This window comes from Triticum dicoccoides, chromosome 3A, assembly GCF_002162155.2.
Source record: "Triticum dicoccoides isolate Atlit2015 ecotype Zavitan chromosome 3A, WEW_v2.0, whole genome shotgun sequence".
Classification (NCBI taxonomy): domain Eukaryota; kingdom Viridiplantae; phylum Streptophyta; class Magnoliopsida; order Poales; family Poaceae; genus Triticum; species Triticum dicoccoides.
In genome coordinates this window covers 473756398-473828486 of record NC_041384.1, presented here as the reverse complement: position 1 = coordinate 473828486, position 72089 = coordinate 473756398, and positions in this window count along the sequence as shown.

Sequence of the window (72089 nt, the reverse complement as noted above, 5' to 3'; positions counted from 1 at the left end):
ATCTAACGGTCTGACGCTGGTAGAGTCGATTGTTGACTAAGTTTCTTTTTTGAGAAACCTTGTGTATGCATGGACTTAGTAGGCCCACAAGTCAGCCTCCAAATCTGTGGTAGACAACATAAATCCCATTTGCTATTTTATATAATTTGCAGCCCATTTGCTAATTCTTAAGTAATTTATTACAGCCCATTTTCTGCCCAGGACCACGGTCAAAAGGTCCAACCTTATTTTGCATAATTTGGTGGAGTCTGAACTGTTGTAATCCCGAAATGATAAACATTTTTTAAGAACTTATTGATTTGCCAAAAAAATCATTTTGTTTTTGTAAGCAAATAAGACGTGGGACAATTTAGTTGGTTTAAGGGAAAACTAGTGGTAAAAAAATCAGCGTTGGGTGGGAAAAACAACAAAAATAAGGATGTAAATATGAAAAGGGAATTTTATGTGTTTTCAATATAATGATACGTGTATATGAACTAGTAAAACTATAGGTAGAGATTAGAAAACGGATGTAGGACATGCGTTTCAAGAGGAAAATAGAATTGGGCCGTGTGTTTGATTCAGTAAAAAAACTGCCTGCGGATGTTGTAAGACAAAATATAACTAATGCTGGCGGGCCAGAGGCCAGTAGATACCTGCTGGATCTTTGTGCCCCATTGTCGTCATGGGCTGGGCCTGTTAAAAACAAAACAACCCTGGGCAATCTACAACCCAGTTGAAACTTGCTCGACCTGAAAAAACAATATACATGCTCAACAAACGAGAGAATTCTGCAAGTACAGACTGATAACTGGGATGCATCACGGATATTGTTTTTTATCGTGATAATAAGTGCATGCACTTGTTTCGAAAAAATTGGAGAACTGGGAATTCGAAAGGCGGGTGCTTATGCTATCCATCAAATAAAAATCAGGTGCCTGAAAATTCGTTTCGAAACAAATGATTCAGCTTTATATCCACGTCGACCCTCGGCATGATTGTTGGAAGCAAATGCAAGTTCATACCAAAAGATCGTTAACAACAATACCAACTTGCGGACGACAAGGTAGTACAACTACCAATACCAAACTAACTTATAATCTTTTTACTCCTGGCCCTAGTGTTTGTCTAGTGGAAAATCTTGCAGAGGACCAGCTCCCACTCCTTCTCTTGCTCCAGGTCCCCGAGGTGGTACTGGTGCATCACCCAGTTGGTCCTCTGCTGGTCGAAGTTCTTGTTGGTGTGCAGCACCAGAACCTTTTTTGCTGCCCGTCTGCCGGCCGTTGACCTTCACCGGCAAGGTATTGCCGGTCTTGTGCCACATCGTGTGCATGCCGCACTCCGACTGTATCTTGCGACGCATCCACACGCCCCTTTTGAATGCCCCGGAATTGCACTGGAAGAAATGCTTCCTTAGGCCACTCAGTGTGATACCTGCAGTATTGTGGAATACAGGTTTTAGTGTACCTAGTTGGAATTTTCATAACATCTTTGGCATGTTGCAGTCACTTGTTTCACTTTTTATTAACTGTCAAATTGTAATTGCTTCACCAGGTCTGCGTCTAAAAAGAAAAATATAGCTATAAACAAAGGAATATGTTTGTGCAAGTAGACGGCCGATCGGTGTCTTACCTGGAAGTTTCTCAGGTTGGGTGTAACATATGCCGTTCTCGCTGTCGATGGTTGGTATGAACAAATTGATGAGAGACTGAAATCTCGCGTTGTCAGCACTCACTTTGGTCTCAAGGTGCTCGATCAACTCCTGATCCGTGGGATCAAACTTGACGCCAGCCGGCAGCACGGGCCAATCCTTCTTCGACTTGCATCGGTAACTCTAGTTATATGGTACTCAATGTATGATCAATCGACTGTTTTAAGTGAATGATGAAAGATTTCAACAGATAAGTGGTACTCCAAATCTAAAGTCTAGAATACCCGAACACGCCGCCGGGATTCTTGTGTCACCTCACGCGTAGCGTGTTGTCATGTCAATTCAATGTGTGGACATGATGAATAATTTGACTGACGTATACTAGTACTGCTACTATACTACTTACTAGTCGTATTTAGTGTCACGATTTATACATAGGTTTAACTAACAAGTACGCACTTGAAGCCTAACAGATATATATATGGCTTCTGCACAGCATCTCCATCATCATTATCAGTACATCCTACGTGGGTGAGTTAGGATGCACTTGATCCCAGGAAGGTATCTATCCTTCAAACCAGAGGAGTGCTTCAAACTAACAATAGTACATAATGTCCAACAAAAGAGGGTCGTGCTACAGCAGCAGAATACATGGCTCAGTCTAGATATCAGCACGAATCAAGTTGTGCATATTTGTTGTTGGCATGAACCACATCGCCGCATGTTGGGTTTGCAAAAGCCATCCATCGCATGGAAGCTTGATGCCTTTCACACACTGAAGATTATCTGGCAACAAGCTGTGTCGACGAATCTCTGGATATGGTGATTCATGAAACCCATGGTATGATGTGTAAACACAGCCCCCCTCGTGAATGGGATTTGCATAGCACAATAATCATCGCCGGTGATATGATCGATGATTGGTTGGATGATCGGATAATTGAGCCCGAGGAACAAGGAGTGGTTGCCGAGGCTGTAAACCCGCCTCCAGTTGAATACGCCTGGCCCAATGGAGCTGGGATCTTTCTCGAACACGAAGCAGCCATAGCCATCAATGTCACGAATGCCCCACGCATTCTACTGCATGTGGTTTGATGTAATGGTTTGGTCAATTTGGTACGTGTGAATGAGCATCAAATGACCGCCGTCAGCTGAACGAGCGATAAACCACCACCCATCGGCTGGTATGATTCCAGGTCCTGAAATCATGGAGGCCAGCGCATTTGCGTCTGCTGCAACAATTCAAATTGGAGACCAAAAGGACAAAAATAAACAATCATGTTCAGAGTATGTGTGGAATTAAGATTATTATAACAGTGACACATATCATAGACAGAGAATTGCAATGCCGTGGTCATAATCATACCCCAAGTTAAAAAAAATAAGCCAATGGCTTTCATATTCTAGCAATATGTCATGGTTCAAACATCATGTAACAATGAGAGGAAAACAGCTATGACAGCGCCTGCTCATATTCTACCATAGCACTTACTACTACTGTTCTCATATCAACTCTAAGCAATAACATGTGTTGTTACAAAAATCTTGTAAACGAGAGTAACATATAGCAATCATGATGTTATGCTCATAATATGTATTCTAACAATCATTAGATGCCAATTGTTCTCATATCAACTCTAACAATAACATGTGTCGTCATAAAAATCTAGGAAATGAGAGGAACATATAGCAATGATGTGGTTATAGACATGCTATGCATTCTAAATTTGTAACAAATGAACAGGCAGTCGTATTCATAAGGTAAAGATGAGATGAGATAGAACAATTACACGGCGATAGATTCCACCAATATAGGTAGCCAATCTGTGCGTCGACCGCGTAAACGATGCCATCGTGCACTATAGCATCAGACAGAAATGTTTCCTAAGTAGGATTGATGATGAGCCATAACCATGTATGGCGACCGGATTCCAGATAGACTAATCCCTTGTTGAACAAGGCAATGAGCTTGTAATCCATGTAGTCTTCTGATGGTGTGGGCACTTCGCAGATTACAACTTTCTGCAAACAGAGGTCGAGCCAAAAGCTTGACGTGTCTCGTGCGTAGTAGGCAGGAGTGTCCGGCGGGCCACGAGGCTCGATGGCAGCGGTATCCAATGATGGAAGGGTGATCTCTCGCTGGGTGTAGATATCCACGAGACGCCACGGACTACTGGTGTGGTGGATGAGGACGATCCAGTTGGCCTTCATGCCCGCCCAGTAGTGGCCGCGCATGAAGGACAGGTGGACGGGTAGTGGTAGCATGTTGAGGGGAACCACGGCAACCTCCGTAGTATCGTCAAGTCGGTGTCTGGGCCACCTGCGAGGATCGGGCATCAGCAAGCAGGGTGTCCTGAAAAGAGCCGGCCGGTTGCAGACGAGTAGACGGTACAAAGACACCAAGCATGCGGCCAGACGGACGGTGCTGAGTAGGTCATACGACTACAGATCTGCTCCAAGAGAACATCAGGGAGGGAATTCCAATCGCGGCTCTGCGTGTCAGTCGGTTCTGCCATTGGGGTTTTCGGTGCCTGCGAGCCAATGGGGAAGTGGATTCGGGCGGGCGAGCGAAGAAGCTTCTCCTCGCGTGGCCGAGCAGTGAGCGGGGGGATATGGTACGCACAAGCTACCAAGGAAGATGGCGCGGGCGGGCGAGCAGTGAGCGGGGGTAAATGGTGTGCGGCCGACGATGGGGAAGAGAGGAGGAAGAAGAGTGGAAGACGGGGAAGAAAGTGCATTCAATCTCAATTCTACTACTCCCTCCGTCTAGGTGTGTAAGTCACCTTACGAAAACCAAATAATCCCAAAACACTTAGGCACCGTACATTAACTCCCTTCTCGTTTTTTGTTTTGTGGCATATCAACCAATAAGATATGTGGGCTGTGCATGCTTTCAATGACTTGAGACTACCAAACATAACCGACTGATTTAGTAACACCAACATGCTGGTTCAGCTTATTAATTACGTGTCCCATCTGCTGCAGTGTGTATTGTCACTTCACTGCGAAGACTAGTTGAATAGTTCTCTCTGACCGAGATGGGGAATAAATGGATCGCGAGGACTTCCTTTCTACACTATCCCTATGCCTCTCATGAGGGAGTCCTGGATTAGGGGGTGTCCGGATGGCCGGACTATACCTTCAGCCGGACTCCTGGACTATGAAGATACAAGATTGAAGACTTCGTCCCGTGTCTGGGAGGGACTTTCCTTGGCGTGGAAGGCAAGCTTGGCGATACGGATATGTGGATCTCCTACCATTGTAACCGACTTTGTGTAACCCTAACCCTCTCTGGTGTCTATATAAACCGGAGGGTTTTAGTCCGTAGGACAACATAGAGAACAACAATCATACCATAGGCTAGCTTCTAGGGTTTAGCCTCTCCGATCTCGTGGTAGATCTACTCTTGTACTACCCATATCATCAATATTAATCAAGCAGGACGTAGGGTTTTACCTCCATCAAGAGAGTCCGAACCTGGGTAAAACTTCGTGTCCCTTTCCTCTTGTTACCATCCGGCCTAGACGCACAGTTCGGGACCCCCTACCCGAGATCCGCCGGTTTTGACACCGACATTGGTGCTTTCATTGAGAGTTCCTATGTGTCGTCGCCGTCAGGCTTGATGGCTCCTACTATCATCGAAAGTGATGTGGTCCAGGGTGAAACTTGTCTCCCTGGACAGATCTCTGTCTTCGGCGGCTTTGCACTGCGGGGTAATTTGCTTGGCCATCTGGAGCAGATCGAAAGCTACGCCCCTGGCCATCAGGTCAGGTTTGGAAGTTTAAACTACACGGCTGACATCCACGGGGACTTGATCTTCGATGGAGTCGAGCCACCGCTGAGCGCGCCGCACTGTCACGACGGGCATGATCTAGCTCTGCCGCCGAACAGTGCCCTGGAGGCTGCACCCGCATCGGCTTCGACCCTTAATTTGGAGCCAACTGCGCAGATCGAGGATGGGTGGTTGGACGCCGCCTCGGGGGCTGCAATCCCAACGACGATCGAGCCGAACACCAGCCCCGCACTCCGCGAGACTCGTGACTCCAAGGAGCCGGACTCCTGCCCGGACTCCGAACCTTCCGCGCCCCTACCGGTCGAATCCGATTGGGCGCCGATCATGGAGTTTACCGCCGCGGACATCTTTCAGCACTCGCCCTTCGGCGATATTATGAAATCACTAAAGTCTCTCTCTTTGTCAAGAGAGCCCTGCCCGGATCATGGCCAGCAGGATTGGGATGCGGAAGACGAAGAAATTCGACGCCCACCCGCCACCCACTTTGTAGCCATTGTCGACGATTTAACCGACATGCTCGACTTCGACTCTGAAAACATCGAGGGTATGGACGACGATGCGGGAGGCGAAGAAGAACCACCACCCACAAGGCGCTGGACGCCCACCTCATCATATGACGTATACATGGTGGACGCACCAAAAGATGACGATGAGGAGAGGAAGGACACACAGAAGGCTTGTTCCCTCGAGAAGCAGTCAAAGCGACGACGCAAGCGCCGCCCCAAATCCCGCCTCGATAGAAATAACGATCACATAGACCCAGCGCTGGAGCAGGGCGAACCGCTGCCGGACAACGGCAATCCGGATAATCAAACTGAACAAACAAATTCTATCAAGGATAATAGTCCAGACGACATAACGCCGGACAGGTACCTGGAGCAGCAGAATGCCCGTAAAAGGCTTGTTGCCACCGCGAGGAGTCTTAAAAAGCAGAAGCAAAGGCTCAAGGCTGCGCAAGACACACTCCAAATCGGATGGAGTAAAATACTCAACACAGCAGCGAGGTACGGCGACAATCGCCCCTCCAAGAGCTACCCAAAGCAGAAGCTGCTACCTGAATTCGATGAGGAGGCCTCAGACCCCCCACAACCAAACATCAAAGCAGCCACCTGGCCAGATAGACGACCCCTCTACCAACACAGAGCGGCATACAACGCCACTCACAATACAACACGCGACCCATGCGAGGGCTCGCACCCAAAGGACGGCGCAACAAGATCCATCTATGGACCACGCAAGCGCGCCCCAGCATACAATGCAACACAACAAACATCCGAACAACGCGGTACACCCAGCTACAGGGGTGCCGCACACCCCCTATGTTTCATCGATGAGGTGCTGGACCATGAATTTCCAGAGGGATTCAAACCCGTAAACATAGATACATACGACGGAACAACAGACCCTGGGGTCTAGATTGAGGACTACATCCTTCATATCCATATGGCTCGAGGAGATGATGTCCATGCCATCAAGTACTTACCCCTCAAGCTCAAAGGGCTAGCTCGTCACTGGCTTAAAGGCCTCCCGAAAAGCTCCATTGGAAGTTGGGAAGAGCTCGAAGACGCCTTTCGGGCAAATTTTCAAGGGACTTATGTCCGACCTCCGGATGTGGACGATTTGAGTCATATAACTCAACAGCCCGGAGAGTCAGCCCGAAAGCTTTGGAACAGGTTTCTTACTAAAAAGAACTAGATTGTCGACTGTCCGGACGCCGAAGCCTTGGCAGCTTTTAAGCATAGTGTCCGTGATGAATGGCTCGCCAGACACCTCGGCCAAAATAAGCCGAGAATGATGGCCGCATTAACAAGCCTCATGACCCGCTTTTGCGCGGGTGAGGACAGCTAGCTAGCTAGATGCAGCACCAGCAACCCCAGTACATCTGAAGTTAGAGATGGATACGGGAAATGATGGCGCAACAGCAATAACAAACGCCGGAATAAAGAAGACAGCACGAAGGGCACGACAGTAAACTCTGGATTCAAAAGCTCTCGGCCAGGTCAGCAAAAGCCTCCCTCTAAAGGCACCAGGGATGAACTGTCCAGCCTCAACAAAATTCTGGACCAAGTATGTCAGATCCATAGTACCCCTGGTAAACCTGCTAATCATATCCACAGAGAATGTTGGGTCTTCAAGTAGTCCGGCAAGCTCAACGCCCTACACAAGGGGGAGGATACACCAAGTGAAGACGAGGATGAGCCTCCCAAGCAAGACACTGGGGAACAAAAGAAATTTTCACCAGATGTAAAAACAGTAAACGTGTTACACGTGATCAAGGGAAAAAACAACGCGGCATTCCCGGGAAAATATACCCAAGTGCCTGTCACCGCGAAGTCCTACCACTGGTCGTCTCAACCGATCACTTTCGACCATCGCGATTACACAGCAAGTATCCGACGCGCGGGATGGGCTGCCCTGGTATTAGACCCAGTAATTGGCGGATATCACTTCACACGAGTCTTGATGGACGGTGGCAGCAATCTAAACCTAATATATCAGGATACAATCCGCGGGATGGGGTTAGACCCAACAAAAATTCGCCATAGCAATACTACCTTTAAAGGAGTAATGCCAGGCCCAGGGGCTGGTTGTACGGGCTCCCTCCTACTACAAGTTATATTCGGCTCCCCTGATAACTTCCGTCGCGAGCATTTAACCTTCCACATTGCTCCGTTCCAAAGTGTCTATCAAGCACTGCTTGGACGCGAAGCTTTTGCTCGCTTTAATGCAATAGCACAGTACGCCTCCCTCACACTCAAGATGCCCAGTCCACGTGGCATCATTTCAGTGAACGGAAATATCAAGCGATCTCTGCGCGCCGAAGAGAGTGCGGCTGCCTTGGCAGCCGCACACTAAAGGCGCCCGGACCAGCGAAAGCATCCAATAGGTCATCAAGACCTCAGACACAACTAATCAAGTCCGGCGCCGCTATTTATACCGAATAAATGCTCACACCTCTATTTTTCAATACAAGGGGCTCAACGCGCGCAGACAAGTGGCAATTTTTTCTCATCTTGAATTATACATGGTTTCTTTAAAAACTATCTTTTTGCACGACAACTTTTTCACCTAAATTCCTCTCTTTTACAGACGATCATCGTGCTACACCCGTCCAGGATATGGCACAATGGAGACACAGGCGCAGATGTGCAGCAGGGACCCGCTCCAAGGATTCTTTTTAGATTAAGACCCTGCGTAAACCTTTTTTACTGTCTCTTGTTGATACATATCCACCGTTGCGAAGGATGCTGACGTCTTGGCATGTGGCCACGCCAGAACAATGCACGTACCTGGACACAAGGGGCTTCTTACAAAGGCCATTATTTAGGCCCGATTTATACCACAAAGACCGAATACCTTAGGGAGTGTTCGGCGTCGCGAGTTTGGCCCTATATGCATCAGCTCCGAATCATTGTCTTCGGTCAAATGTTGGGTTTGCCCGGCTCCTGTGTTTTGGTGCCTTACATTCCGCTTTACTGGCTAAGGTAGCACCAGCAGAACTACTGCGATTGTGCCATGGTTCATCCGGACGAGCACCTCAGTAGAGACAGCCGAAAACTTACTGTCATGATATAGCGTGAGACTGGTCAAACACTCGATGACCTGTTGGAATGTTAGAATTCCTCCGCCTTAACGAAGGGCCGTTTTCCGGCCAGGCATGTACGCACCCCGGGATCGGGAGAGTGCGGAGCCATCAGGGGCTATCTAGTAGCCCCACTGTCAAACTCCTATGGCTAAGTGAAAGTGCTAAAGCATTATAGTCCGGTTGCCTCGCTCGCTCCGCTATCACCTCCTTAATAGGACCAAGATGTTGGGTTAAGTGTGAACGCGTGTTTTTTGCAAGCACCTCCGCATTATATGCGTGGGGTTGAAGCCGACGGCTGCAATCTTTCAGGTTATACACATGTATACATAAACGGCCGCCCAGGAGGCATCATATTACTATCAGGCAAAAGTATAAAAATAGCCTTATAAAAATTTATAAAAGCATTTCTCTTACAATGAGATTACATATCACTCAAACATAAAAAAAATTGAGCACTGGGTCTCTATCAAATGAGCACCCTCAAGAACTTCTTCAAAGTAGTGCTCAGCAGCCATTCAGCCTATGGCCGAATCCCGCGCTGCAACAGTGGTAGCATCCATCTCCGCCCAGTATGCTTTAACACGGGCAAAGGCCATCCGTGAGCCCTCTATGCATGCCGACCTCTTCATCGCATTAATGTGCGGCACCACGTCAAGGAACTGCTGCACCAAGCTGAAATAGTTGTTCGGTTTTGGCCTTTCCGGCCATAGCTGATCCACAACAGACCTCATGGCGAGTCCGGACAACCTATTCAGTTCGGCCCATTCGGCTAATTGGTCAGTCAATGAAAGCGGACGCTCGGGAGAATGGAATTGTGTCCAAAACAGCTGGTCCACTTCACGGTCCGTTTGACCCTGGAAGTACTTGGCTGCATCGGCAGCGCTCGCCGCCAAATCCATATACACATCCTCCGAACTCCACAGCCGATCCAGAGGGGCATACCGTGGATCTCCGAACTTCCTCCGCAACATAAAGGATTTCCCAGCTACAATATCCCCGGCTTCCCGCAGCCCCTCCTTCTTCACCCTCATAGCAGAGCGGATGTCTTTTCTCGTCGCAGCAGCCTTCTCAAGGTCCGATGCCTTCACTAGGTTTTCCTTTTCAAGAACCCAGCAACGGTCGGCGGCGGCTTTTAATTCTATGGACATCTTGGCCATCTTATCTCGGCTCTCGCCATGTGCGTCCTTCTCGGCTTTCAACTCTTTGGCCGCCTTCAAAGCAGCCGCATTACCAAACCTCGCTTGTTCCTTGGCTCGGGCAAGTTCTGCCCGCAAGGCTTCAATAGTGGCAGCTCCATCTGCAGTCACAACATATTAAAGATACTGGCATCATGCTGCTCTTACTATGTGGCGTTTACCAGATAATGACACTTACCCTGTGCCTCGTCAAGCCTTTTGTTAACAAGCTTGATGTCAGCGTCTGCCGCATCCAACTGTCGTTTTAAATGGGCAAACTCGCTAGTCCGGCTAGCCACCGGAGCTTCCATCACCTGCACATAGAGGCAGTATGGTTATTACCTGGGAATATGATCCTCTGTTCGTCGTTGTTTCCGACGAGAACCGGAGTCTCGGGGGCTACTATCTACACAGGGCACAGCTAGCATGTGCAGGACTATCATACATTATTTTACGTACCTCAAAGCCTGTCAGTAGACTCATAAAAGCTTCATGCAATCCGCTTTCGGTGGACGAGATTCTCTCCATCACCGTATTCATCAGCATATGGTGTTCATCTGAGATGGCCGCTCACCCCACCAACTCCCTCAGAACATCCGATCGCACACCAGACAGTGCCGGACTCTTTTGTCTGCTCTCTTCAGGAGCCGGACACTGGGAGCTTCGAGGGTCAATGGGATTATCTTCTGGCCTCACCGGACTCGGAGAGGCCCTCCGCGATGACACTTCGGGTCGCCCGCGTCCGGAGCGGAGAAGTCCAGAGGAGGTGTTTCGCTCTCCATCATCTCTGGAAGAGATCCCCCGAAGACGAGCTCATTTGAGAGGGGCTAAGGCCCGAACTGCAAAGATATATGCGGTGGTTATTTTCTCAGAAGAAAAAGATGGCATACCTGTACTATTAAAGTATTTTGGGTCACTTACAACTCGTTGGAGAATTAATCCCCCCGCGGACTTTGTGCGGCAAAAGCACCCCCAAGGTAGGACCCTCTGTGGGAGACTTCTTCTCCCGTTGGGAAGCTTCGGCTTTCGAATCCCCGGGCGTAGTCCTTTTCCTCCTCCGGTCGTCTTCCTTCATGGAGACGCTCGCTCCCTCGGTTAGAATGGGCAGCGTTGGGGGCCCGCGTCCGCCCGTATTATCCTCCCCAGTATCTTCCTTCAAGGGCTCCGGGCAAGGTGCGACCTGGAGCATCTTTTCCAATACCGGATTGTCCAAACCCTCAGAGAGGGGGGCCGAACACCGAATCAACTTCGCCTTTGTTAGCCAGTCCCGATCAAAAAGCGAACTCTCAGAAATAACTTCGTAACAAATGAGAGATAGTATGTTCGGCCGGAAGATTCCTTTCCTGTTCGGTGGCGCGGTTACTGCTCAGGCCCACGTCCTCGATGATTTCCGGACACTCTACCTGAGGTCCGAAGAATGACTTGTACATCTCCTCGTGCGTCAGGCCGAGGAAATTTTGAATGACACGCGGTCCCTCGGGATTGAACTCCCACAAGCGAAGGGGCCGGCGTTTGCAAGGCTGGACTTGATGAACCAGCATAACTTGTATTACCGCAACCAAACTAAAATCTCCATTGAAGAGATCTCGAATGCGGCTTTGCAGTATAGGCACGTCCTTGGCTGGACCCTAGCTCAGACCTCTGCTGATCCATGACATCAGTTGTGGTGGAGGGCCCGAGCGGAAAACAGGGGCGGCCTCCCACTTGGCACTTCTAGGAGCCGTGATGTAGAACCACTCCTGTTGCCACAATTCAGACACCTCTAGAATGGAACCTTTGGGCCATGGAGCTCCCGTCATCTTGCATATTGAGGCACCTCCGCGCGCTGCATGTTGCCCCTCGATCATCTTCGGCTTTACTTCAAAGGTCTTGAGCCACAGGCCAAAGTGAGGGGTAACCCGGAGGAAGGCCTCACACACGACAATAAATGTCATGATATGAAGAAAGGAGTCCGGAGCTAGATCATGGAAATCTAGCCCGTAATAAAACATCAAACCCCTGACGAAAGGATCCAGAGCAAGGCCTAGACCTCGGAGGAAGTGGGAGATGAACACGACGTTCTTGTTGGGTTCGGGGGAGGGGACGGCTTGCCCTCGGGCAGGCAGCCGATGCGAAACCTTGGCGGTCAGATATCTGGCCTCCCTCAACTTTTTGATGTCTTCTTTCGTGACGGAGGAACGCATCCATCGGCCTTGAAGGCTAGATCCGGACATGATTGAAGGTTCGGAGCACCTGACCCGAACTTTGGGTGTTTGAGCTTGAGGTGGGGGAAGGACTCGATTGAGCACGGGAGGGAAAAAATAAAAGCCTTGTCCCTTTATAAAGAGGGTGAATATCAAGCATCCTCTCCGTGGCCGTTTGGGCTTGCCTATAGTCTAGGAGTCCTAGAAGCGGTTGGGTTACCCACGCCCGTATCGATGAGAATCCCGGAATAAGTGGACACGATCTCTGCTTTAACAAGACGTGCCAAGGAAACCGCCTCGCATGACACGCTAAGGTGGGACAATAAAACGATTTGAATAAAGGCTAGGCCGTGGTGCGATGTCACACTACGAAATACGTCAACAGATTAGATTTGTGTAAATATTTTTCTCTCTATGGCAATATGTGGAAACTTATTTTGCAGAGCCGGACACTATCTTTGTGTTCAAAATCTTCTATGAAGTACTTGGAGGAGGAACCCGCCTTGCAATGCCGAAGACAATCTGTGCGCCGGACTCGTCGTCATTGAAGCCTGGTTCATGGGCTACTGAGGGAGTCCTGGATTAGGGGGTGTCCGTATGGCCGGACTATACCTTCAGCCAGACTCCTGGAATGAAGATACAGGATTGAAAACTTCGTCCCGTGTCCGGGAAGGACTTTCCTTGGCGTGGAAGGCAAGCTTGGCGATACGGATATGTGGATCTCCTACCATTGTAACCGACTTTGTGTAACCCTAACCCTCTCCAGTGTCTATATAAACCGGAGGGTTTTAGTCCGTAGGACAACATAGAGAACAACAATCATACCATAGGCTAGCTTCTAGGGTTTAGCCTCTCCGATCTCGTGGTAGATCTACTCTTGTACTACCCATATCATCAATATTAATCAAGCAAGACGTAGGGTTTTACCTCCATCAAGAGGGCCCGAACCTGGGTAAAACTTCGTGTCCCTTGCCTCCTGTTACCATCCGACTTAGACGCACAGTTCGGGACCCCCTACCCGAGATCCGCCGGTTTTGACACCGACAGCTCACTTCACTCATTTTGCTCCGTACCTAGTCACTTGTAGAAATCTATAGCCAAATGGACATGTCAATGGGAGGGAGTAAGCCCCATGCATGCATGCATGCATGCAACATGCAACACTCACACATACACATGGACGCACGCAACACTCACGCACCCATGCGGCACACAGCACACGACGCAACACACACGCTCACGCTCAAGTGCTCAACCTACTCCCTACGTCCATGAAAGACTGTACATTTAGAGATTTACACATTGACCAGGGCATAATTAACGCCCAAAAGTAGCAGACTTATGTGTGCAAGCGACCATTGAGATAAGAAGATTAAATGAAGGCCGTTGCATGCTGTAATTAAGGATAGACATGTAGCCTATACCTACAGCACAAATTGGTGCATTAGTCAATCAATATTGATTTAGATTAAAGGCTAAACACATTGGAAGTGTAGATGTACATCATGTAGTACACTCTTTGTTGGAAGACCGAGGGAGGACACGTGCATGGACTCACATACACAGCCAGGGCGGTTCGCGCACAAGGGTTGGACTCGTGTCGCGCCTGCATAAAGTTTTGTTTAACTGATTTCTTTGCTCTGCCAACTGACAGGTGGGACCCAAAAACCAGGTGACAATTTAACCAGTCAACAAAGTGCCGCGTCGACTATGTGGCCGGTCAGTAGGGTGCAATACGGTGCTCTACGATGAGCTAGTGATCGCATAATCGCCGCAAAACTATATACTGTATAGTGACCGTAAAGAGCGTACTGTTACATACGTTGACCGCCAGTGTATTTTTCTCATTTCAAATTAAGCCATATTAATCGGAAAGGACGCAGTATGGACTACTACTACTAGTACTAGTACTGCTTTGATGTGTCCCGTCAACTCGCCGAACAAGGAGAAGCTTGCTTACTACGCCTCTCCCTCGCCCACGCGCGTGGTGGTTCGCAGGACGAGGAGAGGGTTTTGACTACAGCGCCCTCTCCCTCTCCCTCTCCCTCGCCCTCGCCCTCGTGGTGGACGTGCAGCAGTTCAATCGGTGTCAGATTGCCAGAAGCATATTGTACTGTAGTATCATCATTGTTGGACCTTCCGAAGAGGCGAAGAGCCAAGTGCAAGGTTCACACGAGTACGAACTGTTGAACCTCCTGAAGAGGCAAAGAGCCAAGCACCTGGTTTTATAGGAGTTGTCGTCCTAGTAGGAGTGTACTAGTACAATTATAGCAAACGATGCTACTGTATGATGCCGCCACGTCACGTATATCCAAAGTTGTGCCACCTTTTTTTCTCAAAGAGTGTGTTGGAGCCCGTGCAACAACCACACAAGTTGCACGTACACATAACACATTTACTAGTAATAAATTATAAAGGACAAATGCCAGTATGCCACACAAGTTCATCTCCAACTCATGTGAGAAATTTGTGCACCACTAGTCTACATCTATTCACAGCGCTGCCGTTCACAATTACCGTACTCCACATACACGTTATAGATGGGCTACATGTCCTCCTCCAGGTACAAGTCCTAGGTGTTCTTCATGGATGGCACGATCCATAGCCGTGGGCAACGGGAATCATTGTCACAGCTTTCTAGTCCGGTTCCACACGATGGAGACTCATCCAAGCTGAAGCGGCATAAATCATGGATAGCGTGTCCCAGCATGTCGTTCATTCGGCGGTGCGCACTGAAGACACAACCATGCTTTATGAACGGCAGGCCTTCCGTGTCGTGCACGGAAGGTGGCATCCGCTTCACAATGGGGTAGCTATCCCCGATGAAAAGCGAGTACTCTCCAAGAGTGTTCCTCGGCACCCACGTAGCATCACGAGGGTCGAACTCGGCGCCGTTCATCTAGTACACGCGGCATCCGAGATCTGGACACATGGTGACGTACATAGTCAAGGTCCATGCATAATAATGTTGTGCTCAAATGTGGCGGTCAGTAATACTGTGCAGCAAATAGTACTACTCCGGTATAGAGGAAGTAAAATAACCGGCTTATTATATATAGCCACTCTTGGCTACATGGATGAGATAGTAAGATATGGAAAAACAAAAATGGTGGCAGCTAGTGGGTTCAAGTCTTCAAGGGCCTAGCTAGCTATACGCGTCCTCCAAGGTAAAAAGTACTCCTACTAGTACTACAAAGTATACTACTAGTACAATAATGAAAGAGAAGGCGAGAGGGTTAAAAAATGGAATACCTGGGTAGATGGTGACGGTCCGATCGTGGTAGATTATGTGACCATGTTGCACATCAGTGGTACCATGGGTAACGACTGCTAAGATAGTTGATCCCAATATGCCAAAGTCAGCTACAAGGTTCCAGGTTAGACCGAATCGCGGATGCAAATGCACATCCAGGATCGGCGATCTTATTTTGATCGGGGGATGACTGGTCCCTGCAAAATAATGGAGTACCATTAGGGATGCAAATGATGGTTTGTGCATTCCGTTTGTAATCTCCCATACCGTAGGATGTCAACCAGATGAAACAAGTCCCCTGGCTTGTCACTGCGAAGATGCGGCCTAGATGCCGCACGGCGTCTTCGAACGTGTAGGGGTACAAATCTGTCGCCGCGAACATGCGCCAGCCTCTGCCGTTACTGCCTCCTGCATTGATGGCAATCCTTATGTCGAACACCGTGATGAGTAGTAATCGTCGTAGCCACGTCGCTTTGTCGGCGGGTCCGCAATTGCTATCTTCTTCAATCTCATGTAGGCATCATCATATGTATTCTTGCCCAGCTAGTCCATAAGGGGTCTACCAGAATGGCCGCACTGCTGTGGATGTTGTGCAAAATGATGGTGGTATCCGGCCGGAGGTATGCAAGCCAATCTTCGTTGGCACCGACCCAGACCTATATATAAGACGGTGGGCAGCGGAGAAATTACGGGATGGAAATGGAATAACTATGTACTACATGATCAAACTCCATTACTGACCTGCTCATCGGACAAAATCCGACTACCTCTCAACGTCGGCAACTCTAGCGGAGTCAATGTGCAACCTTGGCCAGGGAGCGGTGGACTGTTCGAAGGATTGTCCCATAGAAGAACCTTCTCCTTGAGGATGCATGCAAGGCCAACAAGCATGGCCTGTTTAAGCAGCGTCTTGAAAAAGTTGGTGTAGGAAGCACCGAGTCTTGCGGCGGTGAGGACGTCGGAGCAGCGTGCAATTTCTCCCACAGGATCATTGTCCAAGGTCTCCCAGCCCCAACGAGGAGGAGAACCGCCTGGCTAATCCATGGGAGCAGCGACGAACTACCTTCTCTTCGGGGGGAGGGGAACTGGCGAGGAGGAGATAAGAGCGTAGTAACCACAAGGCCTCGTCCCTTCCAACTATAGATCGTTCCTCAGCGAAGGGGTGAGGCTATTTACTAGTACTCCCTCCACTTCTTTTTACTATGCGCATAAGAGCAGACCCGGATACCAAGGCAGGGGCTCACTGCATGCTTTCTGGATGGAAATACCCCTGGCGCATGGATGGGAGGAGTTAGCAGCTATAAATGCCCCATGCAGCCCATTGGCTGTCCGCCCGTGTTCTCCTCTCTCTGCATGCTGCATGGATGTCTCCCTCTCTCACACATGACTGCATGCGGTGGCGCTGGCCTATGAGAAGCTCGCGTGGAGATAGAAATATTCTCTCCAGAAGTGATTTTTTTGAAAGAAAGGGATTATGGAACGTTATGGGATTGCATTATACTGTAAATAATAGCACTAGTAAGAAATTTTTGGCACTACGTAGTAGTTTTTGGCGTGGATTAAGAAATTTTGGGTATGTTTTTGCCATTTTTTGTACACGCCAACTAGTGTCAAAAAATGTCTTACATTATGTGATGGAGGAGTACGTACTCGTATTGTAGCAGTACTAGTACTCCTTTTCTCAACTAGTAGTGCGATGTACTATACTTCTAGTCTAGTCTAGTATAGTGCACCAGTTTTGAACTCTTGAATCTCAGGGCCAAGGAGGTACAGTTGGAAGTGGAGGGTACTACTGTTCTCTAGAACCATCGTTGTACTATCAATGCAGGGGAAGTACACCTACGTAGTGGCCTAGTGGGTACTCTTGGTGCTCTATTCAGCCGCTCCTCTCACGTAGCTGGCCTACTCAGCCGCTCCTCTCACGCACACACTAGCAGCCTGTTTATCAGCGACGGTTACTGCGGGGGCAGAACATTTGAGTTATTTGATACAACAAGACTAGGCTTTTCGCTTCCATTTGTGGAGGTGTAATGGATCTCGTCGAACTTTGTTAGTAGTTCCTTCTTTATGAATGAGATGAAGCAAAGCTTTTCCCTCCGTTTCAAAAAAACACATCAAGAGGAATTTCTTTTATAGTAGAGCCGATAATGGAGTGAAGTCCATGCATGCAACGCCACAAGCTGCAGAGTAGTAGTAGAGCACTTTACGTATAGAGCCATATTGCACAGTTCCCAATGCCCCGCCAGGCTTTTCCGGCTCCTCGGGCTTAATTGGGAGGCGCTAGTTTAAATATGCTACTAGCTGGAAGCTACAAGCGAGGTGTGGCTAGGGCGAGCACGCGAGCCACGGGATGCTGGGAAGGAAAACCCGTTCACGTGGCTAGGCTGTCCAGTGCACCCAGATTGTGGGGCCGCATGTCTATTTGACTTCAAAACTCAAACTACCCGTGTAAAATATTGGCTCGCAGCAAAGTGTAGTAGTACTATTTTTTTTAAAGGCCGCTGTGCGTTCGGCCGGGATCGAACCCACAAAACGAGATATACACTCCCGCGACCACTAGTAGTACTCGTTGGAGTACAACGCAACCCAGAATTGCCTTTTGTCGCTAGTAGTACGTACATTGTTCCTTACAAGAAACCCCTAAGAGCATGGTTAATAGTATAGCCAGCTGCTGGCTATAAGCCAGTGCCATGTCATCTACAGCCCATCTTATAGCCAACATGTAGTAGTAGTTTATTTCTTATATCCCGCTGACTCATCTCTATTGTACTTGCTCTAATAATGCAAGAAACCACTAAAATGCCTAGAAACTACTACCACTTGCATACGTGGCAGACTTAAGATAAGACTACCTTATCAACCATTGTGCATGCTCTTACCAACAAAAATCCTCGAGTGACCTCCTACCTCCGGCCCGTCCACCTAGTCATCCTCGACCATGGAACGCAGCTACCACCGCCGGCAGAAGGCGAGGTCAAAACCGCCGGTGGTGCGGAGCCCATGTTGCGGCAGCCCGGATGCCAGCTCCGTCCGGCACTCGCAGCCGCTAGCTAGCCAAGATAGCTCTGTCCAGCTGCTTGTCTGCAAGGTTTGCTAGCTAGATTGGCAAGGCAGCACGGCGGCTTGCTCGCGCGCGCCGCACTAAGGCCAGCCATCTGGCTCGAGTGAAGGCCAGCACGGCGGCTTGCTCGCTCGTGAGTCAAGCTCGGGCCAGCCTGCCAACCCGTGCGGAGGCCAGCGCGGCGTCCGGCCCGTCCGTCGGAGCGGCGGCCAACTCGCTCATCACCGGCGCCACCGACGAACACGCATCAGTACTGTTTGAAGTAATGTTCAGGAAAAATAATGATTTGAGGGGGAATAACAGGATAGAAGGTCATATGTGGGTCCCTCGTGTCAATGGTCAAACAAAATGTGTTGGTTTAAGCTGCCTCGTCAGCACGGACATGTGGGCCAACCCTATCATAAATGGGTTTAAACGAACCTAATCGGTAGGAGTACTAGGTAGTTTTTGGCGTGGATTAAGAAATTTTTGGTATGTTTTTGCTATTTTTTGTACAATAGATTCCTCCTAGGGCTGGTTGAAAGTGGTAGTTTTTTGTTAAATACTCTACATATTGTAAGTAGGAGTGAAAGTTAAGCTTTGGAAGCCAATAAGCAAGGCTAGTTACATAGTGCATATGTGTACATGATTGAAAGTAAATATCAACCATGAGTGACTAATATCTTGATGGAAAACTCAAAACTATGGAATACTAGGAAAAGAAATGCATGGTTGGAAATACTAGCAATGTTCATGTCCGTTGCAATGAATCATAATTAGAATAATACTTATTCACAAACTTGGTACAAAACACTCTAATTTTGATATACATATGTCACTAGAGATATATTATGTTTCAATTAGAATATATTCCTTGGGCTGTTTTGGTGAGGTCGGGGAGGGATGTGGTTGGTTTTAAGATACTAATTATGAGTTTTTCTGCAAATTGGTAGACAAGTGGGATGTTGGTGAGAAAAGCCAACAACTTACCTCACAATCGTTAGATGTAGATCTAATGGTCAGAAACGACGGATGGCAAACACACCAGCATCACCAACTTAGTCTTGTGTAGGAGTACTAGCAAGATCCGTGCATTGCACGAAACATCAAGATGCATTTTTTATAAAACACTTGTTGTGATTGACCCTTGCGGGAGTAATCCCATGTGTAAAAACTAATGATATCTCGAGAAGTATGAGATAAGGTGAAGAGGAGTGGGGTGTGGTGGTGGTTGGTGGTCGAACTGAGCGGAGGCATGGGGATTGACGACGCCGGCAGCGGCCACCAGGCCAGTTTGTTCGAGAGGCTTCCTTTCTTAATTGCTCAACAATGAGGTTTGTTGGAGATAAGAATGAACGAGGGAAGGCCTTGTCTACAAATGTGGAGAGGGGTGCGGGTATCTTTTAGTTTAATTTCCATCCGTCAGATATAGATCGGACGGTCTATATTGCAAGATGGCATACGTACCATCATCACCAACTTGGTTTTTTATAAGAGAAGAAATATAAGTATGGAGATACAAACGTATTATCGATACTTGCTTCCGTAAACTAGCATCTAAATTCTATTCAACGCCTCGGCATGTGGGCCCTTAGCACAATGACTTCTCGACTGTGTAAAACGAAGATTTTCCCGTTGCCCACAAGGAGGGGGTGACGGCGGCGCGCTTTTTGGCTTGCTCTAGTCCTAGTAGTCATACTAGGTGGTCTAAGCACGTGTAGATTTATTCTTTTTCACGTCTCGTGTTCGCCGTACTGCCACGACTGTTCATTAATAGACGGTAAGTTATTCACGGGGAAACCCTTGTTGAGCGTGTTTGCGAGAGAGAGAGAGAGAGAGAGAGAGAGAGTGCATGTGTGATATGTTAGAGACTGAGGCAATGATAACAGATTCTTTGTGTCTATGTGTGTGGAGGATAGAGAGAGACATGTACATGGGGCTTTGTGTTGTGTAACGTGGAGACACATATACATAATTAGAGAGTGAGTGTGTGAGATACACATGCAGACACGAGGAGAGATGAGGATCCAGGTAAATGGGTGTTTGTGTGTGTCTGTGTGTGTTTGTGCACGCGTTTGTGTGTGAGAGGGAGCGAGTGTATGTGGAGTAGAGAGACCACTGATGATGTAAACCTAGTATAAGGGAAGGGGGAATGGTGTGACATGTGTAGTAGCGAGATAGCACGGGTGCGGGTGGGGGAGCAGACTATTTGGAAGAGACATCGAGTGTGTGTGGGGGAGAGGGGTGTGAGAGCGAGAGAAAGAGAGAGCTAGCGCCGGAGAGAGAGAGAGAGAGAGAGAGGAAGAGAGGGGTCGTTTGTGTCCATAAATGGCGTATAGATAGGGAGACAATGTTGATGTTGTCCGAAATTGGCCTATGAACGGAGAAGCAAGGGAAGCGAGTCATCGTGTGTGTGATAGGGACTTCATGAGAGAGCTAGAATAGATGGTGTAGAGAACAATGTGCGAAATCGAGAAGGATTATACATTAGGGAGCTATGCAAAGAGTCACGACATATATGCATACAGGGAAGGAGCTGGGGCGGGTACGCATGTGGGAGAGATAGAAAGAGGAGAGTGGTGCACAAGGAGACAAAGTGTGCTTGTTTGCAGTGGAGGAAGTAAGAATGTTGCATTTGAAGACGGAGGAGGTCCTGCTATTTCTGCTATCTGAAGCCCAAGATAATCCCGGTTCTTCTTTAGATACCAGTTCAAATTTTCATTAGATTATTGTACTTGCATGTTGTGTCATGTCTCTGAATGGATTATGTTGCAAGACCCCCTATGTTGTCCATGTGTTGTAATGATCCGATTTTTTTAGGAAAGGTAATCCTCAGAACTTGTATGATTGACATAAGGTGAACTATTTGTCATGTGAGCATATTGTATTGGATGAAATAACTGTTTGACTCAGAGTGTATCCAACCTACTGAATTCGAAGATCACGGCATTTCTAAATCATAATCATATATAAAGGTGGAATAAATCTTTGTTGTGGTTTTGAAGAAATAAATAACCAAATGTATAATTATCTGTGGATATTCATAATCGAATACAAATTGGATTTGAATTTAGTTTGCCAGGTCCTAGGGCAAAGGTGAATGCTAATTCTCCCAAGTTTTGAACGAAGCGGCTAAACACCCACTATAATTTGTGGGCTTCTCGAAGCAAGTGTTTACGAGATGGAAATTACTGTCTACCCCTGACACTTGACATCCTTATCGATAGGATTTACACTGCTGTCGATAGGGGTAGACTAGTAACTTCAATCAGACGTGACACGAAGGCCTCTGAGCCCATTCAGACATGGTGGGCGCCAAACATGGGCGGCAAAACACATTTGATTCAAACTCGTCCGAAAGACATGTGTCTCTTCCTCCATTTCCCCGTTCATACATGGTGGGCGGCAAAACAAACTCTCCTTGTCCGAAATCGATGTAGGCTTATGTTTTAAATAGGGGCAGATGTGTAACTTCCATCAAACGTGACACAACCGCCTTACCTGTCAGCCCCGTTCATACACCATGGATGCCAACCGTGGGCGGCAAAACACCCTCTCCTCGCCCGAAATAGTTACCGGCAAATATTTGGGAGATGCGAGATTACCGTCCTATCCCCAACCGACGCGATGTCCAAAATTTTAAACGAGGGATAAGTTCGTAACTTTCCCCCATTTCAGAGAAGCGCGTCCCAAAGTTTGAGATCCCCCTCCCCTCCATTTCCCCATTCATACACCGGCGGCGGCACGACAACCTCCGCCCTGCGGCCAGCCTCCTCCGTCCGCCACCCCGTCCTCCACCTTGCTGGAGCCGCTACCCCTACCCCGTCGTCCACTGCAAGAGATGGACGTCTCTCATCCACGGCGCTGGACCAACATCCTTTCATCGCCTCCTCTCGCTTCATCGGCGCCGTCGTCCACCTTGTCGTTGCCGCTCCTACGACCGCCTCGTCCACGACAACAGGATATATCCCCCGACCCGGCCGTCTGCCGTCTAAAGTCTTCTTCCCCGCCGCCGACAGCCATCGCACCCGCAGCACCCTCAACGTATCAGCATAGGCCTACACGGTGTCGGAAGAGAGGTGGTACTCTTCCATATGTGCTTAAGTATTGATCTCACCCGGAAAATAGATCATAATTTGTTTACTGTACTTTTCTTGTTCGTACCAAATCGTAGTGGCTAGTTGAAAGCAAACATTGGTTGCGAAGTAGCTTTGTCTGGTTTGCACCTTCAGATCCGCCATGGCACGGGCACTATACTCGTAAAGCTTATGGTTTCCCCCTTTATATTCACTACCATCATCGTAGATGCTTCGTGTCGTGCTAGCATTGCTCCTCAAGACCTCAACCCAAAGCTTAAGTGTTGAAATACGAATCTGATATGATGCTCATATCACTAAAACAGAGAACGTTTAATTGATCACCCAATGTTCCTATATTCGCTTCGAAAAGCATGTGCGCCACCCACTGGTCCAGCTAGTTCCACTTTCCTGATTTTTCTCTTGATGCTTAGGGTTTTCCCCTTTTATCTACTCTACTATGATCTGCATAGGTCCTTTCTGTCGTACTAGCATTACTCCACCCTTCAAGCTAAACAACACAACACTCAGAATTCGAAAGCTTAGTTGTTCAAATATGATTGTGATGTGATACTGATATTAGTTAACCAACACATTTAATTGTTTAGCTAAAGGTCCCACTTGAGTTTCCAAATGCATGTCGCGACATATAGAGAGACAGCATAATTGCATTTCTTTGTCACTTGTTGACCGTACTTTATTGTCCATGCCAAATCTTAGTTGTTATTTCAAAGCAAACATCATTTGCTAACTACCCTTTGCGCGGTTTGCAGCTTCAGATCTACCATCCCACTGCCACGGTCAACATTGTACTCATCATGCTTATGTTTTCCCCATTTTATGATGACCACAATCAACCTACATGGTTCGTGTCGTAATAGCACTGCTCCACCCATCGAGCTAAACAAGCTTAGTTGTAAAAATTCATATCTGATATTATTGCTGATATTAGTAAAACTAAGAGATGTTTAATTGGTTAGCTAAATGTTCCTACTTTAGTTTCGAAATGCATGTGAGCCACATATGGAGAGACCGGAAAGAATAGTATTTCTCTGTGCGCTCTGGTTCATCATGGGTGGCCAACCGACATTGTATTAAAATACTTGTAATATCTTCAATCTGCTTGCTCTTCTGCTCTTATTTAAGATGATACTCTTCTCTTGCGGTCGACTGGTCAGGTCGAGTTGTTCTCCCATATAATATTTTGAATCTGTCAGGTCAGGTCGACTTATTCTTCTTTACTATATGTTGAAGCTATCATCTGCGAAGTGTCATCACTTCTGGAGCTCTCATATTTTGAGTAGTAGACCACATTATATTAATGCACACAATAAATTATAGCATGCATGGCATCTTTTAAAAGAATTGCAGAGATAGCACAAAGGGGTTTACAAGGAGGAAGTATTGGATTAGAATCACTTCTGCATTACAAAGAAAATCTCACTTGTTTTTATGTTTTCATGCATGTCAGATATTGAACATTATCAAAATGAATATGAGAATGGGTGCACGAGAGGAATATTGTGGAATGATCCACTGCCTAACAAACTTGGCATGGTGGAGGATGGCCTATCTTATTCACCCATCAAGGTGCTTGCTCTAACTTTGCAAAGTTGTATTGGTCGCACATATTTTGCTTCTGACCTCTTGCATTACTTCTACTTTGTTACACCATCTGCTTAGTTTAAGCATCATATATGAGTATATGCCATACCTATTCATTTTCTGTACCTATTCCATGTGTCGTCACACTATGTTTTTCCAGTCAAATGTTGTTCTTCATAATAGGTGTCCAAAAGGAAGAGGGTGAGTGCAGGTCATCAAGGAGTACAAACTAGGTATTTGGAAAAGGTAGTGATACCTGTTAAATCAGATAGATCAGCAGCCACAGAAAACACAAGGCCAACTGTACCACACTTTACCCCTACTCCAGTGGCCAAACCCCTATTAGAACTGCTGGGAGCCCAGCGTCAGGTACTGTATATGATATCAATTCAAAATTTGAACTCATAAATTTATGCGTGTGCCTTACCTTCTCTCTTGTATGAAAACTAATTTTAGATGAATCTCCTTGCTCAAAGGATCATACGATCTCAAAACAATAATGGGCTCCGCATTGCTCTTGTCAGTACCTCTCTCCCTTTTGCCTTGTAACGATGTACTTAATTAATTGCTATTTGATTATGTATCATCAGTCTGCACCTGAGCTTCATTATCCTCTGTTTCTTCCAATATTATTTGATCTATATTTACTCTTTGCAAAATATAGAATAATGGCAACGCTTATAAAGAATTTTCTTTGGGGAATTTATTGAATTATCCTTCCATCAACATGGAGAAGGGCTTTGTCCAGCCCGTGTTAGCATGTAATGTAAGTTCATCCTTCTCAAGCCTTCAAACTTTGTTCTAGTATAGATTTGGGTAGGCATCATTTCCTCCATGTTGTTTGCTTTGTTGTTTACATCTGATTGGATGTTTGCAACAACTACCAGTTTCAAATTGTAGTTGTAAAAACATGTTCCTTATGCAGAACAGATCCATTTATTTGCTTATATAATTGTGAAACCTGTTACATGTCTCCTTGTTTCTCTTTCAGACTCGTATCTCTTACGCCAGGCAGAACTTTAGGGAAGATAGTGAGCCAAACCATCTTGAGGACAGCGAGATGACCCCAAGGTCCTGTCTTGATGAAGACAGTGAGTTGAAGCTACTCACCAGCAGGTGTGAGACAACCTTTGTGCAGTCACTGTCTCAATCAGTTCGACTTCTTCAGTCTGGACTTAAAGCGGAAAGGCTTGCTTCCGCTCAGCTCCGACTTGAAGTCAAAGATGCAATGAAGATGACAGAGGACTGATGTGCGCACCATCATGCCTTAAATCTAGTGTTGATGCATCTATCATTGACACAACTGAGGTCTACTCAGCTTCTTCAGCTGTTTGGGGGGGCCCGACCTGGCCAGGCCTAGTGCCTTCTGAAGTGCTCTCAGTTTTGTATATTCTTTTATCGGCGTGTTTATTTGCACTGGTGGCGAACTTTGATGCCGAGTGGATGTAATATGTGTGATAACTGTGATAGCCTAGCGTAAGTTGCTTGCTTATTTATTTCCTTGTTGTCTTGTTTATTTGTTTGCTTCTAGTCATTGCAGTTCTTTTTCCGCAGTTTGCTAGTGGCTGCAATAACCTATTTTTTAAAACTAGGCCACAATAACCATGGGCTAATATTTACTGTAGTGACACTGGGCCTCCTACGGGCCGTAGAAACAGTGGGCCTTCTATGGGTTGTATCATCAATGGGCCTTATACTGGCAGTATGATCGATGGCCAAACATGGGCCAATAACAGGCCGCATTATGGCCGTAAACAGGCTAGAGTTGGAATCGTCTGTCCGTTCATGGGCCGACCATAACGGACCATCGTTAATAGGCTGTATTTGATGACGCTATGAAAACGGCCCAACGTATTAACAGACCACAAACGGGCCGACTATAACCACAGGCTGAATTTGGCCCACAAGCAGAAAATGACAGTAACGGGCCGTAAGTAAATGAATGCTGGAAATGAGCCCAAGAATAAATGGGCTCTGAGAAGGCCGAAAGATAACATGGGCTGGAAACGGCCCAACAGAATAACGGGCCGTTAATGGGTATAAAGTGATACACTGTTCATTACGGGCCAGTTTCACCACGGGCCGTTAATGAGTGTAAAGTGATACACTGTTCATTACGGGCCAGTTTCACCATGGGCCGTTAGTAGGCCAAGAGTTACATAGGGCCTCATATGGGCTGAAAGACGTCATGGGCCATACATGGGACAGAAGTGAAAACGGGCTGGAATCATATTGGATGGCCCAGATGATGCTACTGGGCCTAATTCGGATAGGGCGTAACGGGCCTTGGGTTAGCAGGTTGTAAATGGGCTATATTCGAACAGGCCGTTAACAGGCTTTCCATGGGCCGGTCTGCCAGCTTTTGACTAAGTCAAACGGGCCGGCCTTTTCACAGGAATGGGCCTCTGTTGGGCCGTGCCACATGTCGACATATCATAGGCGCCTTCTGTCCAATGAGTGGTTGACATCTGTACCAATGATGAGCCGACACGTGTTTCCTCCAGCCAATGATGATTTTACACGTGGAAAATCCCCATTGGTCGGGGATGTTAATGGGTTATCGGATCCAAAACCCGACCCGATAGCTTAACGGTGTTCCGTTACGGTAGATGCCATGTGTCGGTCACCCTTGAAGAAAGCACTTATGTGACGCGTGATTTATCATCATGGAAGTGGACACTTCCGTGATGATAATTTTGGTAATGTCATGGAACACTTCTACGACAGCACAGGTATGACTATCTTGATTCTGTCATAAATTTGTCATGGATGTACATGCATGACAAAAAAGCGACCTACTGTGACAAACACGTATCATCACAGAAGTGTATTTTTTTGTAGTGTATGGCGTCGGGGAGTTACACGATCTCATCGTCTAAGGAAAAGATACTTGACATGAAGAAAGCTACAACAAATAAACTAAACGGTCTGATTTACGATTGGGTCTTGTCCATCACATCATTCTCCTAATTATGTGATCCCGTTATCAAATGACAACTCATGTCTATGGTTAGGAAACCTTGGCCATCTTTGATCAACGAGCTAGTCTAGTAGAGGCTCACTAGGGACACTATGTTGTCTATGTATTCACACATGTATTTAAGTTTCCGGTCAATACAATTCTAGCATGAATAATAAAAATTTATCATGAACAAGGAAATATGATATTAACCAATTTATTATTGCCTCTAGGGAATATTTCCAATAGACTCCCACTTGCACTAGAGTCAATAATCTAGTTTACATAGTTATGAATCTAAAACCCATGGAGTCTTGTTATTGATCATGTTTTGCTCGCAGAAGAGGTTTAGTTAACGAGTCTGTCACGTTCAGATCCTTATGTACTTTGCAAAGTTCTATGTATCCATCCTTAACATAATTACGAATGGAGTTGAAGCAGTGCTTGATGTGCTTGGTTCTCTTTTGAAACCTAGGCTCCTTGGCAATGGCAATAGCTCCAGTGTTGTCACAAAAGATAGTCATTGGATCCGATGCACTAGGTATTACACCCAGATCAGATATGAACTGCTTCATCCAGACTCTTTCTTGCGCTGCTTCCGAAGTAGCTATATACTCCACTTCACATGTAGATCCCGCCACGACGCTCTGCTTGGAACTGCACCAATTGACCGCTCCACCATTTAATATAAATACGTATCCGGATTGAGACTTAGAGTCATTCGGATCTGTGCTGAAACTAGCATTGACGTAACCCTTTATGACGAGCTCTTCGTCACCTCCATTAACGAGAAACATGTCCTTAGTCCTTTTCAAGTACTTCGGGATATACTTGACCGCTGTCCAATGATCTACTCTTGGATCACTTTGGTACCTCCTTGCCAGACTTATGGCAAGGCACACATCAGGTCTGGTACATAGCATGGCATACATTATAGAGCATATGGTTGAGGCATAGGGAATGACTTTCATCCTTTCTCTTTCTTCTGCCGTGGTCGGGCTTTGAGTCTTACTCAACTTCACACCTTGCAATATAGGCAAGAACCCTTTCTTTGACTGGTCCATTTTGAACTTCTTCAAAACTTTGTCAAGGTATGTACTTTGTGAAAGTCCTATTAGGCGTCTTGATCTATCTCTATAGATTTTGATGCCTAATATGTAAGCAACTTCATCGAGGTCTTTCATTCAAAAACTCTTACTCAAATATCCTTTTATGCTTTCCGAAAATTCTTTATCATTTCCAATCAACAATATGTCATCCACATATAATATCAGAAATGCTGCAAAGCTCCCACTCACTTTCTTGTAAATACAAGCTTCTCCATAAGTTTGTATAAAACCAAAATCTTTGATCACTTCATCAAAGCCAATATTCCAACTCCGAGATGCTTGCACCAATCCATAGATGGATCGCTGGAGCTTGCATACTTTGTTAGCATCCGTAGGATTGACAAAACCTTCTGACTGCATCATATACAACTCTTCCTTAACAAACCCGTTAAGGAATGCCGTTTTGACATCCACTTGCCAGAGCTCATAATCATAAAATGCGGCAATAGCTAACATAATTTTAACAGAGTTAAGCATCGCTACGGGTGAGAAAGTCTCATCGTAGTCAACCCCTTGAACTTGTTGGAAACCTTTTGCGACAAGTTGAGCTTTATAGATGGTGACATTACTATCAATGTTTGTCTTCTTCTTAAAGATCCATTTATTCTCAATGGCTTGCTGTTCATTGAGCAAGTCCACCAAAGTCCATACTTTGTTCACATGCATGGATCCTATCTCAGATTTCATGGCCTCAAGCCATTTTTTGGAATCCGGGCTCATCATTGCTTCTTCATAGTTCATAGGTTCGCTGTTGTCTAACAACATGACTTCTAGGACTGGATTGTCGTACCACTCTGATGCAGAACGTACCAATGTCGACCTATGAAGTTCAGTAGTAACTTGATCCAAAGTTTCATGATCACCATCATTAGCTTCCTCTTTAGTTGGTGTAGGCATCACAGGAACTGCTTTTTGTGATGCGCTACTTTCCAATTCGAGAGAAGGTACGATTACCTCATCAAGTTCTACTTTCCTCCCATTCACTTCTTTCGAGAGAAACTTCTTCTCTAGAAAGGACCCGTTCTTGGCAACAAAGATCTTGCCCTCGGATCTATGGTAGAAGGTATACCCAATGGTCTCTTTAGGGTATCCTATGAAGATGCACTTCTCCGCTTTGGGTTCGAGCTTATCAGGCTGAAGCCTCTTGACATAAGCGTCGCATCCCCAAACTTCAAGAAACGACAACTTAGGTTTCTGGCCAAACCACAACTCATACGATGTCCTCTCAACGGATTTAGATGGTGCCCTATTTAAAGTGAATGTGATTGTCTCTAATGCATAAACCCAAAATGAAAGTGCCAAATCGGTAAGAGACATCATAGAACGCACCATATCCAGTAGAGTACGATTATGACATTCGGACACACCATTATGCTGTGGTGTTCTAGATGGCGTGAGGTGTGAAACAATTCCATATTGTCTTAAATGCATACTGATACATCTCCAACGTATCTATAATTTTTTAATGTTCCATGCTATTATATTATCATTCCTGGATGTTTTACAATCATTTTATAGCAACTTTATATCATTTATTGGGACGAACCTATTGACATAGTGCCCAGTGCCAGTTGCTGTTTTTTGCTTATTTTTTACTTCACAGAAAATCAATACCAAACAGATTCCAAACGCAACAAAACTTTTCGGAGAATTTTTCTGGGCCAGAAGACACAGGATGGGCCAAAGAATTACCACATGGGTGCCCCGAGGGGGGCACAACCCACCTGGGCACGCCTGGGGGCCCAAGAGCGCCCTGGTGGGCTGTGCCCACCTCGGTGGCCTCCCGCACCGCCTCTTTGCTCTATAAATACCCCAATATTCTGAAAACCCTAGGGGAGTCAACGAAACACAATTCCACCCGCCGCAAGTTCCAGAAACCACAGATCCAGTCTAGACACCATCACGGAGGGGTTCATCATCCTCATTGGTGCCTCTCCGATGATGCGTAAGTAGTTCATTGTAGACCTACGGGTCCGTAGTTAGTAGCTAGATGGCTCCCTCTCTCTCTCTCTTTTGATTCTCTATACAATGGTCCCTTGGATATCTATTTGATGTAACTCTTTTTGCGGTGTGTTTGTTGGGATCTGGTGAACTTTGAGTTTATGATCAGATCTATATTTTTATCCATGAAAGTTATTTGAGTTCTTTGATCTCTTATATGCATGATTGCTTATAGCCTCGTATTTCTTCTTTGAATATTTAGTTTAGTTAGGCCGACTAGATCGATTTTTCTTGCCATGGGAATAGGTGCTTTGTGATGGGTTCGATCTTACGGTGCTCAATCCCAGTGACAAAAGGGGAAATGACACGTATATATCGTTGCTATTAAGGATAACAAGATGGGGTCTATTCCTACATGAATAGATCTTGTCTACATCATGTCATCGTTCTTATTGCATTACTCCGTTTCTCCTTGAACTTAATACACTAGATGCATGCTGGATAGCGGTCGATGTGTGGAGTAATAGTAGTAGATGCAGGCAGGAGTCGGTCTACTAATCTTGGATGTGGTGCCTATATAATGATCATTGCCTGGATATCATCATAATTATTTGAAGTGCTATCAATTATCCAATAGTAATTTGTTTACCCACCATATGCTATTTTTCTCGAGACAAGCCACTAGTGAAATCTACGGCCCCCGGGTCTCCTCGTTATCATATTTTCCTTCGAGATCTGTTTTTATTTGCTTTTATTTTCAGATCTATTAATCAAAAACACAAAAATACCTTGCTGCAATTTATTGTTATTTATTTTATCTCGCGTTCCCGCAAGATCTATTTATCCAATCTACTGCAATTTTATCTATCTTTTTACCCGGGAGGGATTGACAACCCCTCTTTTACATCGGGTTGCAAGTATTTGTTCTTTGTGTGCAGGTACCGTTCATGTAGTGTTGCGTGGTTCTCCTAATGGTTCGATAACCTTGGTCTTATCACTGAGGGAAATACCTATCGTAGATGTGTTGCATCATCCCTTCCTCTTTGGGGAAATACCGACATAGTTCAAGCCGCATCACATACCAAACTCGTAACTCAAATATTCACCTCCACGATCAGGACATAGAAGCTTTATTTTCTTGTTACGATGATTTTCCACTTCACTCTGAAATTCCTTGAACTTTTCAAATGTTTCATACTAGTCTTTCATTAAGTAAATATACCCATATCTACTCAAATCATTTGTGAAGGTAAGAAAACAACGATATCCATCGCGTGCTTTTACACTCATCGGACCGCGTACATCAGTATGTATTATTCCCAATAAGTCACTAGCTCACTACATTGTTTCGGAGAATGGAGTTTTAGTCATCTTGCCCATGAGTCATGGTTCACATGTCTCAAATGATTCATAATCAAGAGATTTCAAAAGTCCATTAGCACGAAGTTTCTTCATGTGCTTTACAGCAATATGACCTAAGCAGATGTGCCACAAATATGTCGTACCATCATTATTAACTTTGCATCTTTTGGCATCAATATCATGAATATGCGTATCACTACGATCAAGATTCAACAAGAATAAACAATTCACAAGGGGTGCATGACCATAAAAGAAATTACTCATAAAAATAGAACAACCATTATTCTCTGACTTAAACAAATAACCGTCTTGCAATAAAAAAGATCTAGATATAATATTCATGCTCAATGCAGGCACTAAATAATTATTATTTAGGTTTAAAACTAATCCTGAAGGTAGATGTAGAGGTAGTGTGCCGACGGCGATCACATCAACCATGGAACCATTTCCGACGCGCATCGTCACCTCGCCCTTAGCCAGTCTTCGTTTATTCCGAGCTCCTGTTTCGAGTTACAAATATGAGCAACCGAACCAATATCAAATACCCAGGCACTACTACGAGCACTAGTAAGGTACACATCAATAACATGTATATCAAATATACCTTTACTGATGTTGTCAGCCTTCTTATCTGCCAAGTACTTGGGGCAGTTCCGCTTCTAGTGGCCATTCCCCTTGCAATAGAAGCACTCAGTATCAGGTTTGGGTCCAGCCTTGGGTTTCTTCACGGGAGCGGCAACTGCTTTACCATTGTTCTTGAAGTTCCCTTTCTTTCCCTTGCCTTTCTTGAAACTAGTGGTCTTTTTAACCATCAACAATTCATGATCCTTCTTGATTTCTACCTCTACGGCCTTAAGCATCACGAAGAGCTTGGGAAGTGTTTTCTCTATCCCTTGCACATTATAGTTCATCACAAAGCCCTTATAGCTTGGTGGCAGTGATTGGAGAATTCTGTCAATAACCGAGTCATCTAGAAGATTAACTCCCTAGTGAGTCAAGTGGTTGTGCAACCCAGACATTCTGAGTATATGCTCACTAACAAAACTGTTCTCCTCCATTTTACAGCTAAAGAACTTGTCGGATATGTCATACCTCTCGACCCGGGTATGAGCTTGAAATACCAATTTCAGCTCATGGAACATCTCATATGCTCTGTGGTGCTCAAAACGTCTTTGGAACCCCGATTCTAAGTCGTAAAGCATGGAACACTGAACTGTCAAGTAGTCATCAGAACGTGCCTGCCAGATGTTCACAACATCCACAGACGACGCTGGCGGGGGTGCGTCACCTAGCGGTGCATCAAGGACATAAGCCTTCTGTGCAACTGATATGTCTCCAACATATCTATAATTTATGAAGTATTCATGATGTTATATTATCATTCTTGGATGTTTTAGAATCATTTTATAGCAACTTTATATCATTTTTTGGGACTAAACTATTGACATAGTGCCCAGTGCAAGTTGCTTTTTTTGCTTGTTTTGTACTTCGCAGGAAATCAATATCAAATGGAGTCCAAACGCAGCGAAATTTTTTGGAGAATTTTTTTGGACCAGAAGACCCAGGATGGGCTAAAAAAGTACCAGAGGGGAGGCCTGAGGTGGGCACAACCCACCTGGGCGCGCCCAGGGGGGTTGTGCCCCCCTTCGTGACCTCCCGCACCGCCTTTTCGCCCTATAAATTGCCAAATATTCCAAAAACCCTCTGGGTAACCGTTCAACCGCCGCAAGCCTCTATAACCACGAAAAACCAATCTTGACCCCGTTTTGGCACCCTGTCGGAGGGGGAAATCATCACCAGAGGGCCTCTTGATCATCCCGACGGCCACCATGATGAGGAGGGAGTAGTCCACCCTCGGGGCTGAGGGTTTGTACTAGTAGATATGTGTTTAATCTATCCCTCTCTCTCTCTCGTGTTCTTGAGATGTCATGATCTTGATGTATTGCGGGCTTTGTTAATATAGTTGGATCATATGGTGTTTTCCCCTCTCTATCTTGTTGTGAATTGAGTTTTCCCTTTGAGATTTCGTTTTATTGGATTGAATATGGATTTAAGAGCACTTGATGTATGTCTTGCTATGAATACTCGTGGTGACAATGGGGTATCATATTGATTCACTTGATATATGTTTTGGCACTCAACTCGTGGGTTCCTGATGTGACATAGGGGTTGATGCACATTCTTGTCTTTGTTTCTACGGTAGAAATCTTGGGGCACTCTTTGAGGTTATTTGTGTTGGATTGAGTATTATGAATCTGAAATTCGTTTGATGCATATCATATAATAACTCATGGATACTCGCGGTGACATTGGAGTGTCTAGGTGACATTAGAGTTGATTGATGTGTATCATATGGTGTTATTTTAGTATGAACTCTTGGTTAGATCGATCATAAAGAATAGATTGGTGTTATTTTAGTACGAACTCTAGGATAGATTGATCGGAAAGAATAGCTTTGAGGTGGTTTCATACCCTACAAACAATTTCATCTTATGTTCTCCGCTAGATAGGAACTTTGGAGTGATTCTTTATCACACGTTGAGGGATGCCTATATGATCCAATTAGATTAGCAGTGTTGAGATATTGCACTAGCAAAAGTACGGCCCTAGGCCTCATTTTCAAGCATTGCAATACCATTTGTGCTGTGTTTATCAATTGCTACCTTGCTGTTTTTTATTGTTACTATTACAAAAATCAATATCTACTATCATTAGCACACTTGTATCACCATCTCTTCGCTGAACTAGTGCACCTATACAATTTACCATTGTATTCGGTGTGTTGGGGACACAAGAGACTTTTTATTATTTGGTTGCAGGGTTGCTTGAGAGACACCATCTTCACCCTACGCCTCTCACAGATTGATAAACCTTAGGTCATCCACTTGAGGAAAATTGCTACTGTCCTACAAAACTCTGCGCTTGGAGGCCCAACATGTGTCTACAAGAATAAAGTTGCGTGATGTCTACTACACAACTTTCTTCTTGTAGACGTTGTTGGGACTCCAAGTGTAGAGGTTTGTAGGACAGTAGCAAATTTCCCTCAAGTGGATGACCTAAGGTTTATCAATCCGTGGGAGGCGTAGGATGAAGATGGTCTCTCTCAACCAACCCTGCAACCTAATAACAAAAAATCTCTTATGTCCCCAACACACCCAATACAATGGTAAATTGTATAGGTGCACTAGCTCGGCGAAGAGATGGTGATACAAGTGCAATATGGATGGTAGATAAAGGTTTTTGTAAGCTGAAAATATAAAAACAGCAAAGTAACTAATGATAAAAGTGAGCAAAAACGGTATTGCAATGCGTTGAAACAAGGCCTAGGGTTCATACTTTCACTAGTGCAAGTTCTCTCAACAATAATAACATAATTGGATCATATAACTATTCCTCAACATGCAACAAAGAGTCACTCCAAAGTCACCAATAGAGGAGAACAAACGAAGAGATTATTGTATGGTACGAAACCACCTCAAAGTTATCCTTTCTGATCGATCTATTCAAGAGTCTGTAGTAAAATAACACAAAGCTATTCTTTTCGTTCGATCTATCCTAGAGTTCGTACTAGACTAACACCTTAAGACACAAATCAACCAAAACCCTAATGTCACCTAGATACTCCAATGTCACCTCAAGTATCCATGGGTACGATTATACGATATGCATCACACAATCTCAGATTCATCTATTCAACCAACACAAAAAAATTCAAAGACTGCCCCAAAGTTTCTACCGGAGAGTCAAGACAAAAACGTGTGCCAACCCCTATGCATAAGTTCATGAGGTCACGGAACTCACAAGTTGATCACCAAAACATACATTAAATGGATCACGTGAATATCCCATTGTCACCACAGATAAGCACATGCAAGACATACATCAAGTGTTCTCAAATCCTTAAAGACTCAATCCGATAAGATAACTTCAAAGGGAAAACTCAATTCATCACAAGGAGAGTAGAGGGGGAGAAACATCATAAGATCCAACTATAATAGCAAAGCTCGCAATACATCAAGATCGTGTCAAATCAAGAACACGAGAGAGAGAGAGAGAGAGAGAGAGAGATCAAACACATAGCTACTGGTATATACCCTCAGCCCCGAGGGTGAACTACTCCCTCCACGTCATTGAGAGCGTCGAGATGATGAAGATGGCCACCGGTGATGGATTCCCCCTCCGGCAGGGTGCTGGAACGGGTCTAGATTGGTTTCCGGCGGCTACCGAGGCTTGCGGCGGCGGAACTCCCGATCTAGGTTATTTTCTGGAGGTTTCTGTATTTAGGAATTTTTGGCGTCAGGAACAAGTCAGGGCGGTCCCCGAGTCGTCCACGAGATAGGGCGGCACACCTGGGGGGTAGGGCGCACCCCCCACCCTCGTGGATGGCCCGGGACTCTTCTGGCCCAACTCTTTTACTCCGGGGGCTTCTTTTGGTCCATAAAAAATCATCAAAAATTGGCACGTCAATTGGACTCCGTTTGGTATTCCTTTTCTGCAAAACTCAAAAACAAGGAAAAAACAGAAACTGACACTGGGCTCTAGGTTAATAGGTTAGTCCCAAAAATCATATAAAATAACATATAAATGCATATAAAACATCCAAGATTGATAATATAATAGCATGGAACAATAAAAAATTATAGATACGTTGGAGACGCATCAAGCATCCCCAAGCTTAATTCCGGCTTGTCCTCGAGTAGGTAAATGATAAAAATGGAATTTTTGATGTGGAATGCTACCTAACATAATTATCAATGTAATTTTCTTTATTGTGGCATGAATATTCAGATCCATAAGATTCAAGGCAAAAGTTTAATATTGACATAAAAATAATACTTCAAGCATACTTACCAAGCAATTATGTCCTCTCAAAATAATATAGCCAAAGAAAGCTCATCCCTACAAAATCATATAGTTTGGCCATGCTTCATTTTCGTCACACAAAATGCTCCCATCATGCACAACCCCGATGACAAGCCAAGCAATTGTTTCATACTTTAGTATTCTCAAACTTTTTCAACTTTCACGCAATACATGAGCGCGAGCCATGGACATAACACTATGGGTGGAATAGAATATGATGATGGAGGTTGCGTGGAGAAGACAAAAAAGGAGAAAGTCTCACATTGACGCGGCTAATCAACGGGCTATGGAGATGCCCATCAATTGATGTCAATGCGAGGAGTAGGGATTGCCATGCAACATTTTCACTAGAGCTATAAATGTATGAAAGCTCAACAAAAGAAACTAAGTTGGTGTGCATCCAACTTGCTTGCTCACGAAGACCTAGGGCATTTGAGGAAGCCCATTGTTGGACTATACAAGCCAAGTTCTATAATGAAAATTCCCACTAGTATATGAAAGTGACAGAATAAGAGACTCTCTATCATGAAGACCATGGTGCTACTTTGAAGCACAAGTGTGGTAAAAGGATAGTAGCATTGCCCCTTCTCTCTTTTTCTCTCATTTTTTGTCATTTTTTGTTTTTTTGCCTTCTTTTTTTTTCATTCCTCTCTTTTTTGGGCCTTCTCTTTTTTATTTGGCATTTCTCTTTTTTTCCTCACATGGGATAATGCTCTAATAATGATGATCATCACACTTCTATTTATTTACAACTCAAAAATTACAACTCGATGCTAGAACAAAATATGACTCTATATGAATGCCTCCGGTGGTGTACCGGGATGTGCAATGAATCAAGAGTGACATGTATGAAAAATGAATGGTGGCCTTGCCACAAATACGATGTCAACTACATGATCATGCAAGGCAATATGACAATGATGAAGTGTGTCATAATAAACGGAACGGTGGAAAGTCGCATGGCAATATATCTCGGAATGGCTATGGAATGCCATAATAGTTAGGTATGGTGGATGTTTTGAGGAAGATATAAGGGGGCTTATGTGTGATAGAGTGTATCATATCACGGGGTTTCGATGCACCGGCGAAGTTTGCATCAACTCTCGAGGTGAGAAAGGGAAATGTACGGTACCGAAGAGGCTAGCAATGATGGAAAGGTGAGAGTGCGTATAATCCATGGACTCAACATTAGTCATAAAGAACTCACATACTTATTGCAAAAATCTACAAGTCATCAAACCCAAAGCACTACGCGCATGCTCCTAGGGGTAGATTGGTAGGAAAAGACCATCGCTCATCCCCGACCGCCACTCATAAGGAAAGCAATCAAAGAACACCTCATGCTTCAAATTTGTCACACAACGGTTACCATACGTGCATGCTACGGGACTTGCAAACCTCAACACAAGTATTTCTCAATTTCACAATTACTCAACTAGCACAACTCTAATATCACCATCTTCATATCTCAAAACAATTATCATGTATCAAACTTCTCATAGTATTCAATGCACTCTATATGAAAGTTTTTATTATACCCATCTTGAATGCCCATCATAGTAGGACTAATTTTATAACCAAAGCAAACTACCATGCTGTTCTAAAAGAATCTCAAAATAATATAAGTGAAGCATGAGAGTTCAACAATTTCTTCAAAATAAAACCACCGTCATTCTCTAAAAGATATAAGTGAAGCACTAGAGCAAACGACAAACTACTCCGAAAGATATAAGTGAAGATCAATGAGTAGTTGAGTAATTATGCAACTATGTGAAGACTTTCTAACATTTAATAATTTCAGATCTTGGTATTTTATTCAAACAGCAAGCAAAATAAAAGAAAATAAAATGATGTTCCAAGCAAAACACATATCATGTGGTGAATAAAAATATAGCTCCAAGTAAAGTTACCGATGAACGAAGACGAAAGAGGGGAAGCCATCCGGGGCATCCCCAAGCTTAGGCACTTGGTTGTCCTTGAATATTACCTTGGGGTGCCTTGGGAATCCCCAAGATTAGGCTCTTGCCACTCCTTATTCCATAGTCCATAGAATCTTTACCCAATAACTTGAAAACTTCACAACACAAAACTCAACAGAAAACTCGTAAGCTCCGTTAGTATAAGAAAGCAAATACCACTTAAGTAATGTCAAGACAAGATTCATAATTTTTATCACATGATACATACTGTACCATACCATTTCTACAATTTATATTAAGCAATATAAGCCATAGAAACTAGAAAACAAGCAAACTATGCATCGAAAACAGAATCTGTCAAAAACAGAACAATTTGTAGTAATCTGTAACCCTCGAACACTTATGTAACTCCAAAAATCCTGAGAATTTAGGAAGTCCTAGGAAATTTGTTTATTGATCTACTGCAGTTGGAATTGGTATTTTATCGCTCTCTGGTAAAAAATGAAAAATTATTTTCGTGAGCACATACTTTCTGTTTTTATCAGCGAGATCAAATGATAATCACCCAAGAAGATCCTAAAGGCTTTACTTGGCAAAAACACTAAATTAAACATAAAAACACAATCATAACAGAAGCTAGATGAATTATTTATTACTAAACAGGAACAAAAGGCAAAGAACAAAAATAAAATTGGGTTGCCTCCCAACAAGCGCTATCGTTTAACGCCCCTAGCTAGGCATGATGATTTCAATGATGCTCACATAAAAGATAAGAATTGAAAAATAAAGAAAGCATAATGAAGAATATGACTAGCACATTTAAGTCTAACCCACTTTCTATGCATAGGGATTTTGTGAGCAAACAACTTATAGGAACAATAATCAACTAGCATAGGAAGGCAAAACAAGCATAGTTTCAAGATTTTCAACATGTAGAGAGGAAACTTGATATTATTGCAATTCCTACAAGAATATATTCCTCCCTCATAATAATTTTCAGTAGCATCATGGATGAATTCAACAATATAACTATCACATAAAAGCATTCTTTTCATGAGCCACAAGCATAGAATTTTTATTACTCTCCACATAAGCAAGATTCTTCTCATTCGGAATAGTGGGAGCATCATAAGAAACTCGAATACTATAAATTGTTTCCACATTAAAAGAGTAATGTTCAGAAAAATGGTAATCATAATCATGAACCATTTGAATTGGTGATGGAGAAATCTGGAGTGAAAACAAGGTCTTTAGAGCAGACAATGCTACCTGCTGAAGCAGATATCTTGCTGGTTACAGATAGCTCTTCAAAGGAGGATTCAGAGGCAGATGACCAGTCCTATTATCCCCCTAAGGTGTATGCTCAAACTTGGCAGGGTTATATTACTCATATAATGCAAGTTTTATAAATATAATCATATCTACTTTTTATAGCATAAGTATCATCACAATAATCATCATAAGTAGCAACTTTGTTCTCATCATATTCAATTGAAACCTCTTCCAAGATAGTGGAATCATTACTAAATAAAGTCATGACCTCTCCAAATCCACTTTTATAATTATCACAATAAGATTCAACATCCTCCAAAAAAGTGGGATCATTACTTCCTAAAGTTAACACTCTTCCAAACCCACTTTCATTAATATAATCATCATAAATAGGAGGCATGTTATCATCATAATAAATTTGCTCATCAAAACTTGGGAGACTAAAAATATCATCTTCATTAAACATAGCATCCCCAAGCTTGGGTCTTTGCATATCCTAGCATAATCACTCTCATCATTAATAGTATGGATAGCACCAATAGTATAGCAATTATCATCATCACAATGAGTAATAGGAGCAACATCATTTGGGAGGGATACCTTTTTACCTTTGCTTCTCCGTCTTTTATTTTTCTTCTTCACATTATGTGTGGGTTTAATCCTCTTTTTGGAGCTCCTTATTAATGAGATTGGTTGAATAGAAGGCTCCTCCTCATTACCTAATTCATCATAAGAAATAATAGGAGGATATTGGGGAGTCTCTTCCCTTTCATTAGTATTCTCTTCATCTTCTATTTGTTTTCTTGTCTTTATGTAATTGGAAATATAAGGATTTTCAATGCAATTCACCGCACAATACATATAAATTTCCTCTAGATCAAAATCAAGAACTTTATCAAGGACAAATTCTGGAAGATCCTTAGTTATACGTTTCATTTGTTCATAACCCACAAGCAAACTAAGTTCATTATGATGTGCAAGGGAAATCAAGTCATCACAATGTTTTGACATGATTCGATCATGAAAAAATTTGCATTGGATATTTAAATGGCCATGTTCATTGCAAAGTTCACATGGATGGATAAGAAAATTTAAATTTTCAGCACAAACATCTAGCCTTTCTTGCAACCATTTAGTTTCTAAATACTTATGCCTCTTGCAAAATCTATCTTCCCTATTAGGTGTGTACTTGCAAACTCTATGCACTCCACAAAAATTGACATGCTTATAAGAGACATGTTCATCATGACTAGTGCAATCATCATTAGTACTATGGATATTCAAAGAGTTCGTACTAACAACATTGCAATCATGCTCATCATTCAAAGATTTAGTGCCAAGCATTTTAATGTAGTCTTCTTCTAGCATTTTCGCACAATTTTCCTTTCCATCATTTTCACGAAAGATATTAAAAATATGAAGCATATGAGGCACCCTCATTTCCATTTTTTGTTTTCTTTTATAAACTAAACTAGTGATAAAACAAGAAACAAAAAGATCCGATTGCAAGATCTAAAGATATACCTTCAAGCACTAACCTCCCCGGCAACGGCGCCAGAAAAGAGCTTGATGTCTACTACACAACCTTATTCTTGTACACGTTGTTGGGCATCCAACACTACAAAAAAAAAAGACACATCCGTGACATTTTGGGCAGAATGAATTTTTTTCTGTCATACATATGACACTTCTATGACGATAATTGTGACAAAACCCGGTATCATCATAGATGTGGTGGGCTCCTACTTATATGACAAAAAATCATGACAGAAAATGGGCTTTTCGTCCTGGGCGGGCCGGAGACGCAGTTGCATGACATTCTTTGGGCCGTCCATGACGGAAAAAATCATGGTATAAGCGAGGGGGAGGAAAATTTCGGGGAGTTCCCAGTTACAGTGGGAGATCGGGGGCCGAGCAATGCGCGTTTCTCTCATACACGTACGCGCGTGTGTGCGAGGCGTTGGCTCTAACTGAACCCAAGCGATTGCACTGCAGGCTACGCGTTACTGAACCCGAGCGATCGATCGATGGCTGTTAACTGAACCCGATCGAGCGATTCCTTCGCTACTACTGCTAACGGAAGCTGATCGATGCTGCCTCTGGGATGAACAATGAGCATTGCGTGGGGGTTTGGATGAACAGTGAGCGGTGGCGTTGCCTCTGGATGAACAGGACCCCGTGGTGTGGTGGAGGGCTGGATGAACAGTAGACGGTGGAGGGGTGCCCGTGGAGGGGTGGATGAACAGGACCCCATGGTGTGGAGGGCTGGATGAACAGTAGACGGTGGAGGGGTGCCCGTGGAGGGTGATAAGTCCATTTTGCGTCATGCTTTTATGTTAATATTTATTGCATTATGGGCTGTTATTTCACGTTATGTCACAATATTTATGGCTATTCTCTCTTATTTTACAAGGTTTACCATGAAGAGGGGGAATGCCGGCAGCTGGAATTCTGGCTGGAAAAGGAGCAAATATTGGAGACCTATTCTGCGCAACTCCAAAAGTCCTAAAACTCCACGAAATATCTTAAAGTAAATAAAGAAAAATCGTCGCCAAAGATAAAGGCCAGGGGGCCCACACCCTGCTCACGAGGGTGGGGGCGCGCCCCTCCCCCCTGGGCGCGCCCCCTACCTCGTGGGCCCCCTGGTGGCTCTCTGACGCCCATCTTCTCCTATATGAAGTCTTTCGATGAGAAAAAAATCATAAGCAACCTTTCAGGACGAGACTCCGCCACCACGAGGCGGAACCTTGGCGGAACCAATCTAGGGCTCCGGCAGAGCTGTTCTGCAGGGGACATTTCCCTCCGGGAGGGTGAAATCATCACCATCGTCATCACCAACGCTCCTCTCATCGGGAGAGGGCAATCTCCATCAACATCTTCACCAGAACCATCTCATCTCCAAACCCTAGTTCATCTCTTGTATCCAATTCTTGTCTCTAAGTCCGGGATTGGTGCTAGTAGGTTGCTAGTAGTGTTGATTACTCCTTGTAGTTGATGCTAGTTGGTTTACTTGGTGGAAGATCATATGTTCAGATCCTTTATGCATACTATTACCCCTCTGATTATGAACATGAATATGCTTTGTGAGTAGTTACGTTTGTTCCTGAGGACACGGGAGAAGTCTTGCTATTAGTAGTCATGTGAATTTGGTATTCGTTCGATATTTTGATGAGATGTATGTTGTCTAACCTCTAGTGGTGTTATGTGAACGTCGACTACATAACACTTCACCATTATTTGGGCCTAGAGGAAGGCATTGGGAAGTAATAAGTAGATGATGGGTTGCTAGAGTGACAGAAGCTTAAACCCTAGTTTATGCGTTGCTTCGTAAGGGGCTGATTTGGATCCATATGTTTCATGCTATGGTTAGGTTTACCTTAATACTTTTGTTGTAGTTGCGGATGCTTGCAATAGAGGTTAATCATAAGTGGGATGCTTGTTCAAGTAAGAACAGCACCCAAGCACCGGTCCACCCACATATCAAATTATCAAAGTACCGAACGCGAATCATATGAGCGTGATGAAAACTAGCTTGACGATATTCCCATGTGTCCTCGGGAGCTCTTTTCCTTATATAAGAATTTTTCCGGATTGTCCTTTGCTACAAAAAGGATTGGGCCACCTTGCTGCACCTTATTTATTTTTGTTACTTGTTGCTCGTTACAATTTACCTTATCACAAAACTATCTGTTACCACTTATTTCAGTACTTGCAGAGAATACCTTGCTGAAAACCGCTTATCATTTCCTTCTACTCCTCGTTGGGTTCGACACTCTTACTTATCGAAAGTACTACAATAGATCCCCTATACTTGTGGGTCATCAAGACTCTTTTCTGGCGCCGTTGCTGGGGAGTGTAGTGCCTTTGGTAGGTGGAATTTGGTAAGGAAAAATTTATATAGTGTGCTGAAATTTTCTGTCACTTGTTACTATGGAAACTGAATCTCTGAGGGGCTTGTTCGGGGTATCTTCACCCCATCCAGTAGAGCAAAGAGTTGCTCCTCAACCTACTGAACCTATTGAAAATGAAACTCCTTTTGCATTTCCTTCCGGTATTATGGAAAAACTTCTGGCTAATACTTTTACAGGAGATGGGACAAAGCATCCCGACGAGCATCTACGCTATTTGGATGATATTTGTGGATTATTTAAGCTTGCAGGTATACCCGATGATGTTGTTAAGAAGAAGGCTTTCCCTTTATCTTTGGAGGGAGACGCATCGACATGGTATAGGCTATGTGATGATACGAGATCATGGAACTATAAAAGAATGAAATTGGAATTTCATCAAAAGTATTACCCTATGCATCTTGTTCATCGTGATCGCAATTATATATATAATTTTTGGCTTGCGAAGGAGAAAGCATCGCTCAAGCTTGGGGGAGGCTTAAATCAATGTTATATTCATGCCCCAATCATGAGCTCTCAAAATTGACAATTCTCCAGAATTTTTATGCTCGGCTTTCTGATAACAATCGCACCATGCTCGATACTTCTTGTGCTGGCTCTTTTATGATGAAGTCTATTGAATTCAGATGGAGTTTATTGGATAGAATTAAACACAACTCTGAAGATTGGGACCTCGACAAAGGTAAGGAGTCAAGTATGACACCTAAGTTTGATTGTGTTAAATCTTTTATGGATACCGATATTTTCCATAAGTTTAGCACTAAATATGGACTTGACTCTGAGATAGTAGCTTCTTTCTGTGAATCTTTTGCTACTTATGTTGATCTCCCCATGGAGAAGTGGTTTAAATATCATCCTCCCATAGAAGTAAAAGTAGCTGCACCTATTAAAGTTGAAGAAAAGACCATCACTTATAATGATCCTATTGTTCCCACCTCTTATGTTGAGAAACCACCTTTCCCTGCTAGAGTAAAGGATCATGCTAAAGCTTCAACTGTTGTTCGTAAAAGCAATACTAGAACTTATACACCTCCTGAGCAAGTCAAAGTTGAACCTAATATTGCTATTGTTAAAGATCTCTTGTCTGATAATATTGATGGGCATGTCATTGAATTCTCTGGTGAAACTGCTAGAATTGCTAAACCCTGTGATAGAGATAAACATAGACCTGTGGTAGGCATGCCTGTTATTTCTATTAAAATAGGAGATCATTGTTATCATGGCTTATGTGATATGGGTGCTAGTGCTAGTGTTATACCCATTGACTTATATAAAGAAATTATGCATGATATCGCACCTGCTGAGTTAGAAGATATTGATGTTACAATTAAACTTGCCAATAGAGATACTATATCTGCAATGGGAATTGTTAGAGATGTTGAAGTCTTGTGTGGGAAAACCAAATATCCCACTGACTTTCTTGTTCTTGGTTCTCCACAAGATAGCTTTTGTCCCATTATTTTTGGTAGACCCTTCTTGAATACTGTTAATGCTACGATAGACTGCAAAAAGAATGTTGTTACTGTTGGCTTGGATGATATGGTTCATGAGTTTAATTTCTCTAAATTCAGTAAACAACATCGTGAGGAAGAATTTCCTAGTAAGGATGAAATTATTGGTCTTGCTTCTATTGCTGTACCTCCTAGTGATCCTTTAGAACACTATTTGCTAGACCATGAAAATGATATGTTTATGAATGAAAGAAAGGAAATAGATGAAATATTCTTTAAACAGGAACCTATTCTGAAACACAATTTGCCTGTTGTAATCCTAGGGGATCCTCCTCCACCCAAGGGTGATCCCGTTTTTGAGCTTAAACCGTTGCCTGATAATCTTAAGTATGCTTATCTTGATGAAAAGAAAATATATCCTGTTATTATTAGTGCTAACCTTTCAGAGCATGAAGAAGAAAGATTATTGAAAACTCCGAAGAAGCACCGTGCCGCTATTGGATATACTCTTGATGATCTTAAGGGCATTAGTCCCACTCTATGTCAGCATAAAATAAATTTGGAAGCGGATGCTAAACCAGTATGTGATCCTCAACGACGTTTGAATCCTAAAATGAAAGAAGTGGTAAGGAAGGAAATACTCAAGCTTCTGGAGGTAGGTATAATTTATCCCGTTGCTGATAGTCAGCGGGTAAGTCCTGTCCATTGTGTCCCTAAGAAGGGAGGTATTACTGTTGTCCCTAATGATAAAGATGAATTGATTCCTCAAAGAATTATTACAGGTTATAGGATGGTAATTGATTTCCGCAAATTAAATAAAGCCACTAAGAAAGATCATTACCCCTTACCTTTTATTGATCAAATGCTAGAAAGATTATGCAAACATACACATTATTGCTTTCTAGATGGTTATTCTGGTTTCTCTCAAATACCTGTGTCGGCTAAAGATCAATCAAAGACTACTTTTACATGCCCTTTTGGTACTTTTGCTTATAGATGTATGCCTTTTGGTTTATGTAATGCACCTGCTACCTTTCAAAGATGCATGATGGCTATATTCTCTGATTTTTGTGAAAAGATTTGTGAGGTTTTCATGGACGACTTTTCCGTCTATGGTTCCTCTTTTGATGATTGCTTGAGCAATCTTGATCGAGTTTTGCAGAGATGTGAAGAAACTAATCTTGTCTTGAATTGGGAAAAGTGCCACTTTATGGTTAATGAAGGTATTGTCTTGGGGCACAAAGTTTCTGAAAGAGGTATTGAAGTTGATAAAGCCAAGGTTGGCGCTATTGAAAAGATGCCATGTCCCAAGGACATCAAAGGTATAAGAAGTTTCCTTGGTCACGCCGGATTTTATAGGAGGTTCATTAAGGACTTCTCAAAAATTTCTCGGCCTCTGACTAATTTATTACAAAAAGATGTACCATTTCTCTTTGATGATGATTGTGTAGAAGCATTTGAAATACTTAAGAAAGCATTAGTCTCTGCACCTATTGTTCAGCCACCTGATTGGAATTTACCCTTTGAAATTATGTGTGATGCTAGTGATTATGTTGTAGGTGCTGTTCTAGGGAAAAGAGTTGATAAGAAATTAAATGTTATCCATTATGCTAGTAAGACTCTAGACAATGCTCAAAGAAATTATGCTACTACCGAAAAGGAACTTTTAGCAGTTGTGTTTGCTTGTGATAAATTCAGACCCTATATTGTTGATTCTAAAGTAACTATTCACACTGATCATGCTGCTATTAAATATCTTATGGAAAAGAAAGATGCTAAACCTAGAATTATTAGATGGGTTCTCTTGCTGCAAGAATTTGATTTGCATATTGTTGATAGAAAAGGAGATGAGAACCCAGTTGCAGACAACTTATCTAGGTTAGAGAATGTTCTTGATGACCCACTACCTATTGATGATAGCTTTCCTGATGAACAATTAAATGTCATAAGCACTTCTCGTAGCACTCCATGGTATGTTGATTATGCTAATTATATTGTTGCTAAATTTATACCACCTAGCTTCACATACCAACAAAAAGAAAAAGTTCTTTTATGATTTGAGACATTACTTTTGGGATGACCCACATCTTTATAAAGAAGGAGTAGATGGTGTTATTAGACGTTGTGTACCTGAGCATGAACAGGAACAAATCCTACGCAAGTGTCACTCCGAAGCTTATGGAGGACACCACGCTGGAGATAGAACTGCACATAAGGTATTGCAATCTGGTTTTTATTGGCCTACTCTCTTCAAGGATGCCCGTAAGTTTGTTTTATCTTGTGATGAATGTCAAAGAATTGGTAATATTAGTAGACGTCAAGAAATGCCTATGAATTATTCACTTGTTATTGAACCATTTGATGTTTGGGGCTTGGATTATATGGGACCTTTTCCTACCTCCAATGGATACACTCATATTTTAGTTGCTGTTGATTACGTTACTAAGTGGGTAGAAGCTATTCCAACTAGTAGTGCTGATCATAACACTTCTATTAAAATGCTTAAGGAAGTTACTTTTCCGAGGTTTGGAGTCCCTAGATATTTAATGACTGATGGTGGTTCACACTTTATTCATGGTGCTTTCCGTAAAATGCTTGCCAAATATGACGTTAATCATAGAATTGCATCTCCTTATCACCCACAGTCTAGTGGTCAAGTAGAATTGAGTAATAGAGAGCTCAAATTAATTTTGCAAAAGACTGTTAATAGGTCTAGAAAGAATTGGTCCAAGAAACTTGATGATGCATTATGGGCATATAGAACTGCATATAAGAATCCTATGGGTATGTCTCCATATAAAATGGTTTATGGAAAAGCATGTCACTTACCTCTCGAACTAGAACATAAGGCATATTGGGCTATTAAAGAGCTTAACTATGATTTCAAACTTGTCGGTGAGAAGAGGTTATTTAATATTAGCTCACTTGATGAATGGAGAACCCAAGCCTATGAAAATGCCAAGTTGTTTAAAGAAAAAGTTAAAAGATGGCATGACAAAAGGATACAAAAGCGTGAGTTTAATGTAGGCGATTATGTATTGCTATACAACTCTCGTTTAAGATTTTTTGCAGGAAAACTTCTCTCTAAATGGGAAGGTCCCTACGTTATCGAGGAGGTCTATCGTTCCGGTGCCATAAAAATCAACAATTTCGAAGGCACAAATCCGAAGGTGGTAAACGGTCAAAGAATCAAGCACTATATCTCAGGTAATCCTATAAATGTTGAAACCAATGTTATTGAAACCGTAACCCCGGAGGAATACATAAGGGACACTTTCCAGAACATTCCAGACTCCGAAAAGGAATAGGTATGTGGTACGGTAAGTAAACCGACTCCAAAACAATTTTTAAGGCAATATTTCTCCGTTTTGGAATATTTAGAAAAATAGAAAAATAGGTAGCAGTCCAGGGAGGACACGAGCCCTCCACGAGGGTGGAGGGCGCGCCCTACCCCCTGGGCACGCCCCCCTACCTCGTGAGCACCTCGTGTGCCCTCCGGACTCCATTTTCCTGCACGATACGTATTTTGGTCGGTAAAAATTCATTATATATTCTCCCGAAGGTTTTGACCCCCGTATTACGCAAATATCCCCTGTTTTCGTTTCGAGCTGTTTCCGTTGCAGATTTGAGAATTCCGGAGACTCGATCATCCTTCTATGAGGGTGAGCCTATGCCATGGAAGGGGACGACAAGCTTGCGTCATCAAAAACACCTCCACCTCCAACAACAAAGAAGGGGACCTCATCACATGGGTATGGGCACTCCCCTTGGCAACTGCCAAGCTTGGGGGAGGTGCCCCGGTATCGTATCACCATCACAACTCCTATCTTTACCATTTTTCTTAGTTCGATCCTATTAGTAGTATCTTGATTTAGTAGAATAAAGTCACGGCATGATCTAGTTTTGAAGTTTGCTTTATGATCCCTCTATGCAATCTTGTCTGTGAGCTATATATAATAAAGATTAGTGTTGAGTCAAGGGCTTGATTATTTTGCCATGATCTTGAGTGAATAAAAGAAAGAATAAAAAGAAACAAAGAGTTCATATTGATCTTATTGAGAGTAATGACTTCACATAGAAAGAGTATGATGATTAAAAAGTTGTTAGGAGTTGGCAAATATAGCTTTAGTCATCATGGCAATTAATAGGAAGTAATAAGGAAAGAGAGGTTTCACATATAGATATACTATCATTGACATCTTTCATAATTGGGAGCACTCATTAAGTATGACATGCTAAAGAGTTGATGTTGGACAAGGAAGACAACGTAATGGGTTATGTTTTCTCGCATCTTAGTTAAAGTATATTGTCATGGATCATTCAGACATGTTGGGCTTGCCTTTCCCCCTCATGCTAGCCAAATTCTCAGCACCAAGTAGAGATACTACTTGTGCTTCCAAATACCCTTAAACCAGTTTAGCCATGAGAGTCCACCATATCTACCTATGGATTGAGTAAGATCCTTCAAGTAAGTTGTCATCGGTGCAAGCAATAAAAATTGCTCTTTAAATATGCATGGCTTATTAGTGCAGAGAAATAAGCTTTGTACGAACTTGTTGTGGACGCAATAAAAGCGACGGACTGCATAATAAAGGTTCACATACAAGGGGCAATATAAAGTGACGTTCTTTTGCATTAAGATTTTGTGCATCCAACCATAAAAGCGCATGGCAACCTCTACTTCCCTCTGCGAAGGGCCTATCTTTTATTATTATCCTCTATCTTATGCAAGAGTCAAGCTAATCTTCACCTTTCCCTTTTACATTTTATCCTTTGGCAAGCACTTCATGGTGGGGTGATCTTGATATATATATATCCAATTGGATGTACGTTAGCATGAACTATTATTGTTGACATCACCCAAAGGTGAATAAGTTTGGAGGCAGCATTATAAGACCCAATCTTTCTCTATGTTTGATTGAAACTTCATAACCACAAGTATTACATGAGTGTTAGCAATTATGAAGGACTAAGTGATAGTTGAGTATGTGGACTTGCTTTTAAGCTCTGACATAGACTCCTTCCGATGTTATGATAAATTGCAATTGCTTCAATGACTGAGGTTATAATTTGTTAGCGCCTAATAAGGTTTCTGATTCATACTTTTGCATTGTGAAAAGATCATCACTTGAACATAAGTAATCATATGACAAATCTATATATGTTGATGTTATGAAACAATCATGATGCCTTCATGTCCGTATTTTATTTTTATCGATGCCTCTACCTCTAAACATGAGGAAATATTTATTGTTATTGGCTTTTCGCTTGAGGACAAGCGAGGTCTAAGCTTGGGGGAGTTGATACGTCCAGTTTGCGTCATGCTTTTATGTTAATATTTATTGTATTATGGGCTGTTATTTCACGTTATGTCACAATACTTATGGCTATTCTCTCTTATTTTACAAGGTTTACCATGAAGAGGGGGAATGCCAGCAGCTGGAATTTTGGCTGGAAAAGGAGCAAATATTGGAGACCTATTCTGCGCAACTCCAAAAGTCCTGAAACTCCACGGAATATCTTAAAGTAAATAAAGAAAAATCTTCGCCAAAGATAAAGGCCAGGGGGCCCACACCCTGCTCACGAGGGTGGGGGGCGCGCCCCTCCCCCTGGGCATGCCCCCCTACCTCGTGGGCCCCCTGGTGGCTCTCCGACGCCCATCTTCTCCTATGTGAAGTCTTTCGATGAGAAAAAATCATAAGCAACCTTTCAGGACGAGACTCCGCCGCCACGAGGTGGAACCTTGGCGGAACCAATCTAGGGGTCCGGCAGAGCTGTTCTGCCGGGGACACTTCCCTCCGGGAGGGTGAAATCATCACCATCGTCATCACCAACGCTCCTCTCCTCGGGAGAGGGCAATCTCCATCAACATCTTCACCAGCACCATCTCATCTCCAAACCCTAGTTCATCTCTTGTATCCAATTATTGTCTCTAAGTTCGGGATTGGTGCTAGTAGGTTGCTAGTAGTGTTGATTACTCCTTGTAGTTGATGCTAGTTGGTTTACTTGGTGTAAGATCATATGTTCAGATCCTTTATGCATACTATTACCCCTATGATTATGAACATGAATATGCTTTGTGAGTAGTTACGTTTGTTCCTGAGGACACGGGAGAAGTCTTGCTATTAGTAGTCATGTGAATTTGGTATTTGTTCGATATTTTGATGAGATGTATGTTGTCTAACCTCTAGTGGTGTTATGTGAACGTCGACTACATAACACTTCAGCATTATTTGGGCCTAGAGGAAGGCATTGGGAAGTAATAAGTAGATGATGGGTTGCTAGAGTGACAGAAGCTTAAACCCTAGTTTATGCGTTGCTTCGTAAGGGGCTGATTTGGATCCATATGTTTCATGCTATGGTTAGGTTTACCTTAATACTTTTGTTGTAGTTGCGGATGCTTGCAATAGAGGTTAATCATAAGTGGGATGCTTGTTCAAGTAAGAACAGCACCCAAGCACCGGTCCACCCACATATCAAATTATCAAAGTACCGAACGCGAATCATATGAGCGTGATGAAAACTAGGTTGACGATATTCCCATGTGTCCTCGGGAGCTCTTTTCCTTATATAAGAATTTGTCCGGCTTGTCCTTTGCTACAAAAAGGATTGGGCCACCTTGCTGCACCTTATTTACTTTTGTTACTTGTTGCTCGTTACAATTTACCTTATCACAAAACTATCTGTTACCACTTATTTCAGTACTTGCAGAGAATACCTTGCTGAAAACCGCTTATCATTTCCTTCTGCTCCTCGTTGGGTTCGACACTCTTACTTATCGAAAGGACTACGATAGATCCCCTATACTTGTGGGTCATCAGAGGGGTGGTTGAACAGGACCCCATGGTGTGGAGGGCTGGATGAACAGTAGATGGTGGAGGGGTGGTTGAACAGTAGCCGGTGGAGTAGCGCGCGGTGGAGGCTGGATGAACAGGAGCCCATGGAGGCTGGAGGAGGTCGACGGTGGAGATGAACAGTATCCCGTGGAGTCCCGTTTTGCGGTATGCCACACTCCTCCCGATGAACAGGACCCCCATTTCGACCGTAGCGCTCCAACACAAGTCCATTTCGTCCGTTTTGTGGTACGCCACACCCCTCCCGATCAACAGGACCCCCGTTTCGACCATAGGAGGTCCGTGTCCTCCGTTTTGCGGTACGCCAGACCTCTCCCGATCAACATGACCCCGTTCCGAACGTAGGAGGTATGTTTCCTCCGTCGCGCGGTACGCCAAGCCTCGTTTCCATCGCATGTTCCCTCCAAGCCCTCCCGATGAACACGACCACACATTCCGTTCCGACCCAGCCGGTTGGCTCCCACGCATTCCATTGCCTCCCGATGAACACGATGCATTTCGTTGCCTCCCCATGAACACGACGCATTCCATTGCCTCCCCATGAACACGAGGATGATGTTGTTTCTCCGTTCCGACCCAGCCATGTACACGAGCCCTGGCCGTACGTATGCGCGAGTAGGCGTTCGATACCCCACCTGTATGTACACATATGTGGCCGTATTTTCTTTCTTGCACCCTGGCCACTGTACGTACGTGTACATGCTACGTGCGCGCCTATGCTATGACACGTACACGCCTCTACTACGACACGTGCACGCCTCTACTGTAACACCCACGATGCGACTATATCTCCCACGTGTCGGAGCACGACTTAGAGGCATAACCGCATAGTAGGCATGTCACAAGAGGGGTAATCTTTACACATCCCATGTACTGGATAAGAAAGGGATAAAGAGTTGGCTTACAATCGCCACTTCACACAATACATAAATATAGCATTACATCATCCAGAATACAAACAAGGTCCGACTACGAAACCAAAATAAAAGAAGACAACCCCTAATGCAATAGATCCCCGATCGCCCCGACTGGGCTCCACTACTGATCAACTGGAAAGCGAAACAACACAACGAACATGAACTTCATCGAGCTCCTCCTTGAGCTCGGTTGCGTCACCTGCACTGGTATCATCAGCACCTGCAACTGTTTTGGCAGTATCTGTGAGTCACGAGGACTCAGCAATCTCACACCCACGCGATTAAGACTATTTAAGCTTAAGGGTAGGAAAGGGTAGTGAGGTGGAGCTGCAGCAAGCACTAAGAATACGCAAAAGAGAGCGAGAAGAGAAGCAATGCAACGGTCCTGAAGATAGAAAAGATCAAGAAGTGATCCTGAAACTACTTACGTTCAAACATAACTCCAAAACCGTGTTCACTTCCCGAACTCCGCCGAAAAGAGACCATCATGGCTACACATGCGATTGATGCATTTTAAATAAGTCAAGTGTCAAGTTCTCTACAACCGGACATTAACAAATTCCCATCTGCCCATAACCGCGGGCACGGCTTTCGAAAGTTCAAAACCCTGCAGGGGTGTCCCAACTTAGCCCATCACAAGCTCTCACGGTCAACAAAGGATATTCCTTCTCCCAGGAAGACCCGATCAGACTCGGAATCCCGGTTACAAGACATTTCAACAATGGTAAAACAAGACCAGCAAAGCCACCCGCTATGCCGACAAATCCCGATAGGAGTTGCACATATCTCGTTCTCAGGGCACACCGGATGAGCACTCCGTACAGCTAAAATCAAACCTCGAGTTTCCCCGAGGGGGCGCTGCAAAGGACTGTAGTTTGGCCCGGGGGGTTGAAATAAAGATGACCCTCGGGCTCCGAAAACCCAAGGGAAAAAAGGCTAGGTGAGGCAAATGTAAAACCAAGGCCGGGCCTTGCTGGAGGAGTTTTATTCAAAGCGAACTGTCAAGGGGTTCCCATTATCACCCAACAGCGTAAGGAACGCAAAATCAAGGAACATAACACCGGTATGATGGAAACTAGGGCGGCAAGAGTGGAACAAAACACCGGGCATAAGGCCGAGCCTTCCACCCTTTACCAAGTATATAGATGCATTAATTAAAATAAGAGATATTGTGATATCCCAACACATCCATGTTCCAACATGGAACAAACTTCATCTTCACCCGCAACTAACAACGCTACAAGAGGGGCTGTGCAAAGCAGTAACATAGCCAAACAACGGTTTGCTAGGCAAGGAGGTTTAGAGGCTTGACATGGCAATATGGGAGGCATGATATAGCAAGTGGTAGGTAACGCAGCATAGCAATAGAGCGAACAACTAGCAAGCAAAGATAGAAGTGATTTCGAGGGTATGGTAATCTTGCCAGAAATCCTGCAAAGGAAGAAGAATGAGTCCATGAAGAAGACAAGCGGACGAAGTCGAACGGGTCCTCACAAACGCGACGTTATCGGAACCAACTCAAAGAAGCAATACCGGCAAGAAGCAAACAACATAGTAAACAACCATCACATAATCATGGCATGATGCACAATCAAGTATGATGCATGTCCGGTTTAATGAGGCATGGCATGGCAATATGCACAAGCAAAACTACAAGTTAAGTGGAGCTCAATATGCAACGAGTTGCATACTGATGGAACACCACATTCAAGTTATTTAGTTCGATCTCGTTTATGTACCCAACAATATTAAATGTTGATTAACATGGCAAGAGATGAAGCATATGAAAACTACCTATCTAGACAAGTTTAAATGAGGCCGGAACAACAAACAACAAGTTCGGAAACTCCTCATGTGCATATTTTAGGTTTGTTACTGTTCTGCACTAAACCATATTTTAGAGTTGTTAAACAAGCAAAGTAAAGCTACCATGTTAAACTAGGCATTTTCCACCCCATTTACATATAAAGTTTATTAAGTTTGGAGCTACAGTTATTTAGTTATGAAATAAAGCATTTTAGCATGGCATATAGCTAAACAAAGCAAACAACAAGTTTAAACATTTTTAACATGCATGGAAGTGGCATATTATTAATCTACACATAATTCTAAGCATTTTACATATAAAGTTTGTTTTAATCTGATGCATGATTGTGAAGTTATTAAATGCATGAAGTTTAGGGGCTATTCTATAAAACTGGCAGACTCAGGATAAATACAGAAATTCGTAGAGCCTAAAAAAACTATACAGGCTGAAACTGAGAAGAACTGGGCTGCTCACCACGGGCCTTAGCAGGCCGGCTGGCCTAGCGGATCTTGCGCGGATGGGCCAAGGGTAGGCTGCGCAAGTGAGCTGGGGAGGCGCTGGGCTTGGAATCGAGACGAGGCCGGCTGGAGCGCCTCGATGAGAAGTCAACGCAGGGGCGCGGCTCCGTCATCCTCCTCTCGAACAGAGGCAGTGCAGGACTTGGGGACGAGCGCTCCTGCTCGATGAAGAGGAAGCAGAGGTCAGCGGCAAGTTTGGCAGGGACGGGGACGATGCTCCGGCGACGGGCGGCGCTGGCCTTGGAGATCTGGCACGTGAGGTCACGCACGCGAGGCAGGGGCCAGAGACGAAGCAGCACGGCTGGACGGCGGCAAAGCAGCAGCGGAGGGCGGCGTCTAGCGTGATGTAGGGGAACTTGGCGCAACTCCGGTGAGCTGAGGACTCCGGTGGGACGGCAGGGATGGAGCGGACGAACGGATCCAGCCCTATGGAGCCGATCTGACCAGAGGTGAGGCGAGGCGTGGAACGAGGCGAAGATGGAGCTTCAGGTCCAGGCAGGCATGGCGGGGAGGCACTCCGGCGAGGCAGGGGACGGCCAGAGGCCGGGGATGGACTAGACCATCCATTCCCAGTCAGATCCGGTGAAGACTTGAGGTTCAGGAGCCATGGCATCATCGGGAGCTCCTGAGGTCATCCATGGCAGAGAGGAAGAGAGGTTAGAGAGGAAGAAATGCGGCAGGGTGAGAGAGAGGGGTACATAGAGGATCGGAGGGACCTGGTTGGGGAGGGCCGGTGAGGTCCGGCCTGGCGGTGCTATTTGGCTCGGTGGGTGGATTGGGAAGGAAGGGGAGGCCCTGATTGGAGCGACGAGGAAAACGAGGTGGATCTCGTGGCTGGCGGCGGGACAGGACTGATGGGACAAACTCCCTAGGATCTAGGGTTGCCCACTAAATACAGCAATAGAATTTTTTGGTAGGGTCTAATTCGGTCCGTCTGATCTAAAACAGACGGTCGAGAGAAGAAAAATAGGTAGGGAGTCCAAAAACGAAAACAGAGATGTTTTGTAGATGTTTGGGGATGATCCGGACACAATGATAACGATAGTCCGGTTCGGGTTCTGGGAAGTTTCGGACGCGCACACGAGGAGGGCCGCGGGCTGACGAGAGAGTATAGGTAGGGCCTGACGGTGAGTGGTAGTGGGCTGTGCAGAAGGCCTCAGGCTGAGAGAAAAGAAAAGAGAGAGGCCCGGCGACTGTTTCCGGAGACCGAAAACGTCCGACATTTGACCGACTATAATGCCGCTATAGTTTAATGGTTGGGCCATCAAACGAGCTCCGAATGCGATGAAACTTGGCAGGCGACCTACTGACAACAAGACAACAACGCATGCCAACTTCCAACCCATTCCGAGAAAAATTCTCGGCCACTTATAAAATACTATTTTGGACATGCCGTGGTCGCGTGCAAGTGTGCCTGGGCTCAGAACGGACAACAGACAGAACTGGGGAACCTGGACTAAAGCAAGTTTTGAAAACAAGATGATGCAATGCACATGATGACATGACAAGATGCAACACGCAAACGAATGACATGGCAATGACATCGAATAACTGGAAGACACCTGGCGCAATAGTCTCGGGGCATCACAACACTCCACCACTACGAGAGGATCTCGTCCCGAGATCTAGGATGGCACTGGAGGGAAATGAAAGAGGAAGAGGTAAAACAAAGTTGCTTCTTGACAAAAGAGTGAAACCAAAGAACCTTAGAGGTTGAACAACTTGAAAGAAAGAATACAACAAAGATGAACAAAGTTGAAAACACTCTATTTGAAAAGAGGAACAAGGAACCTTACTAGGACCTTGTAGGTTGGAAGACATAAGAAAAGGGTGACAATGGACAAGAAGTACATGCAAGCACCCTGGTCGAAACGAGATGTACAAGGAACGATAAAGATCAATTACGACAACACTCCGGTTAAAACAAGATAGAGAAGGAATAAGAATGATATAATTTGGACAACACTCCGACTATAATGGAAGGAATTGAACATGAACTTGGGAAGATTGGATGATACTTGACGAAATCGACAACACACTGCCTCCAGATCTATAGAAAAAAATGGCACAATGGATAAGAAAGATTTTAGACAGCACTCCGGTTGAGAAGGGAGGCAAAACTTGACAAAATGGGAAGAACTTGAAAAGAGGGCATGACACTCCGGTTGAATGGATAAGCAAAAGGAAAGAACATGATCTTTGACAAAAGTGGGATGATAGGACGAAGAGAGCAACATCACCATGCCTCCGAAACAAATGATTGGAAAACTAGATGGTTGGAAAGAAAAGAACGGAGAAGAAGAATGACAACTCTCGCAAATAAAATTGAAAGAGCATGCTTAAGAAGAAAAGGTTGAACGGAGTTGTTGAATTATCAACAACGAAAGCATAAGCTTGATGTGGGCTAATGGAATACATCTCAAAATTTATGAGGTGACAACCTTCCACTCACGGGAAAAAGAATTGATTGAGAGCTAGAAAAGATAGAAAGCTTCTCACACCGAGGTGATAAGAGAACTTGGATCATAGGTAATCCTCACAAAGAGCAACATTCCCAATGGAAGGCTTTAGGTGAAATCTATACCAAGATAACTCCAAGAAAAAAATGATGGGTTTAAATATCTCATTTCTAAACTTGTGAATCAAGACACACACAGAAATTGTCAAAAATGACATAACACCATCTCAAAAGATAAGGTAGAAAGAATTGCACTACGGACTGCAAGATGGAGAATACTTGAGCTCCTCTGAAAAGAATCTCGATGAACACTTCGAGAAAGAATTAAATCCTTGATGAACCATCATGTAGAGTCTCCATGAAGAACTCCGGTAATAAAAGAATGATCAAAAGGAAGTGAAGGATGCAAATAATAAGATTGAAGCCTTGCAATGATTAGATGGAACTTCGCGATGATATAACCGAGAAAACTTGGAACTCCGGAAAGAAAGATGAACAAATGAGATCAAGAATTTTGGTAAACCTCCGGAATAAGGAATTGAATACACTTGATGAAACAAGAATAATAATTACATTATGCTTATCCTTCACCAATTTAAATTGATGACAAGCAATGTATTTGGCATACTACTTATTCTCGTTGAAAGGATTAAGAGAGATATAGCTGAAACTTGAGCTTGAACGAACCACCGGTAGGATTTGGAAAGAACGAATGAATTGATACGATAAAGAAGGAAGAGAAATCTTGAACGAACCACCATAAGAATTGAAAATGAACGTAGCAAAGGCCCAATTCACTGGGAAGAATTGGAAAAATGAATTAAGATACTTTATGGAATTTAGATACAAGAGAACAGAGATAACATGAGTTTATTAGAGAACACTTGAACGATGCACCGGTAAGATTTGGATGACGAGAGCTGAAAGCTGGAATGAATAATATTTGAAAAGATGGCCTTCAGATGAAAGAAATGGAAACAACTCATGAAATTATCAAGATGGGTGAAAAGAATTCTAACAAACGAAAACAATTATGAGAGGATGGCAAGAAGCTAGAACCAAGAGTCTTTGGAAGAACAGGTAAGGGTTTAAGAGGAACTCTTCTTCGGTCTTCACAAACCCGAGAATGACGACGAGAAACACCACCAAGAATTGTTGAGGCACTCCGGAATAAAAATTAAAAAGGTTGAACCAATGATGAAAAGAATTTGAAAACAATATTGGAGAAGGAAATTGACTGATGATAACTCATTCTTACGTCAAACTTCAAAAAGAATTTGAGGATAGCTCCGAGAAAAATTAGAAGAGTCAGGTAAGATCCTGGGAAAAGACCTGTGGGTTAGGGCCCACTCAAGAGAAACATCGTTGAATGTATAAAAGATAGATTGCACCGGTTGATTTAAATGGCCTGAATGAGGTAACAACCTCGAAATAGGTTGAACGGATGCAAGTGGAAACTCGAATCTTCGAGATATCTTCAGCACTCCGGAACATATGAATAGCGAGAGGTGAATAAATAAGAGAGTCTTTGATAAGAACTTCCAACATGGAAAGCATGTGAACCAATGAAAAAGATATGATCAACACCAAAAGCTTGATTTGAACCCACCGGAGAAGAAAAAGAATGAAGAATGATGAACTTGAAGCTCCGTTAGTATCTTCATGAGAATCACCGGATACGAACATTGAAAGAAAAGAATGAAGAGACTTCACATGAATAAAAGGATACTCGATTAACAACTTCTGACTTCATGAACAAAAAGGGCGGGTGGGTGGGAAAGAAAAATAATTTGGATGGGGAAACGATATCGTTAAGAAGAAGAGAGTTGATCTTACAAGGATGAAGTGGATGAAATAACTTGAAGATGAAGCACCGGTTGGAAAGGATTATCATGACAACCTATATGATCAAGAAGGATTAGTATTCACATAGGAATATGAGAACACCACTTAGGGAAGGTATGGAATCAACATTTGACATCGAAGCAACTCGAATACCACAACAAAAGCAAAACAAGGATTAGCTTGCAGAATAAGCTGGAACAAACATATGATAGAGATTTCGTCCGAAGTTTTTGTGGTGGGGCCCACACGGGCTCGATCGTACAACACCATCATGTACAAGGCAGTGCACATGACATACGAAGCATCCCCGAGTCAGCATAGCCAAGGACTCTTTAAGACACAATGAGACCACTTTAAAACCAACTGTGGATGGTTGGACCACTAGACGTCGAACCCCAATCTCATATCATGCATCTGACGGAAAGATATCCTAGGAGCTACTTGAATTCCCACTTATAAACTCCCGAAACTTTCTGGTTATGCAATCAGGTGTTAGGGATATAGGGGAAGCATAATATCTCACCCAAAACTAGCAAATCCTACATCCAGCTGTATTCATCCTTCAACACATAACCAAGAAACCTTTGGAAATCATTTACCTGAACCTTCGAAAAGCATCCGTTATACGAGTTATGGAAATACTCCCGAACTCCCGCCCCAGTACTGGGTGGCGTCGAGGTTATCTCACCAACAACTGCATAAAAGAGATTTTCGATGTCGGCGAACTCAGGTATTCCAGAACTGCAACGATAAAATTGTGACGACAACACCTCGGAGCTCAACTCCCCGGGACACTGCCATAACCCCTAAATGTTAGGAGGCACCAAGAACAATGTTCTCGTCACAAAACCATCAAAATGATTCCAAGATACCCGCGTAATCCTAAAAAAATTCAAGAAATTTGAGAAGAGAAGAGTCAAAACTCTACGCCAGGATGCCTCACCAGAGCGACGAAGGGGCTGAGGAGTAAAAAGAATCCTACTCTTCGATATATATAATCTTAAGACTCAAAACATTTTGTTCTAAACTCAACAACGATATTGATTCGATCAAGCAGGGGGGCTCCTAAGTCGGGGAAGGCTCTGATACCAACTTGTAACACCCATGATGCGGCTATATCTCCCACGTGTCGGAGCATGACTTAGAGGCATAACCGCATAGTAGGCATGTCGCAAGAGCGGTAATCTTTACACATCCCATGTACTGAATAAGAAAGGGATAAAGAGTTGGCTTACAATCACCACTTCACACAATACATAAATATAGCATTACATCATCCAGAATACAAACAAGGTCCGACTACGGAACCAAAATAAAAGAAGACAACACCTAATGCAATAGATCCCCGATCGCCCCGACTGGGCTCCACTACTGATCAACTGGAAAGCGAAACAACACAACGAACACAAACTTCATCGAGCTCCTCCTTGAGCTCGGTTGCGTCACCTGCACTAGTATCATCGGCACCTGCAACTATTTTGGAAGTATCTGTGAGTCACGAGGACTCAACAATCTCACACCCGCGTGATCAAGACTATTTAAGCTTAAGGGTAGGAAAGGGTAGTGAGGTGGAGCTGCAGCAAGCACTAAGCATACGCAAAAGAGAGCGAGAAGAGAAGCAACGCAACGGTCGTGAAGCTAGAAAAGATCAAGAAGTGATGCTGAAACTAATTACGTTCAAACATAACTCCAAAACCGTGTTCACTTCCCGGACTCCGCCGAAAAGAGACCATCACGGCTACACACGCGGTTGATGCATTTTAAATAAGTCAAGTGTCAAGTTCTCTACAACCGGATATTAAAAAATTCCCATCTGCCCATAACCGCGGGCACGGCTTTCGAAAGTTCAAAACCCTGCAGGGGTGTCCCAACTTAGCCCATCACAAGCTCTCACGGTCAACAAAGGATATTCCTTCTCCCAGGAAGACCCGATCAGACTCGGAATCCCGGTTACAAGACATTTCAACAATGGTAAAACAAGACCAGCAAAGCCACCCGCTATGCCGACAAATCCCGATAGGAGTTGCACATATCTCGTTCTCAGGGCACACCGGATGAGCACTCCGTACAGCTAAAATCAAACCTCGAGTTTCCCCGAGGGGGCGCTGCAAAGGACTGTAGTTTGGCCCGGGGGGTTGAAATAAAGATGACCCTCGGGCTCCGAAAACCCAAGGGAAAAAAGGCTAGGTGAGGCAAATGTAAAACCAAGGCCGGGCCTTGCTGGAGGAGTTTTATTCAAAGCGAACTGTCAAGGGGTTCCCATTATCACCCAACAGCGTAAGGAACGCAAAATCAAGGAACATAACACCGGTATGATGGAAACTAGGGCGGCAAGAGTGGAACAAAACACCGGGCATAAGGCCGAGCCTTCCACCCTTTACCAAGTATATAGATGCATTAATTAAAATAAGAGATATTGTGATATCCCAACACATCCATGTTCCAACATGGAACAAACTTCATCTTCACCCGCAACTAACAACGCTACAAGAGGGGCTGTGCAAAGCAGTAACATAGCCAAACAACGGTTTGCTAGGCAAGGAGGTTTAGAGGCTTGACATGGCAATATGGGAGGCATGATATAGCAAGTGGTAGGTAACGCAGCATAGCAATAGAGCGAACAACTAGCAAGCAAAGATAGAAGTGATTTCGAGGGTATGGTAATCTTGCCAGAAATCCTGCAAAGGAAGAAGAATGAGTCCATGAAGAAGACAAGCGGACGAAGTCGAACGGGTCCTCACAAACGCGACGTTATCGGAACCAACTCAAAGAAGCAATACCGGCAAGAAGCAAACAACATAGTAAACAACCATCACATAATCATGGCATGATGCACAATCAAGTATGATGCATGTCCGGTTTAATGAGGCATGGCATGGCAATATGCACAAGCAAAACTACAAGTTAAGTGGAGCTCAATATGCAACGAGTTGCATACTGATGGAACACCACATTCAAGTTATTTAGTTCGATCTCGTTTATGTACCCAACAATATTAAATGTTGATTAACATGGCAAGAGATGAAGCATATGAAAACTACCTATCTAGACAAGTTTAAATGAGGCCGGAACAACAAACAACAAGTTCGGAAACTCCTCATGTGCATATTTTAGGTTTGTTACTGTTCTGCACTAAACCATATTTTAGAGTTGTTAAACAAGCAAAGTAAAGCTACCATGTTAAACTAGGCATTTTCCACCCCATTTACATATAAAGTTTATTAAGTTTGGAGCTACAGTTATTTAGTTATGAAATAAAGCATTTTAGCATGGCATTTTAGCATGGTCAATGAAGGATATTCCTTCTCCCAGGAAGACCCGATCAGACTCAGAATCCCGGTTACAAGACATTTCGACAATGGTAAAACAAGACCAGCAAAGCCACCCGCTGTGCCGACAAATCCCGACAGGAGCTGCACATATCTCGTTCTTGCCGCATCCATCAACGTCCGGTTCTTCCTCTCTGCAACACCGTTTTGTTGAGGGGTGTAGGGTGCGGAATATTGATGCTTGATTCCCTCATCACTAAGAAACTCATCCAAGGTGTAGTTCTTGAACTCGGTGCTGTTGTCACTTCTTATTGTCAAGATCTTTGCATTGTGTTGACGTTGTGCTTCACTTGCAAAGTCAATGAAAGTTTGTTGGGTCTCGCTCTTCCTCTTGAAGAAATACACCCACGTGTACCTTGAGTAGTCATCCACAATCACCAAGCAATACTTCCTACCTCCAAGACTATCGAAGGATGGAGGCCCAAAGAGATCCATGTGAAGGAGCTCCAAAGGCCTCTTTGAATAAATGATAGTCGTGGGAGGGTGAGCCTTCTCATGTAGCTTTCCTTCGATATAGGCACTGCAAGCACGATCTTTAGCAAAACTAACATTCGTTAGTCCACGGACATGGTCCCCCTTGAGGAGACTTTGCAAAGATCTCATATTGACATGGGCTAAACGGCGATGCCAAAGCCATCCCACATCAACTTTAGCCATTAGGCATGTCGCGGTCTTAGTGGGTCGCTCCGAAAAGTTAATCACATATAGACCGTTCTCGACATGCCCAACAAAAGCTACTTTAAGAGTCTTGCTGCACAAGAGGGCCACGGTATCGATATCAAAGAAAGTGGCAAAGCCCATGATTGCAAGTTGACGAACGGAAGGTAAATTGTATGCAAGGGACTCAACAAGCATGACCTTCTCGATTGTGAGATCATGAGAGATGACCACCTTGCCAAGTCCCAATACCTTAGAAGATGAGGCGTCACCCCACTCGACATTGGTGGGCATAGATGGAACCTTGTGCATGTCCACCACCAAGTCCTTGCTTCCGGTCATATGATTTGTAGCTCCGCTATCAAGCAACCATGATCCCCCACCGGAAGCAAACACCTACAAGAGATCAATGATTGGTTTTAGGTACCCATTTTGTAATGGGTCCTTTGATGTTAGTAACAAGGGTTTTTGGAACCCAAATAGACCATTCAATGTATTCATGAGGAGAACCAACAAATTTGGCATAAACATGCCCATCACAAGCACGGCATAACACATAAGAAGGATTAAAATTGCTGGCTTTGTTGGGAGGGGTGACATTGCCCTTCTTGACATTGTTCTTCTTCTTCTCCTCGGAGGCACTCTCTCCCTCCTTCACAAAGGTTTGCATGAGAGGAGGAGGTCGTTTGGTCTTGTCATTCTTCTTCTTGTTCTTGGAGTCGGGCACGTACCCAACCCCTTCCTTGGCCACAACTCCCTTTTGGTTGATTAAGAGATCGTTGAGGTTCTTCTTGCCTTGTATGCAAGTCGCAAGACCTCTCTCAAGTTGCCCCTTTAGCTTAGCGTTCTCCTCAACAAGATGCACATGCTCACAACACGGGTTAGTAGCATTTGCATTATCAATTAACATCGAGGGAAAGTGGCTTTTTCCTTGGTTAGCTTTACTTGAAGTTGATCATGAGACTCTTTGAGGCTAGCATGAGTACCCTTCAAGACCTTGTGAGCCTTGTCAAGTAGATCAAACTCCTCTTTGAGTCTAGCAAGATCAACCTCAAGTTTGGCCTTCTCGGAGTTTAGCACATGAGAAACTATGAGGACATGATCATAATCTTTCTTTAACTTAGCATGATCAACGTTGTGTGACTCCTCAAGAGCCAAACGAAGACCACGCTCTTCCTCAAGAGCATTGGAAAGATCCAAAATCTCATTGCCATAGTCACGACTATGCCCTTCCATCTTAGTGATGGTGTCTTCGTGAGCCTCGATCATGTCATTGGCTTCACCAAGTTGTTCCAAGAGAGCAACAAAGTGCTTCTTGGATTTTCCCTTGAGTTTGCCCATAAAGGCCTCAAACTCGTTAGCCTCCACATTAGCTCCCTCAAGTTCATTAATGCTATCCGTCAGAGAAGAATGATTAATGATGGTAGTTTTGATATTGGGGGTTACCATGTTGGTGGCTTTAGCCATGAGGCACTTGGCGGCGATGCTCTCATTGGGTGAGTCAAAGAGAGACACCCGTGAAGTCGTCGCAATGGCAATGGAGGCCATGGCAACCGACTCATCATCTTCATCATCGTCATCATCCTCATTGTACTCTTCTTGTACAACCAATGCCTTGGGAGGAGTCTTCTTGGTGAAGTTGTTCTTGTTGGGGAATGACTTGGCCTTGTCCTTTCGGATGAGCTTGCCACCATTGTCTTCCCTCTTCTCATACGGACATTCCGCAACCAAATGACTCACGTTGTCGCAATTGTAGCAAGTCCTTACATGTTGCTTGCCCCTCGTGCCACTCGAGTTGTTTTTGCTAAAGTTTGGCCTCGAGTTTTTCTTGCTCCAAAATTGCCTTGAAGCAAGTGCCATGTGTTCATGATATGCATACTTCATATCTTCGGGGTTGCTCTCCTCTTCTTCCTCTTCTTCTTCTTCAACGGTGAGCTTGGCCTTCAATGCAAAGTTAGGCTTCTTTGCCCGTTGAGAACGGAGCACCGCATTGTCGGCGGCCTTGTCCAAAATGTTCATGGCCACAACATCATCCAACACTTCGCTTGAGGTCATAGTGTGGAAGTCCGGTCTTTGATGAATGACGGAGGACATGGCCTTGTGATAGGGCATCATTGCCTTGAGGAATTTGCGCTTGATCCAATTGTCATCCGTGTCCTTGCTCCCGTGATCTCGTAGTGAGACCGCGAGTTTGGTTACTCTCCGATAAAGCTCACGAGGTTCTTCATCTTCTTTCATTGCAAACTCATCGGCCTCATCTTGTACCACTTCATAGTTGGAGCATTGAATGCTTGCGCTTCCCGGTAGAGAGAGACAACACAATGCCATGCATCTTTGGCCAAGGCGAAGGGACGAAGATGAGGTAGGTCTTCGGGTGGAATTGCATCTTGAATGATGAAGAGAGCATTCTCATTGAATTGATTGTCCGCGGCTTCTCGAGGAGTGAAGTTGCTTGGATCATGTGGATAGAAACCTTCTTCAATGATTCTCCAAAGGTTAGTGTTCACATGATTTAAATGACATTTAAAGCGGTAAACCCAAGAATCAAAATCATCATTTTTCACAATCTTAGGGGGAGGACCGGCATGATTCAAATGAGTGGAAGGAACCGGTCCACCATAAACAAGTGGTGGTTCCACATGGGCAAAGATGTCGGTGCCATTCTTACCACTAGAAGAAGAAGCCTTTTCACTACTAGCTTCCCCCTTGTCGGGGATAGCATCCGTCACCTTGTTGGCGGGGTCACCCACTTTCAACGGTGCGGTGGATAGTTTAAGCCCCTCAAGAAATTTAGTAAACATGCTTTCAACTTCAGTCGTCATGGAGGATTTCAATGTCTCCAAGGCCACATAGAACTCCTCATGAGAGACCGAGGTTCCCCCATCGCCCGTAGACGAGATCGGATTCACACCGGAGTGTTCCTCCACACTGTCTACGGTATCAACTATACTCTTTGGACGGTAAAGTCCTTAATAAAGAGACGAGGCTCTGATACCAATTGAAAGGATCGATATGGTTGGCTAGAGGGGGGGTGAATAGGCAACTACCAATTTTTAACTTTTCTTTATCAAATTAAACTTTGCATCAAAGTAGGTTGTCTAGATGTGCAACTAGGTGAGCAACCTATATGATGCAATACCAACAAGCAAACAAGAAAGCAAGAGAAGTAACACTAAAGAGCTTGCACAAGTAAAGGTAAGAGATAACCAAGAGTGGATCCGGTGAAGACGAGGATGTGTTACCGAAGTTCCTTCCCTTTGAGGGGAAGTACATCTCCGTTGGAGCGGTGTGGAGGCACGATGCTCCCCAAGAAGCCACTAGGGCCACCGTATTCTCCTCACGCCCTCACACAATGCGAGATGCCGTGATTCCACTATTGGTGCCCTTGAAGGCGGCGACCAAACCTTTACAAACAAGGTTGGGGCAATCTCCACAACTTAATCGGAGGCTCCCAACAAAACCACGAAGCTTCACCACAATGGACTATGGCTCCGTGGTGACCTCAACCGTCTAGGGTGCTCAAACACCCAAGAGTAACATGATCCGCTAGGGATGAGTGGGGGAATCGAAAATCCCTTGGTGGAAGTGTAGATCGGGGCCTTCTCAACCACTCCCGAGCAAATCAACAAGTTTGATTGGCTAGAGAGATAGATGGGGCAAAAATGGAGCTTGGAGCATTTAATGGAGCTTGAGCAATAAATGGAGCTTGGGGGAGGAAGAGGTGGGTCAAAGATAAGAAGGGGACTCCCTTTTATAGTGGGGGCAACAATCCAACCATTGCCCCCCACCAACCAGCCCCGCACAGGGCGATACTACCGCTAAGAGGGGGCGGTACTACCGCTAGGTCAGCGGTACTGCCGCACCAGCCAGCGGCACTGCCGCGCAGAGGAGACTAGTAGGGAATAGGACCCAACGCTGATGAAACGGTACTACCGCTCATGAAACGATACTACCGCTCATGAAACGGTACTACCGCTCATGAAACGGTACTACCGCCTCTACAACCGCAACTAGTGCCGCAAAACCCGACACGAGAAAAAGACCCCTCGAGTCGAGGCGGTAGGAGCCAGACAGCCCAGTGGTACTATGGCAGCGGGGTCACGGGCGGTACTGCCGCTTGTGACCCTTCGGCCGTACTACCGCTGGTAGTGCGGTACTACTGCTGGGACACTGAAGAGAGAGAGAGAATCTCTCCAATGAGGCTGAGGACGAGGCGGTGGTGCCAGGCACCCCAGTGGTACTACTGCTGTGGAGACAAGGGCGGTACTACCACTGTGGAGCGGTACTGCCGCTTGTGTCTCCTCAGCGGTACTACGGCTGGGTTGCACGGTACTATCGCTGGGACCCTGACAGGACAAGGAAAAGTGGAGAGACCTCTTCAAAGGAATGGACAAGCTCGGAGGGTGAGAAGTTGATGTGTATGTGTTGATTCCACCCATGCAAAACCCCAGCGGACCCCCTCTCGATAGTACGGTGCCCTCTACGCAACTAGTCCACCAAGAGAGAAACGAAAGAGCTACACTGTCTTGAAAGACACTCCGAGGGGAAGAAAACGTCTCGTGCCAGGGGAGAATCTGTGAAGTATTCAAAGCACAAGATTAGTCCACAAACATGTTGTCATCAATCACCAAAACTACCTTGAGAGAGATATGCCGTAACAATCTCCCCCTTTTTGGTGGATTGATGACAACTAGGGATTTGCGCAAGGAAAAGAAATAAAAGTAAGAAAACTAAGAACTACAAAATATAGACGGGCTCCCCCAGAATGTGTGCACCTTGATAGAGGAGCATTCAGAAAGCAAGACACACACATCCGGATCAACACTCCCCCTATATTTTATAGTCCAACAATTCTAAGCACAAGATATATGAGAGACGAGTATAAAACAGGACAAGCATGCAACTCATAATAAACTACAGTACTGAATAGACATAAGTAATAAGGTAGCGATAGGGAGCATATGTCTCACACCATATGTCTAGAACTTACGTCTCACAGGCACCAAACCAAACCAAACAAAGACACCGAGAGAACACACAGGAAAACACAAGACAAAAAAACACAAAGCACGACACAAATCCCTACACTCTCTCCCCCTTTGGCAGCGAGACACCAAAAAGGGAAAAGAGCAACGCTACAACTCCAGGTGATGGCAAGCTGAGGATCTCGAAACATCAAATCTCAGCGTGATCGTCTGCATCTCCGTCGTTGGTCAAAAACTGCTCGGCGTCGGAGTCGGTCCAAGGGCAGTGCTGATGAATCCACTCCTCCTCTTCAGTGATCTGACCCTCAGAACCACTGGCAATTGTCGCTCCCAACTGACGCATGAGCTCCTTGTGGCGCATCCTGGCATGCTTCTCCGCCACATGAGTCATGTACTGACCATGAGACTCCATGCGGAAAAGCTTCTTGAACTTGTTTTTAAGCTTCTTCGCCCATGAGGGTTCAGCACTAGAGGGGCCAATATCCTCCTCGTGATCATCAGTGGCTGCCCCACCCTCGGTCTCCATGGCAGCAGTAGCAGCAGCAGCAGACGGACCCCCTGTTTGAGGCGCTGGGGTGACCCAATTGTCCTTCTTCCTCAGACGCTTGATCTCATGAGAAACCAAGTCTCTAGTCTCTAGCAACACTCTGGGATAGGTCTGTGCCCAGGCCCTCTCAATGAGCCTCATGATGAATGGACCATATATCGGGCACTTGCGCTCAGACACGGCAGAGAGAAGTTCAGACCACATGACATGAGAGATATCCAGGCTCTCTCCAGTGCTTGCTTCCTTCTCATGCTGACAGAAAAGGAGCATGTCCACGAGGTAAGAGTGGACCATATCAAGATTCCCGATCCGAGGGAAGAGAGTCTCACGGAAGATGCGATGAAGAATGTCCAGATACGGAGACAGCTCATAGGTCTTCTTCTCAGTTACTGGGTGAACTTTCATAGTGCAGTAGGGCCAAAGGGCTTGCTTGTGGGTGGACGTAGCATTGCGGTGAGGGCGGAAACCGACAGGAGTCTCAAGCCCGTGATCCACCACATCAAGTAACTCCATGAAAGCCTTCCACTTGACGGAAAGCAGCTTGCCATTGGTCATCCATGTCAGAGTCCTGTCGACATCCGTCCCAAGATGGACGGTGGCATAGAATTGAGCCACCAAATCCGCATCGAAATCCTTGTTGAATTACATGATCCTGAGAATGTTCAGCTGAGTGCACATCCGAAGGGCTTCGCCAAAGTACTCTGGGTCCTTCTCCATAGCATCAGTGTCAATGGAGCGAACATCAACAAAGAGATTCTTCTTGGCCTTGATCACATCAAAGTAGATGGCAAACTGAAAACGGTTCCAAAACGGGCGGTTGACCAAAGTGGGTTGTTGGTCCACCGCATAGGGGTTGCGGCGACGCTTCTCCCAAAACTCCTTGTTGGTCATCTCAGTCACAGTCTTCCCTTTTGTCTTGTTGGTGGATCTCTTCGATTGCTGAGGAGGTGGAGGAACACTTGCAGATGCGCTTGCTGTAGGCGGTTGGGTGCTCGAGGAACCACCGGCTGGCTCAGAGGTGCGGTAGCGTTTTGATGTTGCACGCCCGGGGTTGATACGGCGAGCTTGATGCTCAGAAGGGTCATCACCTGGAGCCAAACACAAGAACACGCAAAACAACCAGAAAGAACGAGCATAAGCCAACAAACACAACAAAAATAATCAAGGTAAGGTAGGAATTTGATGGAATTTGGCATGTAGCAGTAGTATCATGACATGCCCGAGGTAGTACCGCCCCAAAGAGAGCGGTAGTACCGCTCGAGGTCAAGTGGTAGTACCGCTCCAACGAGAGCGGTAGTACTGCTCGAGCCCAAGCGGTAGTACCGCTCCAACAAGAGCGGTAGTACTGCTTGAGGCGGAGAAACATCAGTTTCCTACAGCACGAGGCGGAGAAACAGTGGTTTCCTACTACCGTGGTCAGATCCGGCACTACCGGCCTACCAAATTCAAAAATATTCCTACCAAACTCTAATCGAGATAGTCTAGTTGCCTTCTCCAACCAACTCAAGCCTAGATTTAGCCAAAAATCTAGAGATGCAACCACCATTGCCCCTAAGAAACAAGATCTGAAAACGAGACAAAAGGAAAGAAGGAACGGGTGCAATACCGGCATCCATGGCAAGAGAACGGGGTGGGGATCGACTCCACCAAAGGAAATGGAGAGGGACGCCCCGAAGACGGAGATCCGCCGGAGCCCTCCCGCGGCGAGTGGAGGCTGGAGAGAGGAAGAAGTGAAAGTGCGTTATATCGACTAGAGGGGGGTGAATAGGCGATTTTTATGAAAGTCTTCAAAACGTGGAAGTTTCGAAGACAAACGATAGAAATAAACGTATTACCATGCAGCGGAAGGTAGACTACACTAGACAAACCATAGTCAAGTATTCAATGAAGTGAAAGCACAATGACTAATAGCAGCAATGTAGTAAGGATCAGGTAGGAAGATATTATGAAGCCAAACAGAACACGCAGTCACTCAGTGAAGACAAAAGATAGTGCAATCATACAATGACTTCACAAGGACCAACAAAAAGTAAAGGGAAGGGAAGGATGAAACCAGTGACTCGTTGAAGACAATGATTTGTTGGACCAGTTCCAGTTGCTGTGACAACTGTACGTCTGGTTAGGGCGGCTAGGTATTTAAACCTGAGGACACACAGTCCCGGACACCCAGTCCTGAACACTCAGCTCAGGACACCCAGTCCTCACCGTATTCCCCTTGAGATAAGGTCACACAGACCTCGCCCAATCACTCTGGTAAGTCTTCAAGGTAGACTCCCAAACCATCACAGACTTCATTCACCGGCGATCCACAATGTCTCTTGGATGCTCGGAACGCGACGCCTAACCGGCTGGAGGATTCACAGTCCTCAAGTGTAATAAGTCTTCAGATCACCCAGACAAGAAGACTTAAGTGATGCCTAACACTCTTTGGCTCTGGGTGGTTAGGGCTTTATCCTCGCAAGGAATTCTCTCTCAAAGGCTTCGAGGTGGGTTGCTCTCAACGAACAAAAGCCGTACTCTAACTCCGAGCAGCCAACCATTTATGGTTGTAGGGGGTGGGCTATTTGTAGCCACTAGGAAACCCGACCAGATTTGTCCGAAATGACCCTGGGTCACTAAGAAACTGACACGTGTTCCAACGGTCAGATTTCAAACTCACACGACAACTTTACTTGGGCTACAAGCAAAGCTGACTTGTCCGACTCTGGACAAGATTCGCTCTCATAGTCTTCACTCGAAGACATAGGTTTTGGTTAAGCATCACTTCAGTCATTCTGACTGGTTCTCTTGGACCTCACTTAACAGTACGGTGGTTCCTATGACTCAATAAAGAAGAAATAGAACTACGAAAGATCAGAGTCTTCGAGCTCCATAGGCTTCATGCGACATCTTCTCTTGTCATAGTCTTCAATGAGAATATCTTCATATACCACCTTTGACATCAATGTCTTCATACATTTTTAGGGGTCATCTCTGGTAGGAAAACCGAATCAATGAGGGACTTCTACCTGTTTTATCCTGCAATTCTCACAAACACATTAGTCCCT